General features: G+C 44.9%; 3 protein-coding genes across 3 annotated transcripts; all 3 read right to left on the bottom strand.

The window, feature by feature from the left end:
• Positions 1-30048: 30048 nt before the first annotated feature.
• LOC146753010 (uncharacterized) lies at positions 30049-35350 on the bottom strand. The gene is made up of 4 exons (XM_085531168.1): positions 33281-35350; positions 32594-32858; positions 31740-31883; positions 30049-31214 (listed from the first exon to the last, which is right to left on the bottom strand). Exons 2-4 carry the CDS (start codon positions 32610-32612, stop codon positions 31069-31071), a joined length of 309 nt encoding a protein of 102 aa, XP_085387294.1. The 5' UTR covers positions 32613-32858; positions 33281-35350; the 3' UTR covers positions 30049-31068.
• A 1594-nt stretch (positions 35351-36944) lies between these two features.
• Positions 36945-50352, bottom strand: LOC146753011 (kinesin-like protein KIF20B). The gene is made up of 14 exons (XM_085531060.1): positions 50030-50352; positions 49473-49534; positions 49150-49269; positions 47735-47930; positions 44083-45286; positions 43504-43642; positions 42652-42774; positions 42092-42253; positions 40977-41141; positions 40212-40331; positions 39654-39734; positions 38799-38925; positions 38119-38261; positions 36945-37106 (listed from the first exon to the last, which is right to left on the bottom strand). Exons 1-14 carry the CDS (start codon positions 50220-50222, stop codon positions 37026-37028), a joined length of 2916 nt encoding a protein of 971 aa, XP_085387186.1. The 5' UTR covers positions 50223-50352; the 3' UTR covers positions 36945-37025.
• Positions 50353-53275: 2923 nt separating this feature from the next.
• LOC146753012 (obscurin-like) lies at positions 53276-54570 on the bottom strand. Its single transcript, XM_085531061.1, has 3 exons — positions 54302-54570; positions 53336-53602; positions 53276-53289 (listed from the first exon to the last, which is right to left on the bottom strand). Exons 1-3 carry the CDS (start codon positions 54501-54503, stop codon positions 53276-53278), a joined length of 483 nt encoding a protein of 160 aa, XP_085387187.1. The 5' UTR covers positions 54504-54570.
• Between the last annotated feature and the right edge of the window lie 16885 nt (positions 54571-71455).

Below are 71455 nucleotides of genomic sequence, written 5' to 3' on the forward strand. Positions count from 1 at the left end.
TCCTTGTCCTCGTCTGGTTGCCCTTTGTGCTTCATCAAACAAACTATATTAGTACTCGCTATATGTCTCCAATCAGTCACTGACCACTGGACATGTGGTGGTTAATTGAGCAGATTTCAAAGCACAGTCATGACGCTGTTGTCTTTCAGGAGCTGTTGGCCATGAGGACCCAGGGACATGTCAGGGGAAATGAGTGGAAAGGATAAAAATGACATCATCTGTTGCTGAGTTGGGCCAGGCTCCTGGGATACAGGGAGCTCATAAATGAGGGCAGAGCTGCAGAGAGACAGCTGTGCCCAGGAGAAGCTCTCGTGCACAGCACAGCCTGCAGGTGACAGAAAAAGAAGAGAGAAAGTGAAGAGAGCTTGCAGGATGTGTGTGGTGTGAGCAGGCTGTGAGCTGTCTGCAGGAGCATTGCTCACAGACCATGACAAGGTAAGTCTCACTGCAGACCATGAGTAGCTTTTCATAGAGGGTTAACTTAATTTGGGATATCCCATAGCAGATCTGGATGCAGGCACTGCATGTTTCTTTACTGTGGAAAAAGCCTTCTGCTCCAGCTGAGGGCTTCCATACTGCAGTGTCAGAGCACAGCCCTGAGGGCTGCGTGTCCCAGCACGGCTGCAGGCTGTGCAACCAGGGCTGCAGGCGGGTGCCCAGGGCTGTCCTGCAGAGCAGGGTCCCTGCTGTGCCCCAGGGGCTGTGTGCCGGGTATGGGACTCTGCCGCCTGCCAGGCTCAGCACTCAGCCTGCCCGGGGAGCTGCCCAGGGCGCCGCGGGGAGACGTGTGGGGGGAAGGAGCCCCCTGGCAGGGCTTGTGCTGCCACAGCTGCTGCCTGGGGCAGGGGGATCACAGCTCCACTGCACAACTGAATGTTTCTGAGGGTTCTCTGCATGAGCAGAGTCAAGGCAGAGATTTTCCATGCCCTGCTCCTAGGAAAGGAAAAAGGATTGGAGGCAGGAATCTAATAAGGGCTGTAAAATTTAAAACACAGTTCTGAGACTCCCCGGTATTTCTTCAATCCATCACTTGTTTTGTGAACAGTCACACAAGTTGTGCTTTCAGCCTTTCTTTCCGAAAGGATACAGTCACTTTCAGTTCTTGTGTTTTTCTGCAGACATTAATAGTTCGCTTATATTGCAAAAAGGCTGATTTCTCTATGAGAAGTTGTAGTGCACAGAGATAGGGGCTGGAGTCTTGAAAAGCAGTTGTGCTAAACAGGAAAATATCCAGGAGGCTTTGATATGATTAGGAAATGAGAAGCAAGTAAGAGCTTCCTCATCTTCTGCTCCTTAAGGGATGGTGTAGCTCATGAAAATAACTTCAAATTCTGGAGTTAAATGAACATTTTGCAAAGGGAAAGAAAATCTTTTACAATACAGCAGAAAGCAGAAAGGAGAACATCTATAGTATAGCAGGAGTGTCTCTGAGAATGGTCTGGGCTTGTCATTACTTTCCGCACTCTGAGCAGGACTTCAAGCCCAGGATCTGCCCAGGAGGGGCAGAATGTAAATGAGTTACTGGAAACAATGAATATGTAGATGAGTTCCAGGAAATTTGTTGGATATGTATCAGCTTGGCTTTCAAATATGTATCACTTCTGCTTGCTGCTGTGCAAGATAGGAGTGATCCCCTTTGCACCCAGTGCCTAATAAACGTATTCCTACTTTATAATCTAACTCTGGATTATAGAGTTTGATTCCACAACTCAAAACCATTCTTCTGGAATGAGTTAGTCCACTGGTGAATACTTGATCTGACACCCATATGCCTGTGTAGAGATGACCCTTCTGTCTGTCAGGAGCTTTCAGCCCTGGAGCCCCAGGGAAATCTCCAGGGGAAGCAGTGAGGAAGAGAAATTCAAATCCTCTGGTGTGCTGAGCCGTGCCACGCTCCTGGGACACAGGGAGCTCATACAAGTGGATGGTGCTGCAGAGAGACAGCTGTGTCCAGGAGCAGCTCTTGTGCACAGCACAGCCTGCAGCTGACAGAAGGAGAGGAGAGAAAGGGGAGAGAGTTTCCAGGATGTGTACGGTGTGAGCAGGCTGTGAGCTGGCAACAGGAACATTGCTCACAGACCATGACACGGTAAGTCTCATTGAAGACAATGCAGCTGCTATTCATAGAGTGTTAACTAAAACTGAGACATCCCATAGCAGATCTGGTTGCAGGCACTGCATGTTACTTTTCTTTGGAAAAAGACTTCTGCTTTGACAGTAGGCTTCCATGCTGCAGTATGAAAGCACAGCCCTGAGGGCTGCGTGGACCAAGATGGCTGCAGGCTGTGCAGCCAGGGCTCTGCAGGTGGGTGCTCAGGGCTGTCCTGCAGAGCAGGGTCCCTGCTGTGCCCCAGCGGCTGTGTGCTGAGGCAGAGACGCTGCCGCCTGCCAGGCTCAGCACTCAGCCTGCCAGGGGAACTGCCCAGGGCGCTGCGGGGAGACGGGTTGGGGGAAAGAGTCCCCCGTCAGGGCTTGTGCTGCCACAGCTGCAGCCAGGGGCAGGGGGATCACAGCTCCACTGCACAACAGAGTGTTTTGCAAGAGCAGAGCCAAGGCAGGGATTTTCCATTTCCTGTTCTGAGGGAAGGCAAAAAGGATTGGAGGCAGAAATCTAAAAGGGGCTGTCAACTTTGAACACAGCTCTGAGACTCCTGAATTTTTCTGCAATCAATCGCTTGTTTTGTGAACAGTCACACAGGCTGTGCTTTCAGCTTCTCTTCTCTTGAAGGGTGATTCTAGTTAAAATTATCATCATTTTCTGTTTATGTGTATAATGCACTTATCCTGCCAACAGGCAGATTTCTCTAAGACAAAGTGCACAGAGGTTGGGATTGGGGACACTAAGAGAAGTGCGGGCAAAGGTATGAGACATAAAACAGACAAAAATATCCAGGGATATGGAATAAGATCAGAAAATGAGAGGAAGGTTAAGGCTCTATATGCTTTATTTACTTAAGGAATGCTGAACTTCATGAAATTAAATTCAAATAATGGTGCTAAATGAACATTGTCATAGTAGAATTTGATTTCATGATTTAATAATGCATCATTTCATAATACATCAGGAAGAGTGTCTCTGAGAATGGTCTGGACTTGTCATTATCTTCTGCACTCTGAGAAGGACTCCAAGCCCAACAACAGCAGATGCCCAACAGCAGCTCCATCAGCGAGTTCCTCCTGCTGCCGTTGGCAGACACGCGGCAGCTGCAGCTCCTGCACTTCTGGCTCTTCCTGGGCATCTACCTGGCTGCCCTCCTGGGCAACGGCCTCATCAGCACAGCCGTAGCCTGCGACCGCCACCTGCACACCCCCATGTACTTCTTTCTCCTCACCCTGGCCCTCTTCGACCTGAGCTGCATCTCCACCACTCTCCCCAAAGCCATGGCCAACGCTCTCTGGGACACCAGGGCCATCTCCTACACAGGATGTGCTGCACAGGTCTTTTTCTTCCTCCTGTTCATGTCAGCAGAGTATAATATATATAATATATTATGTATATACATTATATATATATGTAGCAGCACAAGCCCTGCCAGGGGGCTCCTTCCCCCCACCCATCTCCCCACAGCGCCCTGGGCAGCTCCCCGGGCAGGCTGAGTGCTGAGCCTGGCAGGCGGCAGAGTCCCATACCCGGCACACAGCCCCTGGGGCACAGCAGGGACCCTGCTCTGCAGGACAGCCCTGGGCACCTGCCTTCAACCCCACCAACACAGCCTGCAGCCATGCTGGGACACGCAGCCCTCAGGGCTGTGCTCAGACCTTGCAGTACAGAAGCCCTCAGGTGGAGCAGAAGGCTTTTAACATATTAAAGAAACATGTGGTGCTTGCAGCCAGATCTGCTATGGGATGTCCCAAATTTGGTGATCCCTCTAGGAAAAGCAGTTGCATTGCCTACTGCATGACACTTACCATTCTGCTGATCTGTTATCAATGCTCCTGCAGTCAGCTCACAGCAGGCTCACACTGTACAAACACAGTGAGCTCTCTCTCCCTTCTCTTCTATCCTCTTGTGAACTGTTCCTCAAGCCCCAGCCCTGCTGTGCTGCGCACAAGAGCTGCTCCTGGGCACAGCTGAGCACTACAACTACAACACTTTCCACTTTTATGAGCTCCCTGTGTCCCAGAAGCCCAGCCCAGATCAGTAACAGATGATGTCATTTTTTATCCTTCCCACTCATCTCCCCTGAGGTGTCCCGGGGTCCTCACGGCCAACAGCTCCTGAAAGACAACAACATCATGACAGTACATTAAAATCTGTTGAATTAAACACCAGATTTCTAGTGGTCAATGACTAATTCCAGACATGTGCTGAGTCCTCCCAGAGAGTGTTTGCTCAAAGAGGGCAGTCATACAAGGACAGGATATCACAGAATCATAGAATCACCAAGGTTGGAAAAGACCTAAAAGATCATCCAGTCCAGCTGTTCACCTATCACCAATAGCTCCCACTAATCCATGGCCCTCAACACAACATCCAGTCATTCCTTGAACGCCTCCAGGGTCGGTGAATCCACCCCCCCCTGGGCAGTCCATTCCAGGTCCCAAAGTTCAGGATGATGGTCTTGGTGAACCTCATTCCACTGGCTTCAGCCCAGCTCTCCAGCCTGTCCAGATCCCTCAGTGGGGCCTTGCTAACTTCAGGCACATCCACACTCCCAGCCAATTTGGCGTAGTTTGCAAACCTACATAGGATGCACTCAGTGCCCTCATCCAGGTCATCAATAAAGATACTGAAGAGGACAGGCCCCAGCACAGACCCCTGGGGAACACCAGGTAGGCACACAGGTGGGCATTCAGGCTGGTCTTGAATATCTCCAGAGAAGGAGACTCCCCAACCCCTTGGGCAGCCTGTTCCAGGGCTCTGTCACCCTCACTGTAAAGATGTTCTTGCACACATTTGTGCAGAACTTCCTATGCTCAACTTTCTGACCATTTCCCCTTGTCTTGTCTCCACACACTGCTGAAAAGAGCCTGGTCTCTCCCCTTTGACTCCACACCTCAGATATGAGCACTGACATGAGAGCAACCCCCTGCACCTTTCCCCTGCGAGCAGAGCATAGCAGAGCAGAGACACAGTCCCCATGTATCATGCAGTGTTATTCTGCTTGCCAACAGAAGAGGCCAGTCTTTCTCTATGCTCCATCTGTGGCATACTCCAGAGTTCAATACACTGCAAAGCTATGGCACATCTATGTTCTTGCAATGATGACACCTTAGTATTCTCTGGGCTCTCATTTCAATGGCATCTAAATAAGTCTAGGGTCATACCAGCTGATGGGAATCTGGCAAATGTTGTCTCATTGTAAGGAAGAGCAAGAAAGATGACAGGGGCAATTATGGACCTGTCAGTCTCACTCCAGCACCTGGTAAAATTATGGAGAAAGTGATGGTGGGAGTTATGGACAAACAGCTGAAGGACAATTCTGTCATTGGTTGCAGCCAAAGCAAGTTCCTGAGGGGAAGGTCCTGTTTAACTTCAGGTCCCTTTATGACAGTTGTCCATTTAGTTCTACAAGGGAAGCCAGATGATGTTATCCTTGAGGAATACAGTAGAGCTTTTGATACTGTTTCTCACAACAACCTTCTGGGCAGAATGTCCTTCATACGGCTAGACAGAAACAAAACGTGGTGGGTGAGCAGTTGGCCAATAGGTCAGGCTCAAAGGATTATAGTCAATGGGTTCCATCAGCCTGGTAGATGGTCACTATCAGGGTTCCCCAGGGTTCCATTATAGGGCCACTTCTCTTCCATGTTTATGCAGATGACTTGCATGCAGGACTAGAAGATGTTCTCAGCAAGTTTGCTGATGAGACCAGATGAGGAGGTGCTGTTACCTCCACTGAGTGGGGACAAAACTTGCAAAGAGATGTGGACAAGTCAGAGAAGTGGGTACCAGTTGGTACTAAGCACCAAGTGCATAACGCATAACAAGAGCAAGTGCCTGATTGTACACCTGGGTATGGTAACACTGGACATACACACTGACTGGATATGGGACACTGGAGAGAAGTCTGAATGAGAAGGATTGGGGGTCCTGCTCAACATCAAATTGGAAGTGAGTCAGCAGTGTGCCCAGTCAGCCAGGAAAGCCAACGGTACCCTGGAGTGCATAAAGCAATTTCTTGCAAGCTGGGTAAGGGAAAGGATTGTCCCTCTCTGCTCTGCGCTGCTGCAGCTTCACATGGAGCACTGGGTGCATTTCTGGGCAAAGCGGAACATAGAAAACATCAAACTATGGGAGAGTGTGCACAGGAGGGCACTGGATCTGAGAGATCTGAATCACAGAATCACAGAATCACAGAATTATCAAGGTTGGAGAAGACCTAGAAGATCATCTAGTCCAACCATTACCAATACTTCCTGGCTAAATCATATTCCTCAGCACCACATCGAAGCATTTCTTGAACACTCCCATGGTCAGTGACTCCACCACCTCCCTGGGCAGTGCATTCCAATGCCTGACTACTCTTTCCAAAAAGTAATACTTCCTAATGTCCAGCCTGAATCTCCCCTGACGCAGCTTAAAACCATTCCCTCTAGTTCTATCACTGATTACACGAGAGAAGAGGCCAACCCCCAGCTCACTACAACCCCCCTTCAGGAAGTTATAGAGAGCTATAAGGTCTCCCCTGAGCCTCCTCTTCTCCAGGCTGAACAATCCTAGCTCCCTCAGCTGCTCCTCGTAAGGCCTGTGCTCCAGATCCCTCACCAGCTTTGTAGCCCTCCTCTGAACATGTTCCAGGGCCGCAATGTCTTTCTTGCAGTGAGGGGCCCAAAACTGAACAGAGTACTCAAGGTGCAGCCACACCAATGCCGAGTACAGGGGGACAATTACCTCCCTATTGCTGCTAGTAACACTGTTTTTGATGCAAGCCAGGATGCCGTTGGCCTTCTTTGCCACCCGGGCACACTGTCGGCTCACGTTCAGCCGAGCATCCATCAGTAACCCCAGGTCTGTTTCCTCAACAAAGTCCTCCAGTCACTCCACCCCAAGCCTGTAGCGCTGAATGGGGTTGTTGTGGCCAAAGTGCAGAACCCGGCATTTGGTCTTGTTGAACCTCATCCTGTTGGCTTTGGCCCAGCTCTCCAGCCTATCCAGATCCTTCTGCAGGGCCTCTCTACCCTCAGGCAGATCGACACTCCCTGCTAATTTGGTGTAATCTGTGAACTTACTGAGGGTGCACTCAATGCCCCCATCCAAGTCATCAATAAAGATGTTGAAGAGGACAGGTCCCAGCACCGACCCCTGGAGAACACCACTCATGACTGGTCTCCAACTGGATTTAACTCCATTCACCACCACTCTCTGGGCCCGGCCCTCCAGCCAGCTCCTTACCCAGCCGAGAGTGTACTCATCCAAGCCACGGGCTGCCAGCTTTTGTAGGAGAACAGCATGGGAGACAGTGTCAAAGGCTTTGCTGAGGTCTAAGTAGAGCACATCAACAGCCTTTCCTTCATCTATTAGACGGATCATGGGATCATAGAAGGAGATCAGATTGGTCAAGCAGGACCTGCCCTTCACAATCCCATGCTGGCTAGGTCGGATCTCCTGGTCTTCCCACACCTGCCACATGATCTCCCCAAAGACTATCCGTTCCATTACCTTCCCTGGCATCGAGGTCAGGCTGACAGGCCTGTAGTTCCCCGGATCCTCCTTACAACCTTTCTTGTAAATGGGAGTCACGTTGGCAAGCCTCCAGTCTTCTGGGACCTCACCCATTAACAGGGAGTGCTGAAAGATAATGGAAAGCGGCTCAGCGATCACCTCCGTCAGCTCCTTTAGCACTCTTGGGTGAATCTCATCCGGACCCATGGACTTGTGGCAGTCCAGTTGGAGTAGTAATTCCCTGACCACTTCTTCAAGAATCACAGGGGGTTCAGTCTGCTCCCCAGCCGAGACTACCAGGTCAGAGCGTGGGGAGCCCTGGGGATGACCGAGATGACTTGGCGAGGGATGTGAAAAACAATAAGAAAACCTTCTACAGGTACATTGGCCAGAAGAGACAGGCCAAAATGGGCGTACCTACTCTGGTTAATTTAAAAGGAGAAATGGCTTCAACAGATGAAGAGAAAGCTGAGGTGCTGAATGAGTTCTTCACCTCGGTCTTCACTGGTGGCCAGGATTCTAGTCTTTTTCACGTCCCTAAGTCTTGCACCCCCATACCTCCATGTGGGGACCAAGGAGGTAAATCCCTCCCCACTGTAAGGGTAGAGCAAGTCCGAGAGTGCCTCCTTAGACTGAATGAGTATAAGTCTATGGGGCCAGATGGTGTGCATCCCAGGGTCCTGAAGGAGCTGGCTGAGGTGGTTGCTGAGCCGCTCTCCATCATATTTGAGAAGTCGTGGCTGTCAGGTGAGGTCCCGGATGATTGGAGGAAGGGTCACGTCACTCCCATTTACAAGAAGGGGAGCAGGGACGACCCGGGTAACTACAGGCCGGTGAGTCTCACCTCTGTGCCTGGGAAGATTATGGAACAGATCCTCCTGGACAACATGCTTGATCACATAAAGAACAAGCATGTGATCCGAGACAGCCAGCACGGCTTCACCAGGGGAAGGTCATGCTTAACTAATCTTGTGGCCTTCTATGATGGAGTGACGGCGTTGGTGGATGAAGGGAAGGCGACCGATGTCATTTACCTGGACCTGAGCAAGGCCTTTGACATGGTCCCCCATCACATCCTCATCTCCAAATTGGAGGGAGGTGGATTTGATGGGTGGACAACTAGATGGATAAGCAATTGGTTGAAAGGCCGCAGACAGAGGGTGGTGGTCAATGGCTCTATGTCCAGGTGGAGGCCGGTAACGAGCGGCGTCCCTCAAGGGTCTGTCTTGGGACTGGTGCTCTTTAACATCTTTATTAATGACATCGATGAGGGAATGGAGTGCACCCTCAGCAAGTTTGCTGATGACACCAAGCTGAGTGGTGCAGTCGATACGGTGGAGGGAACGGATGCCATTCAGAGGGACCTTGACAGGCTGGAAAGCTGGGCTCGGGTGAACCTAATGAGGTTCAACACGGCAAAGTGCAAGGTTTTGCACTTGGGCCAGAAGAACCCCAGGCACCTGTACAGGCTGGGAGGAGTTGTCCTTGAGAGCAGCTCGGCTGAAAAAGACCTAGGGGTCCTGATAGATGAGAAACTTAACATGAGCCAGCAGTGCGCTCTGGCAGCCCGGAAAGCAAATGGGATCCTGGGCTCCATCAGGAGAGGGGTGGTCAGCAGGGATAGAGAGGTGATCGTCCCTCTCTACTCTGCTCTTGTGAGGCCCCATCTGGAGTACTGTGTCCAGGTGTGGAGCCCTCAGTACAAAAAAGATATGGAGATTTTGGAAAGGGTCCAGAGGAGGGCCACAAAGATGATCAGGGGGCTGGAGCACCTCCCCTATGAGGACAGGCTGAGGGAGTTGGGTTTGTTCAGCCTGGAGAAGAGAAGGTTGCGGGGTGACCTCATTGCAGCCTTTCAGTACCTGAAGGGAACTTACTCCCAGGAGGGGAGTAAACTCTTCGAAAGGGCTGATAATAGCAGGACTAGGGGAAATGGTTTTAAGTTGAAGGAGGGAAGATTTAGGTTGGATGTTAGGGGAAAGTTCTTTACTAGAAGAGTGGTTAGGTCCTGGAACAGGCTGCCCAGTAAGGCTGTGGATGCCCCGTCCTTGGAGGTGTTCAAGACCAGGTTGGACAGGGCCCTGGGCAACCTGATCTAGTAAATGTGTATGTTTGGTGGCCCTGCTAGGCAGGGGGGTTGGAACTACATGATCCTTGAGGTCCCTTCCAACCCGGGTAATTCTGTGATTCTGTGATTCTGTGACTTTTGAAGACAGACGTAAAGAAGGCATTCAGAACATCTGCCTTTTCCTTATCGTCTGTAATCACATTCCCAGCTTCGTCCAGTAAAGAATGGAGATTCCCCTTTGTCCTCCTCTTACAGTTGATGTATTTGTAAAAGAGTTTCTTGTTTGTTTTTACCCCAGCAGTCAGCTTAGATTCAAGCTGGGCTTTTGCCTCTCTGATTTTCCCTCTACACATCTTAACAGCCTCTTTGTAGTCATTCTGAGTTGCTCTTCCCTCCTTCCACAAGCAGTAGATTCTCATTTTCTCCTGCAACCTTAAGAACAGTTCCCTATTCATCCACGCCAGTCTTCTTCCTCACTGGCTCATTTTGGGGCTCAGGGGGACTGCCTGCTCCTTAGTCTTTAAGACTTCCTTCTTTAAGAGCGACCAGCCATCTTGGACCCCTTTGTTCGCTAAGACTGAATGCCAGGGGACTTCCCTTACTAGTCTTCTGAAAAAGTCAAAGTCTGCCCTCCGGAAGTCTAAGGTGGCAGTTTTGCTATTCTCCCTCCAGGTTCCACCTAGAATCAAGAAATCTACCATTTCATGGTCACTCTGTCCAAGACAGCCCACAACCTCGACATCTCCCACCACACTGTCCCTGTTTGTGAACATCAGGTCTAGAAGGGCAACTCCTCTCGTGGGCTCTCTCACAAGCTGCATTAGGATTTTCTCCTCAGGAAACCCCCTTGGCTGGTTTGATGACAACTAAAAAGAAAGTCTCAGGTTTTTGTAACAGTCAAACTCTGAACAAGTGAAATGTGATGAGGTCTGAGTTCTCAGGCTGCTCAGCCAACAGACTCCCAAGCAGCGATCTCCCCATCATGGCATCATTTAGGTTAGAAATGACCTCTCAGGACATCCAACTTTAACTTGGATAAGATCTGCTTCAATTGTAATGCCCCCTCTTGTATTACCTGGGCCGTAAGATCAGAGGCAGATGTAGGAGATGTGGCTGTAGAGGGTGAATCTTCCCACCAAAATCCCATTATGAGTTGCTGCCATGTGACAGATGGCAGCAGAGGGGTAGCGTGACAGAATGGCATCTGATGTGGAAGCACACATGAAGCAACGGTGTGCCATTGAATTCCTCCAAGTGGAAAAAATGGCACACGTTGACATTCAGCAATGTTTGCTGAACATTTCTGGAGACCAAACAGTGGATGTGAGCAGAGTGAGGCAATGGGAGGTGTGTTTCAGCAGTGGTAACAGTGGGTCAACATTGCTGGTGCAGATGGTAATGAGCATGGCACATAGGCGCATCTTCCCTCCCCTCAGTCTCCCATCTCTGTTCTCCAGGCTTCTCCCAACCTCCTCATTTCAGTCATCTCATTAGCGGCAGCTTTCTGCCTAAGAGCCTATGCTCCAAGAATGGCTCCTGTAGGTGATGGGTAACTTTTACCAGAACTTTGTGCAAGATTCCTCTACAACAGACAATCCTGGAGGCAGAGACCACTTCTGTGTACAAAATGGAAGCAGTCCTGAAGGAAGCTTGGAAACTTCTGACATGATAACCCATATCCAAGATCTTGTCTAGTGCAGGGTCTCACAGGGAATGAGGAAGAGGGGACCTGACAACGTCCTATGTGAAGTATAAGCAAAGTGGTTGTCGCTTTCCCTGGACTGGTGAGCTCATAGATCTGGTTGTTTGCCAGCTGGGGTAGGAAAACTCCTTGGGAGTTCCTACAAAGGGACCCATAAGTCGTATGTGGGGAACATAAGTTGTACGAGGGGTACCTTGTGCAATGATTTGTGTCGGGAGCTACAGGTTGAGGATGGTTACAAGAGTGGGAACAAAACAACTGGTGGTGGAGGGGTAAAGCTATTTGGGCTGCTGTACTGTAAAAGGACATTGCTGCCTGAACAAAAAATATGGTTATAAATGTGCATCATGTAGATGGCCATGTAACCAAGTGTCGGGCTACTGAAGAACTGCAGAATAACAATCAGGTAGATCGAGCTGCCAGAATTAAGGTGGCTCAAATAGACTTGAACTAGCAGAACAAGGCAGAGCTATTTCTAGCCCTCTGTTCCCATGAGACCTCGGGCCATCAAGGAAGAGATGAGACATATACGTGGGCTAGAGACCGAGGGGTGGATTTAACTGTGGATGCTATTGCTCAGGTTATGACTGTGAAACATGTGCTGTAATTAAATGAGCCAAGAGGATGAAACGCCTCTGGGGGGAAGGGAGATGGCAGAATTATAGATATGAGGAGGTGAGCCATGTAGATGCTCATGTACCTAAAAGTAAGGCTACTGAAGAACATAAAAATAACCATCAGGTTGATCGAGCTGCCAAAACTGAGGTGGCTCAAATAGACTTGGACTGGCAGAACAAGGGTGAATTATTCCTAGCTCGGTGGGCCCATGACACTTCGGGTCATCAAGGAAGGGATGCAACATATTAGTGGGCCAGAGACCGAGGGGTGGACTTAACTCTGGATGCTACTACTCAGGTTATTCATGACTGTGAAACATGTGCCATAATTAAACAAGCCAAGAGGATGAAACCTTTTTGGGGGGAAGGGCGATGGCAAAAGTATAAATATGGAGAGGCATGGCAGGTTGATTATATCACTTTGCCACGATCTCTCTGTGGTGTTATGCAACCACAGGCTTGAAAAATACACAGTACCCCATGCTACCACCTGCATCACCGTACTGGGTCTGGATAGGCAAATCCTGTGGTGGCATGGCACCCCAGAAAGAAATGAGTCTGATAATGGGACTCATTTCAAAAATTCACTTCTGGATACCTCGGCCAGAGACCATGGCATTGAGTGGATTTATCATATCCCCTATCATACACCAGCCTCTGGTAAGACTGAATGCTTCAAAGGGTTGTTAAAAACTGTGCTGAAAGCAATGGGAGGCTGAACATTTAAGAATTAAGAACATGGCTAGTTAACACAAGTGGATCTGTCAGTAGAGATGGTGCTACACAGTCCAGCTCCCTACATACTGTAGAGGGAGATAAAGTCCCTGCAGTGCATGTAAAGAACATGTTGGGAAAATCTGTTTGGGTCCTTCCAGCCTCTGGAAAGTGCAAACCTCTCCTTGGAACCATTTTTGCACAGGGTGCACTTGGTGGGTGATGCAGAAAGGTGGGGATGTTCAATGTGTACCACAAGGGAATGTGATGTTGGGGGAGTGAAGACAGTAATTCCATGACTATATATGTATACAGACTTGTGTGTGTAATGCATTTTATTTATTGTTTATTTGTACACAGATATGTTTTCTAAGCATGATATAGTGATGTACAATTAAGGGTGGAATGTCATGGTTTTGTCATTCTTTCTATTGGTAGTTTTCCTCCTTAGGTCTTTGCCACTGCTATGTTTGTTTCCTAGAGCTGAGCTCCCACTTCCCTACCCCTTTCCCTTTTCCCTTCCCATTTGTTTGGGGACAGGCGGACCACGGGTCTACTGCCCCCTCTGTCATGGACATAGACTGACCTAGATAAATCCATGACAGTGCTAGCAAGGAAACCAGCCCTGACACAGCCATTCATATTGCTGGCTACTGACTGCTGTCTTGGAGTGCTGCTGTAGAGGCAACAGGACTGTTGTCAGACACACAAGACCTTCAGGCCTGCACGGATGCGAGGACCTGAGAGCACTGTGGCTGTGTAAATGATGCCAGAATGAAAAGAGCACATTGTGCTGCTGTCCATGTCTGTACCTACCCCAGACCCAGATAAGGTAGGAAGAGAGAAGAGCTAAGGAAAAGTCTATTTTTAAAGCTTTTTATTTATTTCTTAACCTATTCAGGCATTCTGGTTCAATGTTTACACAAGCTCTGGGAGTAAGAAAGTGGAAAGTAGGTAGGAAAGAAGTAGTGAAATAAATTGCAACGTATTTGCAGATTAGAGTATTAAACAAAATAAAAAATACAAACAAGAATAAAACATAAAGAACCATCACTGGGAATCGTATGAGGAAGTTGTGCATTTTATGGAAGCTGGAATAGTGCTTATTGCAACACCTTCCTGAGAGCGTGCTTGATCTCCCTGTTCCTCATGCTGTAGATAATAGGGTTCAGTGTTGGAGGAACCACTGCGTACAGAAGTGCCACTGTCAGATCCAGGAGTGGGGAGGAAATGGACGGGGACTTCAGGTAGGCAAAAAGGCCAGTGCTGAGAAACAGGGAGACCACAGCCAGGTGAGGGAGGCACATGGAGAAGGCTTTGTGCCGTCCCTTCTCAGAGGGCATCCTCAGCACAGCCATGAAGATCTGCACATAGGACACCAATATGAAAACAAAACACCCAAAGGCTAAACTGGCACTAAAAAATAGAAGCACAACTTCCCTGAGATAGGAGGCTGAGCAGGAGAGCTTGAGGATCTGGGGGATTTCACAGAAAAACTGGTTGACAACATTGCCTTGGCAGAGAGGCAGTGAAAACGTACTGGCAGTGTGCAGCAGGGAATAGAGAACCCCAGTGCCCCAGGCAGCTGCTGCCATGGTGGCACAAGCTCTGCTGTCCATCAAGGTCCCGTAGTGCAGGGGCTTGCAGATGGCAACGTAGCGGTCATAGGACATGATGGTGAGAAGGGACAACTCTGCTGACATGAAGAGGAGAAAGAAAAAGATCTGTGCACCACATCCTGCATAGGAGATGGCCCTGGTGTCCCAGAGGGCGTTGGCCATGGCTTTGGGGAGAGTGGTGGAGATGCAGCCCAGGTCGAGGAGGGCCAGGTTGAGGAGGAAGAAGTACATGGGGGTGTGCAGGCGGCGGTCGCAGGCTACGGCTGTGCTGATGAGGCCGTTGCCCAGGAGGGCAGCCAGGTAGATGCCCAGGAAGAGCCAGAAGTGCAGGAGCTGCAGCTGCCGCGTGTCTGCCAACGGCAGCAGGAGGAACTCGCTGATGGAGCTGCTGTTGGGCATCTGCTGTTGTTCCTGGGCTTGGAGTCCTGTTCAGAATGCAGAAGATAATGACAAGTCCAGACCATTCTCAGAGACACTCCTTCTGCTATACTATAGATGTTCTCCTTTCTGCTTTCTGCTGTATTGTAAAAGATTTTCTTTCCCTTTGCAAAATGTTCATTTAACTCCAGAATTTGAAGTTATTTTCATGAGCTACACCATCCCTTAAGGAGCAGAAGATGAGGAAGCTCTTACTTGCTTCTCATTTCCTAATCATATCAAAGCCTCCTGGATATTTTCCTGTTTAGCACAACTGCTTTTCAAGACTCAAGCCCCTATCTCTGTGCACTACAACTTCTCATAGAGAAATCAGCCTTTTTGCAATATAAGCGAACTATTAATGTCTGCAGAAAAACACAAGAACTGAAAGTGACTGTATCCTTTCGGAAAGAAAGGCTGAAAGCACAACTTGTGTGACTGTTCACAAAACAAGTGATGGATTGAAGAAATACCGGGGAGTCTCAGAACTGTGTTTTAAATTTTACAGCCCTTATTAGATTCCTGCCTCCAATCCTTTTTCCTTTCCTAGGAGCAGGGCATGGAAAATCTCTGCCTTGACTCTGCTCTTGCAGAGAACCCTCAGAAACATTCAGTTGTGCAGTGGAGCTGTGATCCCCCTGCCCCAGGCAGCAGCTGTGGCAGCACAAGCCCTGCTGGGGGGCTCCTTCCCCCCACACGTCTCCCCGCAGCGCCCTGGGCAGCTCCCCGGGCAGGCTGAGTGCTGAGCCTGGCAGGCGGCAGAGTCCCATACCCGGCACACAGCCCCTGGGGCACAGCAGGGACCCTGCTCTGCAGGACAGCCCTGGGCACCCGCCTGCAGCCCCGGCTGCACAGCCTGCAGCCGTGCTGGGACACGCAGCCCTCAGGGCTGTGCTCTGACTCTGCAGTATGGAAGCCCTCAGCTGGAGCAGAAGGCTTTTTCCACAGTAAAGAAACATACAGTGCCTGGAGCCAGATCTGCTATGGGATGTCCCAGATTGTTAACCCTCTATGAAAAGCAGCTCACGGTCTGCAGTGAGACTTACCGTGTCATGGTCTGTGAGCAATGACCCTGCAGCAAGCTCACAGCCCACTCACACCACACACATCCTGGAAGCTCTCTCCCATTTCTCTTCTCTTCTCTTCTCTTCTCTTCTCTTCTCTTCTCTTCTCTTCTCTTCTCTTCTCTTCTCTTCTCTTCTCTTCTCTTCTCTTCTCTTCTCTTCTCTTCTCTTCTCTTCTCTTCTCTTCTCTTCTCTTCTCTTCTCTTCTCTTCTCTTCTCTTCTCTTCTCTCCTTCTGTCACCTGCAGGCTGTGCTGTGCACAAGAGCTGCTCCTGGGTACAGCTATCTCTCTGCAGCTCTGCCCTCATTTATGAGCTCCCTGTGTCCCAGGAGCCTGTCCCAGCTCAGCAACAGATGATGTCATTTTTATCCTTTCCTCTCATTTCCCCTGACATGTCCCTGGGTCCTCATGGCCAATAGCTACTAAAAGACAACAGCATCATGACTGTGCTTTGAAATCTGCTCAATTAACCACCACATGTCCAGTAGTCAGTGACTGATTGGAGACATATAGCGAGTACTAATATAGTTTGTTTGATGAAGCACAAAGGGCAACCAGACGAGGACAAGGAGGTTTGGACTTTCCCCGTGCAGGGCAGTGATCCAGTTGAGGCAGTGCAGGAGTCTCATCCCTTCACAGAAATCCTGGAGATGAAATGGGATTCAGCTCCCTACACACCCACAGGAGCTGGGATTTCTCTGGTTCAGTTCAGAAGTGCACAAGGAGTTGCCTGCATGTGAGCTCCTGCTCTGAGTCCTCGGCCCTTCAGCAGGGACATAGCTGCTTACACACAGACACTGGGTGATGCCCACCATGCCTGGGCTGCTCCTGATGTGTGCCAGTGCTTGTAAACCGTGTGGTAAGTCCCTGAGACAGACAGCTCCTTCCTGGGCATCAGCTGAGGGCCAGAGAGGGGATAGCACCGGCTGTCTGGTGAATTCACATGCAGCTGCAAGAGCAGCACAGGGCCTTCAGCAAAGCCATGCCCATGGTGTGTCCGTGCTGCTACGTCACCTCCAAGACCCACGATCGGTCTAATGTTTGTGTGCCACCTTCTGCACACTGATACCATAGATGAGCTATCCAGTCAGGCTATGTCCAGTGATGCTTTTCAATTAGGATGTTTACTTCTGTGGTTTGCACTAATGCAAACACCAACACACAAGAAGCTAGAAATCTTGGTAGAGCTGCAGGCCTGAGCTCCTGTTTGGACCATGGGGACACAGTTTAATGGCTTCCACAACTGCACTGTAGCACAAGGGGGATACCGTGTCTTTAGGATGGATGGGCAAGGAGACAAAGAAGGGCGACTGACGTCTGTGAGAGTGCACTGAGCTCTGCCTGGGGATGGAAGAGCAGACAGGTCAGAGCTAATGGAAATGGCAAACAGAGGAGATGAACAGTGCCTGTTTCAGGCTTCCTGATCAAGGAAAGCAAGTAGAAGGTGCCCTCTGCAGACAGATGGGAGTCTCATGTTGTCTGGCCATTGTCCCCTTTGGCAGCCTTTTGCACTCCAGTATCTGTTGCAGGGACAGCACAGCAGGTTATGTGCCATTCAGCAGATCCGTGGAAAGCACAGATGGCAGCTTCTTGACCAAGCAGTGGAGGAACCAAAGAGGAGAGGTGCTCTGCTGGATCTCATACTCTCCGGCATGGAAGGACTTGTGGGAACTGTGAAGGTCAAAGGGGCATCAGGCCATGTGCAAAATGCAAATGTATCTCTTTTTATTTATTTATTTATTTTGAGGCTGTAAGCTTAATAGTTGATCATAAATGTCAATAAAACTGAAACAAATAATTGAAGACAAAGATGGAAATCAATGAAAATGTGTTAACCCTTCTCAACATGAGAAATTCTCATGAGTCTTGTTCCATTTTAAGTTGTATGTATGAATCTTTGAGGTGATTTGATGTCTTTTTTTTTCTTTTACTGAAACTACAATGTTTTCCAGAACTGTGTTCGCTGGACACAAATGCCTTCAGATTCAGAGACACAGACAGTGGTGCCAGTGCCAATGCCCTGTGACTATAGCCCAGTGCCCAGCACTACTCTTCCCTGCTGCCTATTTGATGTGCCTCATCCTCCAAGTTTTTTCAGCTCTCCTAAATAAATGGCCATGGTTAAGGGCATGTTTTCAGCAGGCCATTTGGGCACAAACTACTCCCACTGCCCTCCAGATTTCTCCATCCCTTGCTCTTTGTTCAGTCAGATAACTCCCAATTATCTGTCTGATTTCTGACTTTCAGGGGGATTACTGGAATTTGTTCCATCTCCCCAAAGTCTGATGGAATGTGTTGTCAACTCCTTCACTGTGATTTGATCTATCCCTTCCTATCTATTCTTTTTCTTTTTCTTCTTATACTTTTTCTCAATCACTGTCTCTTTTTTATTAAGGCACGAAGTCTGAAAGATGTTCATTAATGTCTGTAAAAGTGTAAAATAGAGTTGGAGACAAAAATAGAAATCAGTGAGAATATGTTAACCCGTCTCAATGTGTGAAATACTCACAAGTCCTGTTCAGTTTTAAGTTGATACCTCTCAACTACCTGGCTGATCTATCCCAGGGAGATTACTGGAATTTGCTCCATCTCTCAGAGTCTGATGGCCTCTGTTGTCAACTACTTCACTGTGATTCAATCTATCCTATCCTACCTCAGTATAAATCATTTATTTTAAAAGTATTCCATATGAAAGACAAACTTCAATAGATGCAGCTTGAACATGGCATGCAGTTGATCACTGTGTTTTACTGTTCATTCAATTGCATCACCTTTCTTTCCATTTGCTGGCCAGATAAAAAAGAGAAATCTTTCCTTTTCCACGTGCAGCTGGTTCTCTGAGGAAAGCCAGTGGGAGTTGGTGCAAAGCAGATTTAACACTGAGCGGATGAATGCAGAGGAGAAGAGTGATGTGAAGAAAAGTGATGCAAGTCCCATAGGTCCATTGTGAGCAGAAATTGGGTGGGGAGGTTGAGAAGGACCTTTGTCAACACAGTAACAGTACAGAACTCATTGGGACATCCTGGATTGGTATCAGTTGCACAGTGCTGCTTTAAACCCAGCTATAAATAAAGAGACAATAAATTTATAATGGATTCTTTCTCTTTAAACTCTCTCCAGATATCCCTCCTTTTTGCTGAACAAGTTCTGATAACCTGAAGAAGATAACAAGATGGCATAAAACACAGGAGATTCTTTAGGTTATAATGGGCCCCAGGGCGCATTTGATGCTGAGTCGATCAACCTCCAGTGCAGAGAGAAGTTTGCACAAAGTGCTCAACAAGACAAAGTCAGAAGTAACAGTGAAGTTTCTTGGAGTATTAATGGGCCCACTGAGGAACATTAACAAGCAAGCTTCCCAAGGGACTTGTTAGAGAAGATAACTGGAAGCCATGACTACAGGCAGGCAAAGGCACTGGCATGCTAAAAAACCTCTCCTTTGCCTTACAAAGCAGACAGGTCAAGCCCTGATTGCAAGACCAGTGGTAGAGAGATCCTGTCTCTCATGTTGGCTCCGGGCATTTCCTGGGGCAATGGGTTGGAATTTTGTATGATGTTAAATGAAAGACATGGGGACAGAAGATCCCAGGCTCTACGTGTGGTGCAAGGACGCTGTGAGGTTCATGTCCCATATGAGACCTATGTTTCATCGCAGGATGTGAGCAGGCTGCCTTGGCACACTGCTGACTCACATTCAGTGTTATGCTGACCAGCACCCCAATCCTTTCCAGTCAGACTCCTCTCCAGTGTCCCATATCCAGTCAGTGTGTATGTCCAGCGTTGCCCCTACCCAGGTGCACAATCAGGCACTTGTTCTTCTTATACTTTATGCACTTGGTGCTTAGTACCAACTGGTACCCACTTCTCTGACTTGTCCACATCTCTCTGCAAGTCCTCTCCACCCTCAGTGGAGGCAGCAGCACCTCCTCATCTGGTCTCATCAGCAAACTTGCTCAGAACGTCTTCTAGTCCTGCATTCAAGTCATCTGCATAAACATGAAAGGAAAGTGGCCCCAAAATGGAACCCTGGGGACCCCGACAATAACCATCTACCATCCTGATGGAACCCACTGACTATAATCCTTTGGGACTGACCTACTGGCCAACTGCTCACCCACCACATTGTGTTTCTGTCTAGCCATATGCAGAATATTCTGTCCAGAAGGTTGTTGTGAGAAACAGTATCAAAATCTCCACTGAAATCCTCAAGGATTACATCAACTGGCTTCCCTTGGTCAACTAAACTGATAACTGTGTCACAAAATGAGCTTAAATTAAACAGGACCTTCGCCTCACAAACTTGTGTTGGCTGCGACCAATGACAGAATTGTCCTTCAGCTGTTTTTCCATAACTCCCACCATCATTTTCTCCATAATTTTACCAGGCTTTGGACTGGCAGGTCCATAATTGCCCGTGTCATCTTTCTTGCTCTACCTTACAATGAGACAACATTTGCCAGCTTCCTGTCAGCTGGCATGACCCTAGACTTCTTTAGATGCAATTGAAATGAGAGCCCAGAGCACACTAAGGTGTCATCATTGAAAGAAAGTAGATGTGCCATAGCTTTGCAATGCCTTGAACTCCAGAGTATGCCACAAATGCAGCAGAGGGGAAGATTTGCCTCTTCTGTAGTGAACTCATTCTTTTGGTAAGCAGAATAACACTACCTGATACACGGGGACTGTGTCTCTGCTCTGCTCTGCTCAGCTCACAGGGCAGCGGTGCAGGGTGTTGCTCTCATGTCAGTGCAGGTAAACTTGCTTTAACCCTTTTTCCTCTGTAAATGCTTCCTCTATTTCTATGCTCAGATAAACTTCCACATTCCCTCAAGTACACTTTCATATATCATTAACAATTACACTTTCCTATACCATCAAAACAGTTTGTCAAACAGTACAGTTCTTCAGTTCACATAAACTCCCTTAATACAGTCTGTATTCTTCAGTTAAAAACACTGTGCCATAGAACCAGCACTGATTGAACCACCTCCCTCACACACTTCCTCGCAAGCAGTACATAGTATTACATAAATGGGTTGACACTCATTGGTCGGGTGGAATGTACACCTCTCCTCAGGACAATCTTACTAATCTACAGAGTACAAACTCCTGTCTTCTTACATACAAGCAGAAAGTACATATGAGTGGACAGACAACACAGTCTTTCACTTTGTCCGTGTCTGGCCATTTCCCTCACAGGAGGAAGGAAACACGGGTCGGGACTCGGCACTCACCCTGCAGCTGTTCTGTGTCTCACTCACACCACACTCACTCTGACATTTAGATCAAAAACCATGGTTTATTCATATTACACAATGCTGACAATGTTTTCCAGCTGGAATCTTTATAACACTCATACTCTGGTCGACCAGTTGCAAACGTTAGTGTTTTTCCCAGAGTCGGCTTGACACACGGTACCAAACACTTAAAGCAGATGATAATATTGAACATACAACCTATAAGCCCCATGATTACAACTTGGAGAACCCAGGCTACCATTTGACAGGCTATCCACTATATCCCATACCCGTAGGAGAGACCAACCTAGGTCCCTCCTATTGTCAACTACCTGGGAGAGAGTATTTGTTCTTGTTTCCATTCATATGACATACAGTTCCCTTTCATAGGAACTCACCCAAGGAGTCTTCCTACCCAGCTGGCAACCAAAGCCATGAGCTCACCTCCCTGGGAGCAGCACGTATGGCTGTAAACTGTGTAGGATGTCTCCTCAAGACATATGGGCTCCACTTACCATACACATACCTGGTCCACCTATGGGTGGTCCTTGTCTGTCCCTGCAGTGATCAGGTGAGGAAGGGAGTCCTTCAGAGAAATCTCAGGGTGCGCCAAAAGTGTCTCCCTCTCAGCTGGTCCTGCAGCGAACAGAGCTGGTCCCACCTGGGCCGCCAAATTGACTACAGGAATTGAACTCTATAACCTCTATAACTGATACAGTCTCCCATGACATACTTATACCAAAGTTGAGGAAGTATGGGATAGGTGAGTGGACAGTGAAGTGGGTCGAGAATTGGCTGACTGGCAGAGTGCAGAGGGTTGTCGTTGGCGGTGCAGTGTCTGGCTGCAGGGCTGTAACTAGCGGCGTCCCCCAGGGGTCTGTGCTGGGTCCAGTCTTGTTCAACATCTTCATCAATGACCACCCTCAGCAAGTTTGCTGATGACACAAAGTTGGGAGGATTGGCTGACACGCCTGAAGGCTGTTCTGCCATTCAGCGAGACCTGGACAGGCTGGAGAGCTGGGCAGTAAGAAACCAGATGAGGTTTAACAAAAGCAAGTGTAGAGACTTGCACCTGGGTAGAAATAATTGCATGCACCAGTACAGGCTGGGGGATGAGCTGCTGGAGAGGAGCTCTGCTGAGAGGGACCTGGGCGTCCTGGTGGACGACAGATTAACCATGAGCCAGCAGTGTGCCCTTGTAGCCAAAAAGGCCAATGGCATACTGGGGTGTATTAAAAAGAGCGTGTCCAGCAGGTCGAAGGAGGTGATCCTCCCCCTCTACTCTGCCCTGGTGAGGCCTCATCTGGAATACTGTGTCCAGTTCTGGACTCCCCAGTACAAAAAAGACAGGGATCTCTTAGAAAGAGTCCAGCGGAGGGCCACAAAGATGGTGAAGGGCCTGGAGCATCTCCCATATGAGGAGAGACTAAGTGAACTGGGTCTGTTTAGCCTTGAGAAAAGAAGGCTGAGAGGGGACCTGATCCAGGTCTATAAATATTTGAGGTGTGGGGGGCAAAGTGGTGAGGCCAGACTCTTTTTAGCAGTGTGTGGAGATGGGACAAGGGGAAACAGACAGAAACTGGACCATAGGAAGTTCTGCACTAATGTGTGCAATAACTTCTTTATGGTGAGAGTGACAGAGCACTGGAACAGGCTGCCCAGGGTGGTTGTGGAATCTCCTGCTCTGGAGATATTCAAGACCTGCCTGGATGCTGAGCTGTGCAACATGGTGTAGGGAACCTGCTTTGGCGGGGAGACTGGACTCAGTGGTCTCTGGAGGTCCCTTTCAACCCCTACAATTCTGTGATTCTGTGAATATCATGGGGTGGTTTGGATGGGGAAAGACGACCCCTTTGAATGACCTTTAGTCAGGGCATGTCCTGGGATTCCTAGGATCCTCAAAGTGCAGCATTGCTTCTGTCACTGAAAAATGGGGCCCTGTGTGGGACGGAGGGAGGGTCCATGAGTCCCTGGCCCACCTGACTGAGTATTTCCATGGTCTTAGCAAAGACATACTTACAACTTGAGAATGACAGTTAGCTGCGTTCATGGTGGCATGGCCACTGCTGATGGCCTTGAACTGTCTGAACATAACTGAAGAGGCTCAGGCTGATGCAAATCAGCTATTGAATGACAGTGTTGAAAAACTGGAAAGACAGGTGGCAGTTTTGATGGGGAAAAAACCTAATTCAATCGTTCTCCTATGGAAGATCAGTAACATCTCTCTGGAAGACCATGGGGACCCTGTACAAGGGAATCTGTATAAAATGGACTCTGTAAATGAAGGCACTAAAAGGTCAGATTTTGAGGTTCCATTTGGACTAGATCTATTTGAGATCTGACTGATTGTAACCCAAAAATGAAAAGAATAAATAGATAAATGCAGGATAGGTTGGTGGGAGTGCCCTGACCAGTGTCCAACCCCCCAAACCCTGCTGCCCATAATACAGCAGCTGAACTGATGGATATAGTACGGTGGTTTAGACAGAAACCAAGAGAGCATGCCAGCATAGCTGCTCTGGTTATGGGACATGGAGGCAGAAAGCGCTGTGGTGAACGGACTGGAAATTTCAAAACTGACATCCATTACTACTCACCCTGCCCTCAGGCAAAGACTGTATGCTCTGTCCAACATAATGAGGATAGCCATTTGATCAGTGAATGACTTATGGCTGTGTGTCATATAACATGGCCAAATAAGAATGACATACCATTAAATATCAGCCTGTGGTCCTCTATGGAGGACTAACAAAATTATATTAGAGAATTCGGCATGAAAGAGGCAATCTATGAAGATGATTTTGAGAGCCCAGTCAATAAATTTTTCATCAGGAACGAGGGATCTCATCCTACAGCCATCACCTTTACATCAGTATGGGTCTATGTTATCCATACTGAACCCCCCAGTGGCCCTCAGGTGCTGTAATACAACAGGCTGCCCAATTGATGGGGAGACAAGAGTGCCTACGGCCGGATGCAGGCTCTGAGTGGTGGTGAAAAGGTCAGAGAACCATCTGCTGCCATGACTTAGGCGTCCAGCCCCTAAGGTAATCCAGTCTGGACCCATTAGGGTCTTGAGACAACAAATGTTTAAAGACCAGATTAGAGCAGGAGTTCAGTTTAAAAAGATCAATGGACAGCATAATCAGGAAAAAATATCTGTTAAACAGGCCCAAGCACTGAGTATTTATAGTCCAACCTTTTCAGCCAAACTAGATGTGAATGTAACTCAAGAAGGGTCTGGATGGGGGCTCTGGCAGAGCCAGAGTTCTTTGTGAACCCCTATGAGGTTTTGGTCACAGGTTTGGCATGGAGCAGAATAAAGATACATCACAGTTGAAGAGCATTTATTGGCTACCTATTCTACACTACAGGTGGTAGAACCAGTAACTCAGATTTCAGAGGTTATCGTTAAACAACAAGGCCAGTCTAGGGGTGGGTAAAAGATCTAACACACATCTCTATGATGGGGGTGGCCCAATCACAAGCAGTGGTGCGCTCAGTTGTTCTGCTTGCCTGCTCCTCAAGGAGTTAGGAGAAATCTATGCCTGTTGCGTGTTCGAGTGCATGCGCAATGCCATGTGGAGGGCTTATCACAATAAAGATTGGCGGATTTGCTGCGTAGACCGGTCAGAACTCAGATCTGCGTTGTGCTTCCTGCGGCACCAAACGCCCAACAGTGGCAGTTCCGTGTATTGGCCAGCAGGTGGCAGCAGAGACCACGGAAAGAACGTCTGCGGGACAGACCCTGGGGATCCGTTCTTTTGATTATAGGGGAAGAACACAAAGATGGAAGAGGAGGGAAGGGGAAAAAATAAAAGAAAAAAAGAAAAAATCAAACCACAGCAAACAAATAAAAACTTCTCCAAACGTAGCAAACATGAATGTCTGTCAATAAATAAATGAGTAATTGAATTGATGTCTGTTTCCCCTCTCCCCCCCCCCCCCCAACTTCTGAGATGAAAAAACACCTGGTATCAATTGGACAGATGCACACGGTGAAGCCAGGGATGGTCTGAAACGCAAAGCAGCTGAGCAGCTTTTAGAAGAAAACAGAGTAGTAACAACTTCTGTACCTACATTCACCACTCTGAGATCCTGTCTGGGTCACCCAAGGCTTGTAAATAACCACTGGGTCGGTTCTGATGTCGAGTGATTTGTTGTCAGTTCTCTCATGGTTCTCCGGTCAGTTCTCCGGTGCCAGGATCTGCCACAGGGCATTCTGACCATGGGCATCATGTTTCTACGCTGCCGCCTGCATTTAACAGGCAATGGGACTGCCCAGCATGTGCAAGGCAGCACCTCTTTCACACCACCAGAATGTTTAAGGCTGTTGGGATTGTTGTTAGCGTCCCATTAACACTGAGGCTAGAGATACCCTTAGGATTGACATTACTATTAGCATTACTTTGATGGTGCCCTATCTGGGTCATTTTCAGGGGATGTCAGGAGTAAGGCACAGTGTCAGGAGAAAAAGAACAGACTCTGTTACTTTATAAACGTGATAATAGAGAGAGTTCATTGGAAAAAATACAACTCTTAAATAATACAAAGCATGCTTCTGATTGGATGCAGGCATCATCTGGGCTCTGATTAATATTACTCTTAAGGTAAAGATTATTGTTACCTTAATGATTGTTTTTAGGATTATGATCAGGGTTAAGGTTCCTTTTGCTACAAACTTCTAGCATCATTTTTGTTGTTACATTTGGAGTTAGGGACGATTTTAGAATCAGGGTAAGGGTTAGGATTAGAGTTACATTGCGGGTTAGTGCTGTTATCTTTACAGCTCCTGTGAGGGTTCGGGTCTGGGTCAGGTGTTTAAAAAATGAAATGAAAAAAGAATTAAAAAAATATATTGAAAGCTTCAGATTTCATTAATCTTTGTGGAAATCATATAATGTGCAACTCAGATCTACCTCTTCGTGCAGTGACTGCCTGTAAATTTGCTAGAGCCTAATATAATATGGCCTTGTGCTTTCCGCTAACTCACCTTCATTTCATTTTCATTAAATTTGCTTGGTAGTCAGATTTTGGTGTGTGGATATTTTAAAACAATCTGACATTGGCAAAAAAATAAAAATAAATAAATAAATGCACGACAGCATCAATTGTATCAATTTTTATAGATAAGATAAAGAAGAGCAGTTTCCCTTAGTTTTCTGTGCCTCTTTACTTTCTTACCCTCTCCCCTTATGTGAGAAACTCTCAAAGTCAAAGATTTCTAGTTAGGCAAAGATGGCAGCGATAGCAGCAGTGCTTATTCATTATTGCAATACTGCGCGCACATCCCCTGTTGGCAAGAGAGAAACTGCACACCAGTCAGTGAAATCAATTCTGTTCTGTGCCCTAAACCCAATGCAGGTGATGCTCTCATGGCTCTCATTGGTTGAGCATCACAGGCTCACAGACTCCTCGAGACTGTTGCTAAGATTCATTTCCATATAAGGTCAATTACCAACCTCTTGTTTTTAGGTCTTCCTTGTACTTTTCTGCGGACAGAGAAGGGCGATGTTTCCAAAAGTCAGTACATTCATTCTGTCCTGTGCTGGGCTCTACCCACCCTGTGTATTTATCTTGTGCTTGTCTCAACTCTCCCCATGTCAGAATGCCCCCAGTCTGAACTTAACTCTGTTCAGCAACTTTCTTGGTGGAAAAACTACTTATACAGCTGTTTTACAAGAGGGTTATACATTCAGTTAGGGCCTACACTATGTACTGAAAATACTGGAAACTTCCACTGCAAAACCACAATCTACCTCTCCCATCTGTGCAGCCTTGCAGACCCAGAGCATGCCAGGTTATTTCTGCTTTCATAGCATTTGCATGCTGTAGGGTGAGCAAAAGGTTCTGCTGCTTGATTCTTCTGCAAGAGCTGCCTACCGGCAAATGGTTGCAGGGATGGAGGATGTGACAGAAAGCATTTATCTCCACAAGAGCATAGTTACATTCAGTGCAGAGTGTGAGAGTCAGGTTGGTGTGGAAAAGCACTGACACGCTGGGGATGATGCAGTGCTCACATGTCTAACACTCACAGACATTACTGTCAGAAGGATGGTGCTGTGTTGTGTTTCTACCTTTGGCAGCCCCTGGAGAAATGCTGTGGCACACAGAACACCTTTGTATTGCACTGACTGCTGCCATGCAGCATGGATTTAACACACCAAATCAACAGGAGCATGACTGCATCTAACTGCCCTGAGAAAAACTACTGTAGCTGAAGAGATGAGGAGGCAGCTGCTCATCTGCAGAACAAGCAGCACTGCCAGACACTGGGCCAGGTGAGCACCTCCTGCTGCAGCGTGATGATGACAGGGCTGGAGATGATCTGCAAAGCCAGCTTAAAAGTGGGAGACGTGAGTCAACATGGCAGGAGGACAGAGGTGTTAGGGAGCAGCCAAGGCATCAAAGAGTATCAAAAGGCTTTGAAAAGTATCACAAAGCAACAGCCAGGAAGACTGGGATTATCATGAGCAGCAGCCTGGATGCTAGAGATTATTTGCTCCCATACAAAATGGTAGAGATCTTGCTGCAGACATCCCAAAGCCAGGCAAAATGGGAACCCAGAGCTCTTCCTGCACAAACCCCACAGCCAGAGTGTTGCAAGCTGAGCTGCCTTGCTGTTTGTTGCATTCATTGCAATTCCTGTGAATGAAGACTCGGAATGCAGTCAAGGTGATGATTGAGCATGAGTGACTTTATTCAATAAAAGACAGGAGGGCTTGAGAGGTCAAGGGTGAAGATGGGACTCCTCTTGTCAAGATGAGAGTGGCTCAGAGCTGGTGCTGCTGCCTGGTGCCTGGGACTGGCAGCCTGACTCTAAGTCCCCATCTAAGATGCTCAGCTTCACCTCACTGATGCTGACCTGCTCCTGCATGGTGGTGCTGCTGCTGGGGCACTCGGGCTGTGCTTGGGATGGGCAGCACTGCAAAGGCGCTGGGTCACAATCCAGGCAGGTGACTGCTGTGTCTGGCAGGCTCAGGTCAGCATCTTCAGCAGAGCCAGGAGATATGAGAGCATGAACGTGGATGAGCCCCTTGTGTCCATCACTGTTACCATGTGGAAAGCTGTCATCCGAATTGCAGCGATTCATGCTTAATAAGAACTCTCCATTGATGGAAACACACTGCACATCACTACTTGGTTTGGATCTTTGGGGTTGACAAGGGCTCGAATCACCTAGGAAGGCATAGAAACACAAGGGTTAGTGTCAAACGTTTGCAAGTTGAATCATGAAAGAGGCTGTTGATACTTGGTAATAGAGTGGCGGCAGGAAGAAGCAAATAGGCTTCAAGCAACAGAGCCACTGTCTTGCAAGTGATCCTCATGCAGGTCCAGCTCGTGTGTTGTTTCACTGTAATCTGCTTCTTTGGGTCTACCTAGTGGGCAGCAGCACTCGAGCTGTTACTGATATCACTGAAAAGAAATGGAGACAATTGTTCTATTCCTAAGAGCTTCAAGGTGCCTAGAAGCACAAATAGAAACCAGCAGTATTTCATCACTTCACCAAAAGGAAGGTCAAACACCTGAACTGTGAAGAGCAGTTACAGAACCTATGCATAAGATCACACCAGACATACTTTGTTCTAACAACAGTTATGGCACATAGTCCATTTCCTTCAATATTCCCAAAATGAAATGATGTGGAGCATTACAGGGAAAGAAACACTGCACACAGACACTATGACCCTGATTAGACTCAAGCAGCAGACTTAAAACAAGTCAGAGTTTTAGATTCCAGGATATTTCAGGACCTATCACGTGTGAAATTCAGTTACACAACAGTGCCTAGGTGCCTGCATTTCAAGCAACTTTCAGATCACAGCCATGTAAAATAAAAACAAATTCAGTGCAGAAATAGCAAGCCTGTACCTTAATACTCATGAGATTATCCATTTTTTACAGCACTCTAAGTTCTAAAACTTTCTCATCCCAGTTCACTTCAACAAGTTCCACCAGTTCAAGCAACGCAGTTCTGAGATCCTGTGTATGTTAGGCAGATAGAATTGAACAGTGCAGAAATAATCTCTGACAGCTTTAAGAGCTCCGTTCTGCTTACAAACTCTCAGTCCAAAACTATTCACAGTTTTAAGGCAATGAACACCTGAAGCAGTTGGATCATCTGCCATTTGCCGCATTCTGCTTCTTGGCATCATGATTAGCACAAAGGGTTTTCTGCTGTCCTGCAGAGATGGACAAAGTCCTGCTTACAAATGGACCAAGTTCCAGTGTACAGCAGAGTTTGTACCAGACTAAAAAGCCATGTCATTCAATTCATTTGCTCAGGTTGTTATGCACTCAGAAAGGATACAGAACTAACTGTTGGATTCTGAAGGTAATCTGTGGGGTCCTGTAGAGAGTGTTTTTTACAGCTAGTTAGCTGAGAAGGGTCGTAAACACGGTGCGGTTAATCAAGCAGCCATAACACCTGCAAGGACGGTGAGAACATCAGGATGCCCTGTGATGGTTAGAAACTAGCCATGGTTCTGGGAACTCAGCAAGGGAGTAGCTTTCAGGATGATAACAACAAGCTGTTAAGATACTCGGGGATGGTATGTAATTGGGAACCAATGATGAGCTCCACTTTTGCAATATGTATGAGCTGATTATCCGTATTATAAAGGTACACGCAGCCAAGGAATAAACGAGATTCGCTGATCATGTCAATGACAGGTGTGGTCGTCTGCTTTTCTCCCGCCGTTCTGCAACATCGTTGTTGTTTAGTGTCACTGGGTTCGTTAAACTGCTGTTCATTCTCAGATCGTTGGTTTTTTTTCATTTTTTCCCTCCTAGACCCATTCACAATCTCCCTTCCCTTCCCCTCTCGACCGCGCTGCACCGCGCTGTTAGAGAGGGGAGGTTCTTTGTTCCTTCTCTCCCTGGGTTTGTTCCCACTGTCACCGAGTGAGCTCTAGAGAGAACTCCGTGACACAAACTCATTGCAAAGTCTAAGCTAGAAGAAGCACCACCTCAGTGTATCCCAGAAAAAGAATAGCGTTGAGATTTTAATTGGTTTTGGTTTTTTGTTTTATTGGGGGTGGGTTGTTTTTTGTTGTTTTTTTAGGGTTTTTGGGGTTTTTTTTTGCCTTTTTTTTTTTTTTTTTTTTGGGGGGGGAGGGTGGGGGGGGTGCGAGGGGAAGGGAGAGGGAGGGGACAGTTGTTTGGTTGTTTTTAATATACAATAAAGCTCTGCAGTTCCGCTGTCAGTCGCCTCAGAGAGTTCCCGAAGGAGCTCAACCACATTCTGCTCAACACTGAGTTGTTCCATAGAGTGGAGCAATGGTAGTCTTGCAGATGGAGCAATGCAGGAATTCTGACAGGATCTCCAGGTGTATCCAGTTCATCATCTGAAAGCTCCGCAATCAAATTGGAAGGGACCAGTCCTCTTGTGCCATCTGTCAGCTCTCCCTGAAACCAGCCTTTCTCACCCACATCTCCAAAGACATTACGTTTTGTCCAGCAGTCAGAGGAAGCTCGTTTTCTGGGTCCTCATGAGGACCCTCAACAGGAATGTAGCTGTGTCGAGCTAAGAATCTTCAAACTGCTGGTGATACCTGTCCTGGAGTATGCAGGATGAAGGACAAAAGCTCTGCTCTCACATTCAGGGCCGTCCTCTGACAGAAGGCAGCACTCAGGACTGTTCCCAAGGATCTCTTTCATGGCTTTCAGTTCAAGCTCCAGGTCTTCCAGATGACCTTGAAGACTTCGGGCCTCTTCAATGGCAGAATGGAACGGACTGGAGCTATTACGGAGATTCTTGTTTGACTGGGTCAGAGTCTGTCTCGTTTCCTTCCCCAGCTCCATCTGCTGCTTCTGCTGCTCTCTTTTCCCTCTTGCGTGCTCTGTGAGAATGAGTTTCAGAAAGCACTACTCAGTGACAGGAAATAAGGGGAAACTTGAAAGACTTTGCAACCTAAGTCCTGGCAGTGTACTGCCAGCGGCTGATTTGGCCGTCCAGGATCCTGGCACCACAAATGCTTCATTGCCAAATGCAGCAATAAGGTGTTCTGGGGAAAGGCCAACTCACAGGTAGTCTTTGAGCACCCATATCACAACACCAACGGCCAGCACCAGCGCAGGCAGCAGCATCGCTGAGACTGTCACCGGAATGTGGCGCTTCCGCACAGATGTGTGAGCAGCAGCCTCTGTGCTTTTGCCTGTGTTCATCCCTGGAAGAAATGAGACAATGTCCCACGTTACCTTCAGCTGCATTACAGATAATCTCTCAGTGTGCTTCATGGACCCAAGAGGTCATTTTGTCAGTGGGTGCCTCCGTCTCTGGTGCCGAAGCACCGGAGGACAAGAAGGATTGCTTCCACCTCTCGTTGGGTACGGAGAGGCTGCACAGGCACTACCCGTGTCCTCCTCTGGGCCGAGAGCTGGGGCTGTACTCTGGGGTCTGGGCTTGGTCCGTGGGGAGAGCTACAGAGCAGAATCCCTCACGCTTTTCCTGGCATGCGTGTCCTGAGCTCCCCCTGTGGGACGCCCCCCAGGCTGAAGGTCAGGCTTCAGCCAGCACAGGGCACAGCCAGAGCCAGCCCAGGGGAGAAACACTCCTGCTTCTTTTACATGTGCTCTATGCTCACACGCTCAGGTCTGGCTGCTGACCTGGTGTGCAAGAGCTGGCAGCAAGAGCCTGCAGGAACGCAGTGACTCTGGTTCGTGACACCGTATGATCATGGGACAGAAATTACCTGGCATGCCGGTTGGTGCTGCCTGCATTCCTCTGTCCGGGACTGGCAGTATGGGATATCCGCCTTCCTGCAGTGCATCCGGGACTGGCAGTGTGGGATATCCGCCTTCCTGGAGTGCATCCCTCTCACTTTGTTGGTCCGTTCCTTTAGAAAGAAAGCAGGGCAGTAGGATTGGGATGTCACGTGCCCTCATAAAAAACTGAGCTTCTCCAATCACGAACTCAGGTAAAGTCCAGCCCCCCCCCCCCAAGTACACTGTGAGCCCCTCTGTTACCCAAGGGCATTTGGGCCCTCCCAGCTATTGGACAATGCTGACTCCCTCACACCTCTTGAGAAATCAGCTCCTGTGCAAGGCCCTCACATACTGTGCTGTCACCAGCCCGTCACAGCCAGGTAGCTGCAGGCTGAAATCCAAGCTCTAACACACAGTCCAAGCCTTCAGAATTAGCATCTCCACCTCATTTCCAGCATTAGCAAAGGCAGCCAACCCTGCTCGGGATGCTCCTCCTGCCTTGAACTTGCTCAGCTGCACGGAGGGCTTTGGATGAACAGAAGCACAGCGCTTGCCACTTTGCCACTTGCTGCCATCTGGGTGCCAACGACTGCACAAAGCAGCTCTGACAAGTAATGGTTGTGCTGGGGGAGCAGCTGCCTCTGGGTCTTGGCTGGATGCAGACCATCTGGCAGCAGACCAGCTCTGGTGCTTGACAGCACCTGCAAGGTGATACACGGAACACGGCTGCAGCACGGCTCTGACCCATCCCTTCCTGCTGTGCAGGCTACAGCCTGCCCACACCTGTATATCACACCTCAGCTTCCCAGGTCCCACAGTGAACAGACTGAAGTATACCCACCACGCTCTGCCTTCTCCATTTCCTTCAGCAGTCGCTTCAGGAGACGGGATGAGCCCTGAGAGTATTTTCCTTGCTTGGATTCATCCTCTTCTCTTTCCGGACCTTAACAGAATGTATGAAGTTAAATATCATGTGCATGAAGATCTGAAGATCAGTGGCGAGTCAGCCAAGTCAGTGAAGACAGAGTACTCACTGCTGGGATTCCAGCTGGGCTCCAGCACAGGAGGAAACCGATGACCAGGCAAGGCCCACACTGGGGGCACTTCTGCAACCAAAGACCCATGAAAAGTTTTAGTCACACACTACAGCATCAACTGAGTAGCAGAGCGTACAGGGGACAGGGCCTGCAGACACAAGTGTGATCAGACACAGGTGAGGAGAGCTTCCGGCACATGTGGGGGCCTCCTTTTCCCTGAGTGACCTGTAGGGTCTGGCGGTGGTTGGGGAATGCCACAGCCCAAATACAAAGGTCTGGGCTCCCTCAGCTGCAGAGGGGCAGCGGTAACCTTCCCACTGAAACGTGGCAGCTCTCCGAGAGAAAAAATACTCATGGCTCATCTGTGCAAACCCTTCCGGGCACAAACAGGCTTGGAAGACCTGGAGAGGATCTCCAGTAAAATTGCACCCAGGTAAACCATGAGAGCATGAACGTTTCAGCCTTCAAGGAAACAGACACTCACAACTTACCCCTGGGTTGTCCCCCAGGCACAGGCATGAAGTCCGGATCCAAAGGAGCATCCGGAAAGGGAGCACGAAGCTCATCATCTAGAATCAAGAACAGATGAGATAAGTTCCCACTTATATACACTATATGGTGTGATCTCCTTCTCCCTCAGTAACTGGATGTGGGGCATGGGAGAATAACTCAGGTCATGATTTCCAAAGTTGCAGGGTGGACGGGATGACCCGTAGGCTGGCACCTGGCAGCGTATGCAGTGCTCTCTCCGGGCCACGTGCCACATCTCTCACAGATTACATGGAAGAAGATGCAGCCCCCCAGGGCTTTCTTACTGGGAGGCCTCTGATGGACAGCAAGGTCACACTGAGGCACTGGAGGAAAGCACACCTGTCTCTTCCCCTGGGCTGTGGACTGGGGCTCTGGCTTGGAAACTGGGGAGTGCCATGAGCCTGAAGCAGAAATGCTCATGCACGCCCAGCACGCCTCTTCTGAACTCTCCCCGGGCATCTCCCAGGACGAAGGCTGTGCTGCAGCCAGCAATTAGCAGAGCTACAGCCTGGCATGGCTGGAGCCAGCCCTGGGGAGCAGCGCAGCCACGGGCTCTTGCCCGGCTCCTGCAGTGCTGCCCATCACCCCCTACCCAGCAACACCCCCATGGAAGGCAGGCCCCAGGCAAGTGTACTACAGGGCCGTGGGGACACAGCCTGACTTCTTGCTCCCAGCGCTGCTCAGTTTGGGTCCCATCTCTACCCACTCACCTGCTCCCCGTGCTCGCCACGGAGCAGCACAGCTCTCCTGAAAACTCATGGCCACCAATAGGAGGAAGAGGACAAGGCGGGCAGGGTCCATGGCCGCCCCCACACTTGCACCACGCTTCCAACACCACCGCTGCAGCCACAGTGAGTGTCGCACTGAGCCAAGCCTGCAGCCAGGCCTTGTGATCTCATGACGCAGCTCAGCACAGTCATAGGATGGGGCATTGTGACCTCACATCTCTGTGATTCCGGGTGGTGGCTCCCCGCAGGCTGCTGCTCTTGTGATGCACTGCACCAGGGCTGTGTGGGGCTGGTGCTTACATCATAGAAATGCAGAATCATAGAATGGCTTGGCTTGCAAGGGACAGTGAAGAACTCAGAACCCCAGCCCCACTGCCTCGGGCAGAGATGCCACCCACAGAGTCTTGCTGCCCAGAGCTCCATCCAGCCTGGCCTTGAACACCTCCAGGGATGGAGCATCCACAACTTTGCTTGGCAAACTTTTGCAGAGCTTCAACAACCCCAAGAAGGCATTATTTCCAGCCTGGTGCAACACCTCAGGCCACAGGGGTAGTGACGCAATATGCACAGGTTATCCACGCGTGTGAAACATGCTGCAATTAAGCAAGCCAAGCGGATAAATCCTCTCCAGTGTGGAGGATGATGGCTGAAATACAAACACGGAGAAGCTGACCTTCCCACAGACCCGCCAAGTCGAGTGTCACGTGCTTACATTTTTGTTGATAGATCTGCAGTTTCATCTTTTTTTGATGGCTAAGGAAATCCCCTTTCCTGCACCAAGTGTATTTCCCACGTGTAACGTGCTTCCAAGCCTGATTTTAGTAGCAGATATTGAAGGCTTGCTAGTTGGCACCTCCCATCCCCAAAGTCCCAGTGAACTCACCCACTGCTGGCAACTGGATGCTTGGTGGCGAGAGAACCATCACCTATAGGATCCCACCTGGGTTTCCAGAAACTGTTGCACCTTTGGATACATGGCGATAAATACTGTGTCCATACAACACCCTCATTGAATCAGAGCCTGCCACCTTCCCTACAACCAGGCAAAGGGTGCAAAGGAAGCTGAACTGCTGAACCAGGCACCAATGGGGCTTACGTGTTTGCATCAAAAGACAAAATACCAAGCAGAGAGCGTGGGAATCAGATGTTGTTTCTGAAGCAGAATTAAGATTAAAAAAATTGATTTCACAGTCTGACATCAACCCTCCTCCACCCCTCCCATTCCCCCCCCAGAGCACCCCTCCCTTCCTTCCCTCTTTGTTTAACAAAGACTTTGAATAAAATCATCATATCAATACTACAATTGCTGGCCTGGGATTATTATCGCCTCTTTGGGGTTCCTGGACAGGAGAGGTGCACCCCACTGATTTCAGCGGTCCTGCCTGGGTGGTGAGGTGACTTCTTGGGATGGCTGATAGGAAACTGTTACATAAAGGATGGGCTCTATGAAAGCTAAGGCACAGGTGTTGACTCCTGCTGTCTCGGTAATTTTGTGCACAGACAGAGGCAAGGGAATTTAATTCTTGCTTTGGGGGGTCTCTTGAGTCTCAGGTGAGTCTTGGGACTCAGGTGAGTCTGGGAGCGCGCTGTTGCTGTATGGTACCCTGTGCACTTGATGAAGTGCCAGCAGCACACCCCTAATAATCCGAGAATCAGAGCGAGGTACTCCAGAGGGAATGGGCCCTAAATCCAAGAATTGTGTGAGCTGAGCAGTTCGCAGCATCATTCTGGAGATAAGGGGAATAGGAGCTGCCAAGTACAAGGGAAAAGCATCCCCAGAATTGTGCCTGAAGATAAGCCCCTTGGGGAGAAGCTTCAGAACTGGAAAAATAATTCCAAAACTGGGGACAATGAAAAAGATGTTTAAATACTGTATACAAAAAGCCTAGAGAGCCACTAAAGGGAAAATCATTATTTTGACCAAAATAGGGGTCTGACAAAGATTGGGCTTGTCAGACTTTGAATTTATATGTAAACAGTAATACTCCTTTCTCTGAAAAAGAATTGGCTTATGACACTGAATGGGTGCAAGAAGTAACAGTTCCTCACAAGGAGTCAAAGTTCAAAAGAAAAAAAAAGCAGAAAGATCATAAATGGGATCCCTTAGATACATTCCCTCCCTTCCCCCCTCAACTCCCACAATTTCTAGAGCAATGCAAGCAGCAGCAACCCCTCCAGAGAAGGGGGATGGCTGAGCTGCTGATCCCATGCAGGGCCCCAGAGGGAGGATGCACTCTCAATTACCGAGGGAACTGGAACAGTGTAAACAGGACCTGGAGAGTTCTCCTTTCTCTAAAACTAACCTTACAAATACTTCACATTATCCTCTTAGGGAAGTCTCCTTAGGTCAAAGGAAAATAGGGCATGCTAAGCTGCCATTTTTACTAGCAGAGAAGTCAGGAGATTCAAGGAGGAAATTGATTCCTTAACTGGGGATCCCGTAAGAATAGCAGAGCAATTAAATCAATTACTACGACCTAATTTCTAATCATGGACAGAAATGATGCTTATCATGTGTAGAGAGTGGTTTTTTACAGTTAGTTAGCTGAGAAGGGTCGTAAACACGGTGCAGTTAATCTAACAGTCATGCCACCTGCAAGGGCAGTAAGAATAACAAGATGCTCTGGGATGGTGAGAAACTAGCCATGGTTCTGGGAACTCAGCAAGGGAGTAGCTTTCAGTTGATAACAACAAGCTGTTAAGATACTCGGGGATGGTATGTAATTGGGAACCAATGATGAGCTCCACTTTTGCAATTATCCGTATTATAAAGGTACACGCAGCCAAGGAATAAATGAGATTCGCTGATCATATGTCAATGACAGGTGTGGTCGTCTGCTTTTCTCCCGCCGTTCTGCAACAAACACCTATATACAAATTTAAGAACACAACGGAGTAACTGTTACTGTTTATTAACAACCAGTTTTAAAAATACGATAAAAGTATGTCCTGAGAAAGGGGGAACAAACACGCTTCTTCAAGGTTTTTTAGCTGTTCTGGATCTCAGCCGTCGCTTGATGATCAGATGATCACTTTCCTTCTTTTGTTCCTCAGATTCCTGAAGAAAACATTTCAAAAGTTACTCATCTTTTCGCACAAGACTGACAAGCTCTTCCTGACCCACGCAAACATATTTCTTCCCCTAAATGGATTTCAGAATGGCATTTGCTTATTATATTTTATTCAGAAAACTATGGGATACCGAGATCATTTTAATGCAGCTTAATCACAAGGAACAAATATGGAGAATGTACAAAATCCTGTTTATCTTAAAAAAGCACACACATCTGAGGAAAGCCTGAAGGCAGCTTTCATTTTGAAATACTTGTTTTCAAAAGAGTATTATAATACTTGTTTTGTGAAACATGAAGCTTTCAGAAAACATTTTTAGCCTCAATCCCTGTAGCTATGACTTGCCCAGAATTTCAGTTCTCGGTTCAGTTCCATGTTCTCAGAACTACAGTGAGAGAAGAAATTGTCTCATCTTCTTCATCCTCTAACAAAAAAAATAACATTTTGGTTTCTGCCCCTATCATTCGTCAAATCGTCAAAGAATTCAGAAGGATATTACAGTATGGGCAAATGATCACTATGCTGAACAGAAAAAGGACTCTAATATAATTAAAAGATGCAGTTCCAACAGAGCAAGAATGTTCTTAGCACAATAGCTGCCGACAGAGTCATGAAACTGGCACATCAGATCCTTTGCAAGTTGGCTTAGACAGGAGATCATAGTTTAAGCATACCTAAAAAGCTGTCTAAGTTGTGCTCTAGAAAAGCGTGTAGTAGAATAATCCCACTCCGACACACTGAAATTATCTATGATTCCAAATTAGAAGACATCTCCGTGATTGCTACATCACCTACTTAGTAAACTGTAAGCCAGCCAAACACAGAGATCTTTGAGGACAAACTAAAACAGAACAGCAGGAAGACCAACAAGAATGACTTGGTAGAATAAAGAAATACCTCAGTACTTTCAACCTCCTCCTGCAAATAGATGAAACCTCCAGTCTGTTTGGACTCCTTAGTAGTTTATTTTAAGCCAAGACTACAGTATAATCGCTTACCGAAGAAGCAGGTATATCTAGAGGGCCAGAAACGACAGTGGAATACAGCTTCCTTTTGCATCGTTTTGGCTTGGTCTCTCCTTCTTTGAGACTTTCAGGTTCATTTGATTTAGGAGAACTTACTGCTGACATCAGCTTCTTGGCTAGAAGAAATTTGTTTTGATACATAAACCAATCAACTTACTGGTTTTGTGAGTCTTTAAATCAATGAATGCAAAAAAAGCTTCGTAACAAACTTGGTTTATAAATGACACGTAAAATTTAAGTGAAAATACTCAGAAATTGTATTTGTTCATCGAGATTCTTTATTGCTTCTATAGCTGAACCTGTTTATAGGTTCAGGTATGGCAGCTTAAAGCATGCATTAAAATGGAGTATGAAAGACAATCATGGCTCAGAAGTCGCTGGAAGTCAGAAACTTCAGCAGGAGTTAAACAACAGGCCTAACTTTCGTGCTGACAGAAGCACAAAACAGAACCAACTTTGTCTGTATACTTGTAGGTTTTCACAAATGTAATAATGAATCTCTGAAGAGACGAATAAATGCATTTACTTCATAAATCAAAGGACAACTTAACATGGCAGACAAGTCTAAGAACACATACATTAATAGCCTACAGCAGAAACAAGCCATTCTACAATGTCTAGAAAACATGGAATAAAACTTATTCTACACCAACCTTTAGAGTGTATAATAGAAGGAGAGCTTTGAATAAAGTCTCCAACTTTTTGCAGTGTTTCATCCTTCTTTTTAGTCAGTCTTGAAGCATGTACTCGCTTTCTCAGGAAGTAGTCTTTTCCGGATTTCTGTTCAACAGAGATGTGAACATGTGAAACAAGAGCATTGTTTAAACTTCATTTTAGTTCAACGTTATTTTAAGTTGACATTTTGAGCTTTACTACTGACACCTCTGTTCATTATGCTGATGATACCACAACGGCAAGTAATGTAGACAATTTTATACCCTTTAGGGAGTTGTCAAAATCTCAGCTATTTCAAGGCATACGTTTCTTAAAGTTTCTTAATAAGGCAGTAGTTTCTTTAAAAGTAGCTCCCAAGCTGTGGAGTTGTTTCTTACATAAGCTGTTCTAATTACATAAAATAAACAAACATACAAAACAGAAGACAACAGATGGGAAAAATCTACTACTCATACTCTGACCATGCCAAGGATACTGCTATCACATGTGAACATCTGTTTTTAATAACTGCCATGCATATTAATGATATGAACCTTAGTTTAATACAAGGGCTTCACTTACAAAAGCACACGATAATACACTAAAGCTTCTCTTCCCAACTACTCAGTGTGCAATATCCTTCCCTCCAAATCATTACACAGTACAGCCATTACACGCTCTGGGGACAGACTGACTTGCCCTTTGGTTAGCTTATGGAATTTAATAGGAAGAGCTCATAAGCATGTAAGATTCCCATTCAGGTATACACATAAGGATAAGACACTGCTTCTTTCGTGTGACCACACAATTACAGGAAGTCCCAAGCTAGCTTCAAAACTAGAACAAAAACCAACCATTTTCTCATCACTTGCAGAGGGAGAATTAAAAGCCATGACAGATTTTGTATTTTTCGTGTTCTCACTTTTCACAAAATCCTGGGAAAATAAGACAAGTTTCAGCCATGATTCTTTTGGAAAGAAAAATTGATGTCACAAAAGTGAACACTTTAAACACCTTTGCTAATAGTAGGGAAGTATTTGCTAGTGGTAACTATTCCACTGTAAATCAAATAATAAATAAGCATTCAATTATAAAAACAGGACATTAAGATATCAGTATTAGACATCTCATGATGTCTAAAACGCTGATTTATGTCTACAGGTTTCAAAGAAAAAACACAATGGAGTTAAGAGAAATTCCCTTCTCTTAAACCATTATCACTGAGATTGGCTATTAGTTTTGTTCATTAAAGCAGAATTGATTAAATTCTTCAACTACTTTACTGAGGTAGAAATAGCATTGATTTAATGCTTAAATGAGAATGGTTTAGAGAACATGAGATCTTTTCCTACTCATTCCTTATCAAAAGCAATACAATCACAACATTTTCAGATCTGAAGTTTCATACTAACCTCAGATTCATTTAATGAAGTGAGGCTCCTAGTACATCGACGTGACAAATAATTGTCTTCAGCTTTGCATCTTAATGGAATACTTTCTCCAGTTTTAGTTTTGCTTTGTTGTTTCCTAGGCTGTAAATATTTAAAAGGAGTAAAGATTAGGCTATGCATTAGACCTCCAAAATATCTCGAGTTTTCTAAAGTTACAGTGTAAAACCTCAAGCTCAGACGCCACATGAACACGTAAGCTGAAACACAGCACAAGTATGAGAAGGTAGTAACATCTATTCATTGTGTGATCTTCAGATACACCCTACTGGGTCTCACTAACAGTCTCAGGCAGTATTCTGCCTCCAAAAGAGAGAAAGCGAGACATTATTTAGGTACAAAATCTGTAACGCTGGTCATTTTGTCATCCATTCCCCCCATACTCTGCACGCGCACAGCTGCTATGTTAGAACACCAAAGGCTAAACCTCTGCCTAATCTTCAGCATCCACATACGAATACATGGAAAACTGCATGGAAAACTGCATGGAAAAGTTCCATAATGTACACAGAGAGATGGTGTTCTAGTAAATAAAATATTTTTGAGAAGATGAGAGCTCATGTTTGAGTGGAAGACAAAAAGAACCAACAAGTACTCATCACTGAATATGTAGTTAAAGGACTATATGCCAAGAACAATGATTCCAGCTCCAGTATCTCCTAGGAAAACAGAAGAAAAAAAGGGGTTAACAAGATGTTAAGTACTGACTTTCTATAAATATAATCATACCTTTTCATTTACAGAGTCATTCCTTCTACTTTGTCTTTCTTCAAGTAAAGGTATTTCTGGCAAACACTGAGGGCTACTGTGGTTAATGTGTTGTTTTAATTCCTTTATAAAGTCATCTTTGTCAGCCAGTTCTTTTCTTAACTCTTCTATCACAGTTGCATTATCCTAATAAACAGTAAAAACTGCTGAGTTGTGGGATTGGCAAAAGGAATTAACACACACAAGCAGTATTGCAATTACTTAGTAGCATCAGTTTTAGAATTGCAGGCTAGAACACTTAACTATTCAAGAACAGTAACATTTCACAGATTTGTACGGTCACTGTTACAAGTGCAGTAGTCACAGAATTGCCTGGGAAGTTGTAATACAATATATTTTGATTCTTCTATTTTACTTATGTGCTTCAGCCTTCATCTCCCTTAAGATATAATAACCCGAGCTTTTATTTGTTCCCAAATCCTCGGTACTGTGAGAAAGTCGGCAGTTGTAGGGGAAGTTTTGCTATGAGAACATCTTTCTTCTCAGAGAAAGTGAATCCAAACATTCTCAAAAGAGCACAACTCATTTAGTCTTCTGTTTAGCTTCTGAAATTCTATGCTACGGCTTAGATTGGCTATCCTGATTAAAAGCTGGATGTTGAAATAAGAAATGCAACTTCCAGAGATCATCCCCCCTCTGCTTTTTGATGCTTCCCTTAATCTCTCTCCACGTCCCCTTCTGTCTTTTCATGCCATTGTAGATACTACCTCAGAGAAAGCAAAGAAAGTAAGAAACCTGAGACAGAACTACTGTCTGAGTATTGAGCCTAGCTTGGGATCCGGAAATGCTGTGAATTATCAGAAAAAGCTACATATGTCCAGTCTGATTGTAGGATCATAAGCATCAAACTGACATCTGCTTATCTGAACTACTGAAAAATTTGAAATTTTAGTAATTAACAGAAATTCTGTTTCTGAAGAACAAAAATAAAAGCTGGTGCTTTTTTTGGTTAGTTGCACATGATGTCAATACGACAGTGTTCAAGAACAGAACCACACCCAGAATACAAAGAGCAGGTACAGGAGTCTTACAGAATTTATGGGTAGCTAATCAGGTAGGAGGAAAGGAGAGCTGACCTTGCTTGAATCCTTTAAGGCAGATTGTCTCAGTTCTGCTATTTCTGTCTCTTTTTGTATGGCATTAGAAGCCAAAGTTTTGAGCTGTTTTTCCAAAGCTTCAACTAACTGATCTCTCTCCTCACGCCACTTTTGAAGATTATGGTCCTTTTCCTCCAGCTCCTATATTTCATGTTGAAAGAAAAGCATACACAGTAGAAACAAGCAGAATCTTTAAGACAGCCTAGAATTAATAAGTTTTTCATCTAGCATAAATAAGGACTCAAGCTGATAGAAAGAGTTTATGGTAAGACATTTCAATTAACATATCGTGATGTCACTCAACAAGATCAGGTTACATGCATGTATTACATATGTATTTACTATGCAGATTATTGTATTTAAAGCAATCTGCCAGTGCTCTGTAGTGACTAATTATTTGAATATCTTTCATGGTCTACCGCTAATTTCAGTTGGCCACTTTCATTTTGCTCCAATTTTTTTTTTTTTTTTGACCTTTTTCCTGTTGCTTGGAAAACCTGCATCATTCATTTAATAAAAATTAAGAGCAAGAAAAATACCTGTTTAAGTTGTTGGATAGTATAGTCTTTATAATCCAGCTCATCCTTAAACTGGTTATTAATCCTTTCAAGTTCATCCATCCTGTTCCTGAGGGATTCCTCCACAGAACGCATCGTGGACACCTGTAATGTAAGCACAGCTCACTGTTCATTAAAAGACTTCTGTAATCCAACCTGGCCAAATACTTCTTTGTTAAATAAAGAGGAACTCACAAACAAGTGCTGAGTAGGAAAACGACAGCAAGTGCAAGGTTACCAAGGAAGACATGAATTCATTTTTAAGCTTCAATTTTCCACCCCAAGCACACCCAATAAACTTTCAGACTAAGATCCTGCAAAATGGGTTTTAAAATATCTACTTGTTTAATAATTAAATTTTAACTATTAACATCACTGAAGCTGAAATTGAAGAAAAAAAATATACATGCTTATATTAAAGAGCCTCTGGAAATTAGTCTATTTCTCTTCAAGTAAATAGCATTCTTCTTCCCAGTTATCAGCGTTTTTTCACAATACTTAGGTTTTAGGCTTTGGAGTTACCACGGATACCAATGGCAAGTCACCAGTAACGTAGAGATAATAACAAGTCCCCTCCAGAGGCAGATTAGCTATTCTCTTCACAAACCTTATTCCAGACTACCAACCAACTTTACTTTCCTCTGTTCATTATCTATGCGAAACCATGTTTTAACTTCTGGTTCCCTCTAGAGCTTCAATGGCAACTTTACCTAAGATTTGCTGCTAGCCACACTAGTGTGAAATTTCCAGCTTCATAGTTAAAGTTTGAGAAGTTTTAACAGCAGAAAGCCAAGCATAATCTTACAGAAAAAAATATCTCAGTTGACTACAAACCTCGCTTTGTACTTGCTGAATTTGTTTCTCGGCATCAGAATGTTTGTCTTTTAGATCTGCATACTCTTCTTCTTTCCTCTGCAAATCTTTTTTCAAATTCAGTACAAGGGCAGAACTCTCAGAAAGAATATTTTCTAGCCTTATGTTAAAAATAAAGACACAAAGAACATTACTGTTACACGTCTCATGGAAACAGCAATTACAGCTTCATCCATGCCCTGCCTGTTGGTTTCTATTTGTAAATAGACTCTTAAATCTATCTAGACCAGTGACAAGATTTAAACAATTACTTTTGAATTTCAGCTTGCTTCTCATAATCAGATGCTGAAGCAATAAATTATTCAGATGCTATTCTGAGGGATGTACAACAAAACCACCAGAAATCCCCATATTATTCTTTATTTCCTTGCACACTTCTGTTTTCCCTTGGAACTCAAGTAGCATACCAAAGCATCCTAAAGTAGTAGTTTGGCCATTGATAAGCATGCAGATGCATTAAGTCGAAGGGATGTTCCCATTAACTATTTTTAACTCTAGTTCATTCTCAAAGGGCTCTAAGTTAACTCAGTGGTTACTTACGATTCTATACGTTGCACTTTCTCCATTTCACTCTTTTCCTTTTCCCGAAGAGAATGTTTCATTTGCTCCAAGCTGTTTTTCAGCTGCATAACTTCTTGAATCAGATTTGCTTCTTTGCTACTTAACTCTTCAAACTTTTTGTCTGCATTTGCAGACTTCTCCTGCAGAGTTGCTGTAACTGTCTCCAGATTAACAATAATAGATTCTTTTTCTTTAAGTAATTCATTGAGTTTTGACACATTGTCTTCCATTGTCTTGGAAGCCTCCAGGCGATATTCAAGCTCTCTTATTTTTACCTCACAGTTGGCAACTTCCTCCTGAAATTGTGCAATCACTCTCTGATCTTCTGCAGTCTTTTCTTCAAAGTCCTGAGTTTTCTTTTCTATTTGCTCATGTAACTGATTCACAAGATCATCTTCCTGACTAGTGTGAGGTGTAATCTCACATAGCTTCATTACAAGTCGATGATTATGATTTTCAGCATTATTCAGTCCCACCTTTAGGTTTTCATTGTCTTGAAGCAGTGCTGTGATGTGCTGACTTTTTTGTGAGGAAACATCAACAATACTTCTGCATACTTCCCAAATCCTTTCAAGACTATAGTTAAAGGAGAGGTCCTGCACAAGATCTGAGATGGAAGAAGTCTGTGACTGAATGCATGCAGAACTAATTTGAGATGTCCCTGGCTCATCTTTTTCACAGTCTGAGGAATCCTTTACACTGACAAAGTCAGTACCGATGGCGTGAAACTCTAAGTGACATTTGTATAATTCATCTAATTTGGTCCGCATGTTTTTTACTTGTGACACTTTATCAATTATATATTCTTTGGCAACTTCTATGTTGTTAGTTAGTTGGGCATTTTTGTCTTCTAGTGTCATATTTATAGATTTCTGTTCATCCAGTTCAGAAGCAATTTCCCGATAGTCAGCTTGACCCTGCAGAATTTGTTCACGGAGGACATCAGCTGTTTCTTCAGAAAAAGAAAGCTCAATACGCAGGCTTGTTACCTGCTTACTGAAATCTTCTTTTTTATTTTTTTCTCTTCTGCATTGTTCTTCAAGCACAGTTAAATGATGTTCCAAGATTTCAGCTCTTTCCCTCAGTGCTAGTACTTCCTTTCGGTACGTGGAGCACTTTTGTTTCATGTGTTCAATTTTCTTTTGCTCTACAGTGTTCTTTTTCTTTCTCTCATTTACAACTACTGTAAAACAAACAAACAAACAAACAAACAAAAAAAAAGGGAAAAGGAATGTAGCTCAGATTGATTAAAATCATTATTACACAGCAGTTCACAACACCAAGTAACAACTTCTAAGTGAAAAACTGTCGTAATATGCAAGCCATGCCCTCACATCACATAGTATTTGATACTAGTGAAGGAATTCAAGTCCTCTGAACACGTAATCAGGTGCCTCAGATTTCTATACAGAATTAACAGCAAAAGGTTTTCAGTCTGGAAGAACACTTTTACCATGGCACTACTCAAACCTTCCACTCCACACCAGTAGAAAATCTAATTAGATTTAAGAAACATGGGAACGAGATAGATAATTCACAGCTATATTCTTTCTATCTTCCCTGCTTCAGCAATCCCTATAAGGCAGCCAGGAATCACTCCATCTACATCTAAATGGTAGATAAAAAGTTCTCTAAGAAATTTCATTCCAACTCACAGTCCTCTTACTTTCAAAAGAAAGATAAAACCCTGGACAAGTTGATCACTTAAGTGTTGGTATCTGTCTCTCTTATTCAGTTGATTGCTAAACAAAATATGAGGATTCCTACTTCTGTCCACACTTACTCTTTTGCATATAAAGTTCACTCATAAAGTTGTACAAATTTGCAGATTCAAGTTTCCATAAATATTCTGTTAGCTTGGGGCTGTTTTTTTTCTTTAACTGGTGAGCAATTAGTTAAAATCACATGCATTTTCTTTCTATCAAAAGCGACTTCTGCTGTATTTCATCATTGCTTTAGAATCCAGTTATGTCCATTCCATAATATGCATACTTTAAGTATTAGAAAAATAAATATAAGTCAAGACTTACTAGGGATTGGGTCACCACAACAATATATTCCATGGTGATTCTTGTACAGTCCTTTTATTACTACAACTACAGAAATGCAGAATTTTATAGCACCCACGTGCAGCCTGCATTACATACAGATTCACATGTACTGCATGGAAACAGCCTCTTAACTCATCTAAGGAGTTTTATATACAGCCCTCAACTGATTTAAAAGTCATACTGAAGAAACAGCAGTGGCATATTCCACCCCAAACCAGGTTTTGGGTTTTGACTGCTGCTCCCAGCAACACTAGTGAGGGGAATATGATTTATAAGTAATCTAAACACTTTATGCTGAAAACAACAAGCAAGCACTAAAGCAAGATAAATAAGACTAGGGAGAAGATGTGTAATGTTCAGTCTAGAAGCTCCTTACACAGGAAGTAGGGAAAAAGCATTATTACAGAGCATAGGAAACAAGACCTAAAAGCACAGAGAATGGTGTAAATACCCTGAACTTGAAGCTGAGATAACCTAGCATCTCCTAAAACACTTTTGCTCGTGATAATTATATAACTAATTCTACAAAAGAACCAGCACAACATACCTGTGCTCATTGTTCTACTGTGTATATTTAACATAGCTAAAGAATATATATTAAGCGGTTTTTGAAATTGGATGCTATTAATACTCACAAATAGAAGAAAATTTTAACATGATTGAATACTCAGTACTTCTAAACAGAAAACTTCATGCTGACATTGTGACTATCAGCTACCCATTTTAATTCCTATGTGGAGCATTGCTGTCATTAATTTTTAAACGAGAGCTTTGGTCATATGATTAGAACAAACCCACTACTATTTGGAGTATGGAGGAGTCCACATCCCTCCCTCAGTCTCTGGTAAGATGCTTATATGTGATGCCATTCAGTGGTCACATTAGGATTCAATATTTATGCCAAATAAAGGCAGCAGGGACAAATTATCCAAGAACAGCATCTCATCCAAAGAAGGCCTTGACTTTCTCCCTTGCACATATTTTGCAAGAGGAATACAAGAAAGGAAGGGACTACAGCTAAGTTTTAGATTTTCCCTTCTACATTGTATATGCCTTCCGTAATTCTAGGAACACTGATGCTCAGCTGTGCCCAGAAGTGAAGTTAAATGCATCAGAGCTTATCCAAACCATTTTGCTCAAATATTGCCCATGAGCGAGCAATTAGCATGTCGTCAACAATTTTGATAGTTGCTTCAGGATAAACAAAACAAACAAACAAAAAAAAGCACTTGAGCAGCTGATGCTACTCAGAAGATCAGCAACAGCAGTTGAAACAATCCTAAAGAAACTGCTTTAAAACTATTACCAAATCTGCAAGTGCATCAACAGATGAGGAAAAAGCAAAAAGGAAAAAAATAGTGCAAAAAACTTTTATTCTTAAGCATTCAAAAATGAACAGCATAGGACCTTCTGAAAAAGGGATATTTACATAACAGTTACTTCTATTTACAGTTTAACACAGTGGCTTTTCTCCTTATACCATAAGGTAACGTGCTTCACAGCCTTTTGCTTCCTATCCGGAATAGGAAGCAATTTATTGTTTTGGAAGACACCCTGTTCAACGATGGAAGAAACTGTACCTTTCTTTGGAGGTGGCTCTTCCACAGTAGGCTTATCTTCATCAGTACTGCGCTTTCTTCCCACTTCCAACTCAGTTTTCTCTTGTTTCAGTGCTTTAACTGAAAGCACTGAAAATTGGCTGCTTTCAGTTCCTTCATTAGTGTTCTCTTCTGCCGGTTCTGCTTTAATGGTAGTTAAATGGTAGGTAGTCTTTTCCTGTATTGATATAAGATCAGTTACATTGAAGCTTAACAAAAGGAGCACTTAAGTCTCAGTAATCTTCTGTAGGCAAATATTTACACAAAACCATAGAGCTAAAATATTTACCCGGTGACTCTATAGACATCAGTTACAAATCTCAATAGCAGACAGAACAAGTACACCTTCAGATAATGACAAGTGCAATACTCGGTAGAGTATACAAGGGAAAGCAAGAGCCTAGCAGGTTACAAAGTAAAAGACTTGCACACAATCAAGAGTTTACCAGTTTATCAAAGAATTTCCTGTTTCCAAGAAGTCAACAAAATTACAAACATGGTCAAAGAGCAAATGGTCAGCTCTCATACAAGTTCATCACATCACACTTCTGCTAAGCTGCTAAAATCACTTTCATCGTGACAGATATAATCCAACCTTAAAGCTTAGTCAGCTCTGTCACGCATATTTTAGATTGTGTCCTTGACCACAAGTGAAGCTTCCTTACTTACAAGATGACGATTGTTAAGCCATGCTGGCACTGCCAAGGACTGATTATTCATCTTTAGTAGCTTATGAAAAGAAAAGCTTCAGAAGTGTTCAGGCCACACAATCTCACAGATAGAGTTGGAGCCTTGTTCTTGGAAGAAGTAATAGGCGAGGACATGACTACTCATCACAGTCAGCTTTAATACCATGGAAATACTAAGTTGCAGTGATGCAGACAGTCAAAGACTAAGAAGGGTCAAGTTGCTAAGCTTACAAGGTTAGAGATCTGAGTGACAGAATTAACTATAAATGTTTTCAGAGCTACTTCAGGCTACCAAACATCAAAAAATGAACAAAAACCACCAGAAGTGGTATGCACACATACTTAATCAAGCTAGTCTTCACATATTCAGTAGCTCGCAGTACATTAGTCAGGATAAAGTTTTATGGACTGCATAGAACGTGGAGATATCCTGACCATTCATACTCGTACTTCCAACTCTACTCAACATACTTTTACTGTTGCTCTTCCTCTGATGTAGGAGTGTGAGGCAGGAGTTAGTGGAACACACTGATACTTTTGTTGTTTGTGTTAACAACAACTACCTTCAGATAAATTTGAATTGTTTACAATTTCAAGCGAGTACCAGCTACATACAGAAAATCAGTTTTCCAAAAATGTGTTGATTACAAGCATAGAATTAGTGTTTTCCTTTTTTTGTATAAGGATACGGAGATGTGTAAAACTCACATAATCTTTTACTTTTTCTTCTAAATGAGATTTTAAGTCTTGTAGCTCTGTAATAATGTCATCTTTTTGCACCACGATGTCCATTAGCTCTCGAATCCTTTCATTTTGTGCATTCATTTTCTTGGAAATAAAAAATAAAAAAAATTCAGTCATCAGTTTCTAATGTAGTGTTAAGTAGCTGAATTACACAGTGCATTAAAGGCAAATTCAGTTAAGCTAAGCTCAGTAAGAAATCTATTAATGGAGCCTTCTGGAATAGCATTTTAAGCTACCACAAGTTGGTATTAAAACAATTTTACACAACATCTTCTTGATAAAGATACCTCAGTTGCTTCTTTAAGTTGCTCAACAGACTCATCCAATTTAATCATCTGCATTTCAAAGTCTGTAACACACAGAAAAGGTTGTATTACATAAGTAGCCAATAGATAGTTTATTAAGTAATCAATTTTTCCAGATATTCTAATGTTTAGGTAGCTTTTGAACAGATTAATTAATTTGCATGTGGTCTTCACTTATTGGGAGTGATTCAAAAGTTTTCTATATTTCTTGGAACGAAAACATTGCATCAACAAGACATAAAGAAGAGTAGAGATTACAATATAAAAGTAAAAATCAAGATATAGACATTTAACCCCATACTTACGAAAGCGTAAAGCTGCTAGTTGCAGTTTAAAGGAGAGGGGGGAAAAAAGAAAAGAAATAACCAAAAACTGTGGAATTGCTGAACCTGAATATACACAAGGAACAAACTATCACTTATCTACAGGCTATGGTTCCAAAGGTAGAACATCTCCTCTAATTCCTACTCAAACTGGTTATTTCTATTTTAGATTAATGAACTATTTCTGTCTTCTACCTTTCACATCGCATAACTCACCTTTGTTCTTCTGCATCAGCTCTTCTTCAGTTTTAAGTAGTTTGGTGTTTTTCTCTGTTAGCTCTTCTTTGGTCTCCATCAGTTCAAAGTTAGTTTTCTCCAGCTGCTTTTCAAACCAGCCAATATCTTCCTTCGGGTCCCCCAGGGATACAATGGAACTATGTGCTGCCTCAGCTTGCTCTTTAATATCCATGACATCATAATGCACAGAATCAAGAATGCCCTCAGGATCAACACAGGTGTCAGGCACTATGCTATGTTCTCCACCCTGAAACGTAATTTATAATCAGTTAAAACTGGTGAATAGCTGACTACATAATAGCTGTTATTTCTACAGATAGTCTGGATAGCCACTATGAAGACAGCCATACAAGAAGTTTTTAATTTCAGCTTCAAAACCCACCTCACAAATTCACATACAACATGACAGTGATTCGTATGGGGGGAAGATAAGTGGCATTCTAGTAACAGCTAATATATTTTATAGTATTTGATGACCACGCCCCCTTTTTTTTTTTTTTTTTTTTTTTTTTTTTAAATATTACCCCAGATTGATCTCCTTCAAATGTAACGTACAAGTTCGGACTCCCCTTTTCTTTGTATACAGCGTAAATTTTCATTTTGTGTTGCAGGAACAAGGAAAACGCCCAAATTCCCAAAGCTTTCTGAAACTGTTCTTAAGGCTCAGCAACTATTCCTGCTAGATGAAGAATAGATGTATCTTGCTCATCATACAGCAACACAGCATGCACTTCTTTGTAAACAGCCTTGTGTTTCTATAAGATGTGCCCATAACATTTAAATAGTAAAAAGGAAAATATTTAAGAAAAAAAAAAGGAAAATATTTAAGAAAAAAAAAAGGAAAATATTTAAGAAAAAAAAAAGAAAAATACCAGGGTGTCATGGTTTAATAATTTTGCTATCAGTATTCCACATCATAACATCATATAAAGCATGAATAATTTTACTGCTCCCGAACACTTGCAGTATATTGATGATATTGTCATGTGGGGCCATACAGCAGCAGAGATTTTCAAGAAAAGAAAACAGATAATCCAAATTCTTTTGCAAGCTGGTTTCGCCATTAAGCACAGCAAGGTGAAGGGGTCTGCCCAGGAAATCCAGTTCTTAGGTGTAAAATGGCAAGATGGGCATCGACACATCCCAGCAGATGTGATTGACAAAATCACTGCTATGTCTCCTCCCACCAACAAGACAGAGACCCAATCTTTTCTGGGAGTAGTGGGCTTTTGGAGAATGCATGTCCCAAACTACAGCCACATAGTGAGCCCCCTCTATCAGGTAACACGGAAGAAGAATAATTTCTCATGGGGTCCTGAGCAGCAGCAGGCTTTTGAGCAGAGAAAACAAGAGATAGCCCGTGCCGTGGCCTTGGGGCCAGTACAGACAGGACAGGATGTAAAGAACATCCTCTACACTGCTGCTGGAGAGAAAGGTCCCACTTGGAGTTTGTGGCAAAGAGCTTTAGGAGAAACCCAAGGCCAAGCCCCGGGACTTTGGAATCGAGCATATAAAGGGTCTGAGGAATGCTACACTCCAACTGAGAAGGAGATCTTAGCCATGTACGAGGGGGTTTGGGCTGCTTCTGAAGTAGTTGGGACAGAGGTTCAGCTCCTTCTAGCACCTCGCTTGCCTGTGGCCCCCCTGTCACGGACACAGGTAGATTTTTGTTTAAACCGTGACAACTACCCAGAATGCAGCATAAGGGAATTTTTGCCTAGAACTCTGGAGGACTATTTTTAACTCAGAAAGGTCAGAGATAGAAAGTTCACACTGATTTCTGGGTCACCAGCCTCACCGTACATCAGCATTTTTGGTTTTTAAATGATACATAAAGTTCTCAATGGCACTGCTCTAGTCGGTAGTTCTTTCCCTTTCCGTGCAGCTTGCTCTGTGCATGGCTTGTGAACCGCTATTCAGGCCAGACAGCTGCAGCCCCAAAGACCTGACTGAAGACAGCAGGCTTCTCTGCAATTAAAAAGGCAAAACAGAACAATGTGATACAGAAGTTGAGACATTTCCAGTTGCTATCAGATTTTTAAAGAGGGATAAATAAATCTTTACCAGTACTGACGACACCAATATAGAACCTAAAGTGGTTTCATGTTTGTTGACTGAATGTACTTTATGGAATTCTGAACTAATCAGTAGGAGAATACAGGGAACAGGAGGGACAGCCTGCATTGCCGTGGGTGGGACTGATATCATATGAAGTAATTGGGATGCAGCTCTTCTAAAGCTGGAGAGCTGGCATTGCCCTCACATGGAGCAGAGCTCATACAGCAGGCCACAGGATTAAGAGGATAAGCTGCTGAACACTTTTGATTTTCCTGTTTTATTGACTCCTTTTATCTATCTTCTATTTCACACATCAGATGTTTATACTGGGGAAAAAACTTCCACCAAATGCAAAAGAAAGGAGAAAGAGGAAATCCTTCAAACTCTGAGCGCATAGAGTAAAAGAGCTTAATTGCTGGGGAGAGCAGATTAGAATCACAGTACCCTTAGAATTGGAAGAGACCCTTAAAGGCCATCTAGCCCAGCTCCCCTGCAATAAAAAGGGACATTCACAGCTAGATCAGGTTGCTCACAGCCTGGTCATTAGTCATCCCAGAGGCAAAACACACACTGAATGATCTCTCCCTGCAGTCATAAATCCTTAATTCCATAAATCACTGGAAGAAAGCCCATCATGACTTTGGTGGCTATCTGAGCCCTAGAGAGGTGAGCTTTAGAAGCAGGACTGCTGCACAATAGAATGAACTGGAGCTCCTTAGCATCTCTTACATCCAGGAGGGGTGTGACCAGACCCACCTATCACCTTCAGGTGTGCTTTCTGATACCTTGTCTGACTTCATTGTCACTGTGCCAGCATCCTCAGGCTTAACCTGCTTCATTGTCAGTGTGCAGCAATTGCCAATGTTCTTCATGTCATTGTAAGTGTTGGTGTAAAGGAACCATTCAGGAACCATTCCACGTCCTCGTCATCATGGGACAGCTCGCAGGAGAAGACAGCAGAGCTCTCTTCTTCAATTTCCACATCCTGCAGGTGCTTCATTACTTCTACATTGCGGGCTGTGGGGAAACAAGGTGAACTGTTACCACTGTTACTATAAATCATACTGGGATGTGGTAGAATAGTTGGACTAGATGATCTTTGTGTAATCTTCTCAGTGAAGATTATACATTTATAAAGTTAGCAGTAGAGAACGGCATAAATCAACCTCAAGAAGAGAAATCTGAGGTGAAACAGGACATGGAAGAGACCACCCTCCCTGCTCATACCTTCAGCTGTCAGCGTGGCCTCAGTCTCTGCAATTCCTGCCTTGCACTTGTACACATCAGCATCATCTGGCTTCAGCTTCAGAATCTTGAGCTCTGCTGAATGCTTATCCCTCTTGATCTTGTACTTCTCAGAGGGCTCGATGGGTGTGTGGCCCTTGAACCATTTCACAACCTTTGGAGAAGGCCTGAAGTCACAGGACAGGATGACAGAATGACGTTCCAAAGCTGTCTTGTCCTCCAACTTCCTGGTGATTTCTATATGGTAATCTGCAAAGCAGGGGTGGAAGAGAAGAAAGGATGAGGACAATTGGAAGAAGAGGAAAGTCTCTTGCGTGTATTCCATTCCAATTAATGTCATGTTCACAATGGTTTTTTGAACCACTCCAAAGATAAAACAAATGATTGTCTATAGGGAATGCCATTGACTACATATCTATAAAGTAATACTGTATATTATCTACCAAATGCAAGGTCCAGCTCTTGTTCTGTGCTTATTAAATTGCTCCCATTTGTTGAGGCTTTTATTCAAATAAGAGTGAGTTGAAAATATAACAAGTAATTTAGGATGTGAATGGAGACTCTTACACTGGGGACAACAGCAGATAAAGCAAAAGCTTGCAAGTTTCTTTCAGATGAAATCAATGACAAACTGCATCAAATTTAGGTGCTACCAAACTTAACCTTGTCTAGTTCAGAAATACAATTAATTTCACCTGATTTGACTTCTTTGCTATAGCCAAGGACAAAATCTCAGCTCTGTAGATCTGAATAGTAAGCACATCACAACTATTCAAACAGATCTTTTACTGAGATGCAGCTGTCTCATTTAGTGTCCAACGACTTTGAACTGGAAATGGAGCAGACCCTCCAGACACACACAAAATATTTCAAAGAAAGCAGTGAAGGAAGACTGTACGTTAATTAATTCTTCATCTTCATGATGTAAACCAAGCCAGGATATGTTACCTCTGACAAGCAGATTGGCTGTGGATTTTGATTTGCCAATTGAGAACTGAATCATGCTTGTCATATCAGTGGTGGTTTTTGCTATGGCAAGCTGGAGGATGGTGCCTTCTTGCTGCATAATCAAGTTTCTGCCAGCCTGTAAGACTTCCCCACATAGGAATACCACTTGGGAGGTTTCACAGATGGAATGGATATCTCGCATTCAAACTTGGCTTTTTCAGGCTCAGTCACATCCTCATCACACAGCTCCTTTACTAGATTAATGGATTGCTCTTTAAGAAGGATGGAACAAGAGAAAGCAAAGATGTAGAAGGAATGTAAAAAACCCTTACATTATCACCCTACTTACTCACATCAGCATTACTGCACATGAACACTACACCTATCAGCTCAAAATGCCTTAAAACATCATTAAAAATAATATAAAGAAAGGAATGTTAAGAAGTCAGACAATAAGACTGACAACCTGAAGAGAGCCCAGATCTTCTGATTCCCAGTCCAACATCTAAATCAAAGCATGACCTTCCCATCCCGATATCAAACTCCTCGCATTACAAAATGGAATACAGGTTCAATGAAACACAGACATTGATAATTACTTTGGTTAAATACAGCAACTTAGCTCAGAACAAGTTTTCTCCTAGTAAAGGTCTCTGTAGCTCAAATGTAATGACTCTACTTAGGAGAAATTCATTTTCCAGGATGTTCTTGCCCTTATAACGGTAACAGTGGCAAAGCTGGGGACTGAACTCTTGAGTAGTGTGCTAACTCAAATGTCTCCCTTTTCTTTATCACACCTAACATCATATATATACCCTAACATTGTATATATTAAAAAAAAAACAACAAAAACAACCCTGTGCTCTTTTCAAACAGCAAGAGAAAATGAAGAAAAAGTCAAGCTATGTTTTTTATCCCTCAACGTTCAAACACAAATCTGAAGTCTAAACGTAGAAAATCAACCTCCTAAGAAAATAATCTGTTTTACTTAGCAAAAGTAAATTGCAAAAGAGAAGCTGGATATTTTGTGGGCAGAAAGGTATGTAGGCAGGAGTTTTTATTTCTGTGAAAGGTCCTAGTGGTGTTTAACTTCCTTGACATTAAAGCAAAGGATGTTAGCTCGTTTATAACATAAGATAATTTAATCAAAATCGTCATCAGAAGCATAATTACCTTTAACTGTAAGATGGGCACAAGATTCACGAGATTCTGCCTTTTCTGCTACAGATTTTATTTCTGCTGCATCCTTGACTTGGACACGTGTGTAAGTCAGTGAGTAGCTCTTTCCTGAAGCAGAGAACCACAGAGTCACTAAGGCTGGAAAAGACTACTAAGGTCATCTAGTCCAACCACCAACTCATCCCTACCAAACTGTGCTCTTGAGAGCAAACCCACAACTACACTTGGCTTCCTTGAGCAAAGAGCTCTGAGGCACATGGCCAGGCTGAGCATCATACATCTGGTTTCACAGCATCACTGCCTGTTCTCTCATGTCAATGAAACCACCCATTCCCCCACGTCCACATCCCCACCAAAGTGTAATCTAAACATGGCTTCTACAAGGACTGACCAAATGTGGCCGCCGTCACCTTCAAAGTACCTGATACAGAAGGATCACACTCATTGTCAGACAAAACCTCTTTGGAGAGGTGAACTGACTGCCCTGTTCACCCCCACTTTGGAAATAACTGCACTCATTTCCTACCTGCTCCTGGCAGTGTGGGATGGTGGGATAGCATCACACTTCCCACACTAAGCATCCCACCATGTCACTTGTTCCACCCTAACCTCAGTCCCAAAACAAAAGGAGAACTCGCTTCTGAACCTTCTTCACTTCATTTCAGATGTCTTATATGCTTGATCTCCAACCCACCCCCCACTCAGGAGAAAGATCCCCTTACACCCTACCATCTTGCCGCATTCTGATGTTGTCATCAGCCTTCAGCTTGTTGTCATCTTTGTCTGGGTCTGAACCTCATCGTGTGAAATCTCACAGACAAAAGATGCACTCCCATATTCATTCACTTCCACATCTTCCAGTGGTTTAACAATCTTCATATCTCCAGCTGTGAAACACTAGAGATATATTTGTCAGGGTATTTCCAGAACTGAGTGCAGCATCTTTTCCTTACACATATTTGCATAGAAAATATGTAGGATTATGTTTTATTCTAAACCATCATCCATTCCTGAGTCATTTCTCTCTTCAACACAGTCAATGCATTATTGCCCTTGAACTTAAAGATAGACTTACTAGCTACAGTGGAGCTCCCTGCAAACAGTTTTCATGGAAACCAGAATCTCATTTATTCTAAAACCTTTCAAGCAAAATTAAGGGTAGAAAAACAATAGAACTGACTGAATCTTTAAGGTCATTTAGTTCCAGTCCTCCTGCTATAGGCAGGGACACCTCCCTCCAGACCAACTCTCCTCCTCAGGGTCAAGGCTTCTCTCAAATCATTCTCCTCTAAGCCTGTGCCTGTACTTGGGATTGCCCTGACCCAGGTGCAGGGCCTTGTACTTGGCCACACTCAAGTTCATGAGGCTGCCAAGGGCCCACCTCTCCAGCCTGTCCAGGTCCCTCTGGGTAGCATCCCTTCCCTCTAGCACATCAACAGCACTGCTCAGCTTGGTGTCATCTGCAAACTTGCTGAGGGTTCATTTGATTCCACTGTCCATGTTGCCTACAAAAATGTTAAATAACACTGGTCCCAACACCACCCTCCACCTGGACACTGAGCTATTGACTGCAGCTCTCTGAGTGTGACCATCCAGACAGTTCCCTATCCTGCAATTGGTCCATCCATCAAAACCATTTTTCTCCAGTTTGGTGACCAGGATGTCATGCAGGACGAGATCAAATGCTCTGCACAAGTCCAAGTAGATGTTGTCAGTTGCTCTCCCATTATCCACTGATGCTGTTACTCCATCATGAAAGGCCACCAAGTTTGTCAGGCATGGCTTGAATTTGAGGAAGCCATATTGGTTACCACCAATCCCCTCATCTTCATTTTCCAAACTATGCCAAGGAGAACTAGACAGAACTCTATAATGTCGTGTCACTACAAACCTGTCTGAATCATTGGCTTCTCTGCATGCTCATCACTAGTCTCTCCTTAGCTTGTGTACCCACAATGTATGGGGAATGTCAGCCACAAATCTTACCTAGGGGACATCTTTCCTTCAAAGTCCCTTGAACATCACACAATCCTTTTTAACTCTCCAGGTCTGCACTTCTTTATGTCAGAATCAGACCATATTTCTGTGCTGCTATTTCCCTTTCCTTCTGAAGGGCCTGGATACAACTTAGATTAACCTCAGGAGCAGAGTTCCTGCATAAAACAGCCAGTACTGAAACAGCAACCCAGCCTGGTTGCAGACTGAGAGAGAAAATGAGAGTTCACCACCTGTGAATAATGAGACTTCTCTTATTTCCCTGGGAAGTAATGCCCACTTTTTTACTTTGATGGTGCTCCTTCCCATCCTAGAAGGGAAAATATCAAGTCAAATCTACATTAGTCCTTCCATCTCTGCACTGGGCAAAGGCAGCCTTCAGATCTATGCTTAATTCACCCAATTCCCTAGAATTAATGGAACTGTACTTACTGGAACATATGCTGAAGCTTAAGCACAGTGCAGTGTTTTCAACATGTAGGAATGGCTATAGAACTTGCATAAATTCTGGCTGACCTATGACAGCTTAAAGCACTGCAGAGGACTGTTAACAAGCCCGTTTGGACATCACCTTGAATAAATGACGTTATCCTCAAGTAAGGGAAGGAACAGCTGAGCACCGGGGAGGTACACAAAGGGCCAGAGCAAATTCTCACACTGTCAGGTGCAAAGAAAACTGAGATTTCACCCTAAAACCCAGTTCACAACAAGGCTACAAAATCCTGGCTGAGAATTTCTGAATGCTCACCAGTTGTTTCCAGCTCGAAGGTCATCTTCTGGCCAGCAGCCTCGCAGATGTATTCTCCAGCATCTTTCTTCTCCAGCTGCTCCACAACCAGACGCCGTGTTTTGCCCACAGATTCCATTCTGAACTTTCTGGAGGAGGCAAGCAGTCTTCCATCCTTGAACCATTTTACTCCAGTTGGATCCTGTGCTACTTCACAGCTGAGGGAGGCACTTGCTGCCAGGGCAGCACTCACCTCTTTCTGCACCTGCTCCTGGTTTATAAACACAGGTTTTGGCTCTGAGGGAAGAAAAGAAAAACAGAAGGACTGAAATGAGACCAACTTGCTGGTTTGTATGTACAGGTTGGAACAGGTTTAGGTTACCGCTTGTGCCCAAACTAATAGCCTTCACTAGAGAATATCAGCTCTTCTGTTGAAACAAAGTGTCAAATCTAGGCAAGAAAGAACCTAGGAACTGAAGGAACCAAGAGGGTCCTTGAACACCAGTCCCATGGTTGCAAGTCACTATGCAAACATATTGAACCCAAAAGAACATCTGTCCTGCAGGCAACCAAAACCTGAGTTCCTTTTGCTTAAGACCCACTGTGAAACATCAAAACACATAAACATGCGATAGTCAAACCACTGGCTGCCTTTTCATGACCCAGAACAGTACTCCTGGCTTCCTGAACAGACTCCTCATGGCCTCTACCATTGCCACAACTGTGACTGTCAAAGGCACAAAGGAAATATGCTCACCAACGCAGTCCTTTATTCTTTGTGTGTGATTTGCAGATATCTATCTTACTTTGAGCTCTGGGAATAGTCAGCTCTACCAGGTCTCTTACTGTGAGTAGCAGACTCATCTATCCAGATGCAGCCTCCAACATAAAGGCATAGTAAAAAGGCAGCGTACTACTAGGAGAAGTTCCTGCTTCTCCTGCCACGAAAGGCTGCACGTAGAACATGCACTCCAGCCTCACTGCACATACTTATCTTAGTCAAATGTTTCGGTGAACAAGAATTACAGTTTGGGATCTCAGGCACAGGAGAGATTTGAATAATATCTTGAATATTGCTTCCATTGTACATATATCAGTAATTATTATTCTACAGACAGACTGAAACAGGTCTTTGTGCCATACTAAAACCAAATACTTGCTACAAACCCAGGCAATCAAGTCTAGGGAAAAAACCTCAGCACAGACTACTGCAACTGGATCACTGTATAATAGAAACTAGATTTTACTTTACTGTTCTCTGCTGTATTTCAGACAACACCTGTCTTACCTGTAACATGAATCTTGAAGGTGAGTTTCTGGCCAGCAGCCTCGCAGCTGTACTCCCCTGCATCTTTCTTCTCCACCTGGCTCACCACCAGCCGACACTGTTTGCCCTCTGACTCCACCCTGAACTTCTTGCTCGAGGTGATCAGTTTCCCCTCCTTTTATCACTTGACCTCCATCTTCTCCTGGGCCACCTCGCAGCTCAGCGTGGCATTTTCTGTTGTTGCAGCCTTCACCACCTTCTGTAAGTTCTCCTTGTTTGTAAATACAAATTCTGGCTCTGAAAAGAGAGAGATACATTAGTTTGGCCTCTTGAAAGAAGAGCAGGTTTTGGGGAAGGAGTCACAAAAATGAATCAGTTCTCCCAGTCTGATGCCCCAAGAGAATGATGTGGAGAGAAGTTGTGCAATTTATGGATGCCCCATCCCTGAAAATGTTCAAGTCCAGGCTGGATGGGTGTTAGAGCAACCTAGTCTCAAGGAATGTGTTCCTCTCCAGGACAGAGATTGGAACTGGATGATCCTCAAGGTCCCTTCCAACAAAAGGCTTCTGTGATGCTTCTTGTATGACTATCATGAGTCTTTCGTCCCCTAGCTGCCATTTACTTATGTCTTCAAAATATCAACTTATACAAAACATTCCTGTAGTATTCTCTCCCATGCTAAATGAGCCCTTCCAAGACAAAAACATGTTACATAGAGCACACCCCCTAGTGCTTGACACAAAGCCCCTGTTCTGAAACTTCCTGAGACGCAGCTGCATTGCAGAGTTGTTCTAGTGGTACAGGCACGTGGGAATGGAGAAGTGCAATCAGAACTTTCTTGTCTATGGCCTCATTCCCACAGCAAAAGGAAATTCCTGAAGATTTTAAAAGATGGAGCTGCCTCACAACTGTATTTAGAATAATTTCTTCAATTTCCTCATCAGAAATTAACCACCCCAAAGTTCAGCTCCAAAAATTTTAAGCATAGCAGGGAAAACTTACAAACTAATGACCGTTTTCTAAAACATTCTAGAATGAAAGGCCAAAATGTGTTCTCTCTCACCTGTGACATGAATCTTGAAGGTGAGTTTCTGGCCAGCAGCCTCGCAGCTGTACTCCCCTGCATCTTTCTTCTCCACCTGGCTCACCACCAGCCGACACTGTTTGCCCTCTGACTCCACCTTGAACTTCTTGCTCGAGGTGATCAGTTTCCCCTCCTTGTACCACTTCACCTCCATCTTCTCCTGGGCCACCTCGCAGCTCAGCGTGGCATTTTGAGTCAGTGCAGCCTTCACCTCCTTTTGTACCTTGTCCTTGTTTGTAAACACGTCTTCTTTCTCTGCAGGGACATCACAACAGTCACACCATTTTGCTGTAGTCTGCTGCAGAGCTTACTCCAGTTCCCCATTTTCATTATACTTGCCCTTCACAGGGACCATCATGATGCCTCATTAAGACAGGAAAATACTTTCCCCTCTATTTTGCCTTGGGAAATGATAAGCATATCATTTCATATCATATCATAAATCTAAACATTTCGCAGTCTGATAGCAGATTTGGACATGAGATTTAGAACACCTGCATGCACTGCTGAACCTCCTCCCTTCTCTTTTTTTCTTCTGATGTCTCTCTACATTTCCAGTAAATCAGAAGGGAATGGCCATCTAGAACAGGTTGCCCAAGGAGACTGTGGATGCTCCATCCCTGCAGGCATTCAAGGCCAGGCTGGATGTGGTTCTGGGCAGCCTGGGCTGCTGCTTGGCAACCCTACACATAGGAAGAAGGGGGTTGGAACTGGATGAGCACTGTGGGGCTTTGCAACCCAGGCCATTTATGAGTCTGATTAGTGGCATTTTCCAACTCATTGTGTCATTCAAATTTTGTAACCAGATCTCAAACACCTCCCATTTTCTCACTCCTTGCATGCCTGGTGTGCTCTTGCACTGTAACCCTGCAGACACCAGATGACTACAAGAGCTGCACAAGTTACCCTCCTTGCCTATGGTTTGTTGCAGTAATTCATTCCTGGATGGAAAAGCACATGTAGAAAAGTGTTGCTATGACACTAGATGACAAAGAAAGTCCTATAGCCAAAATGTTTTGCACCAGAGAGGCTGTAAGTTGATCCTCCAAATGCAAGACACACAAAATGAAGTGTTCCTTTATCTCTGGGATTCCAAGCATTTTCTCACCTCTGACTTTCACTTGGAATGTTGCTTTGTCATCTTTTGTTTCACAGCTGTAGCTCCCTTGGTCTTTCAGGGTCACATTTTTGACCATGAGCTTGCGGTGTGTCCCCTGGGAGATGATGGTTGTCCTCTGGTCCTGCTTCACCTCTGTTTGATCTTTCTTCTATACGACAGCTCCACTTGCAGCTGACACCTCACACACCAGCTCCAGGTCTTCAGAAGGACTGACTGATATTTCTGGAGTCGTTTTGGACTTGCTGACAAAATTAATGGCTTCATCTGAAGATAAAAAGAGAAAGTGGTTTACATCCTGACTCAGGCTTATTCAGCACAGCATTAAGATACAGTTAGAACTGATTGTAATGTCTCTGCTCATTACATCTGGGGGATCAAGTTTCACCTCTGGAGGTACTCACATACAAACGTGCGCTTGATTCTCCTGTGTAAGGAAAGAGTAAGTTCTATGCAGACAGTTCTTATTTCTTTTAATCAATTCTGTATTCTGCACATGTTCTTCTGAAGCTAAAATGAAGGCAGCTAAGTAACCTGTTTGCAATACATGAACAAACCAATTCAACACCTTGTCTCTAAGCTAACAAGCAGCGTTTGATGAGCACATCAGTATTTCATGCCCTTCATTCCATCCAGACTGTATTGGCAATAACTATGCTGGTATTAACAAGGATAGCAATTACAAGCAAAATGGTAGAAATACAGAAGATATAAGGAAAAGGGAACTCACCAGAGCTGAGGCGATCCTCCCTGGTGAGCCATCTCCAAGAGATGCTGCCTCAGTGAGGGTCAGCCCTTAAATGAGGTCTCAGAGGAGGTGGAGTCGAACTCCACCCCTCCAGGGAGCACAGCTACATAACTTTCACCTGTGCTCCCACAGCTGACCCCACACTTGCCTCAGCTGATCAATCAGTGGTTCACATTGTGATCTCCCATACACTCCACCCCTTCACAACGTGAACCAATGATTAGGTGAGTTCCCCTTATTACAGAGACCCAATCACGACGCTGATACAATCTCCCGTTGCATTAGATGCTGATATTATTCAAATGATGATGATTGGATGGGTGTTTATGATCTTCCATGGGCCAGTGCTTGATAGATGTTACCGGAGACGAATCATCTTGAAGTGCAGGTCCGTCTGCGTTTCATCAGTCCAGAGTAATGGTCCTAGAGGCTTAGAATCAATCTTAAGGGGAGTAATATAGATGTTTCAAGGGTACTAGGAGGGGAAGATGCGCCCTCCAGGGCAAGATACAGGCCGTATTCTTATCTTGGGTCAATACTTCTGCTTGTACTGGATTATGTCCCGGCCTCCGATACCATACCCTCTGGCCAGATATCTGTGGCTGTATAACTATATCTGGCACCAGAGGAGGAGTCTTGATCTGCCATAGGGACATAATAGGTGTTCCTTTAGCAATAAAGGCCGGAGTATTGACCACGATGTCAGTAGGCCATGTACCTATCACCGAGGGGGTGACTGAACCTCCCACCTCCAATAATCTCCCCCAAGGTGCAAGTAGGCCACACCATTTGGGTCCTACCTGCACCTTCCAAGGCCAATTTATCTTATGGATTCCCGGTTCTAAATTCTCAGGGGCAGGGAGCAGAAGATTATTTTCAGTACCAACCTGCGGTTTTACCTTATTATCGGTGCCTGTAATTTGGATCCTAAGAGGGGAGGCCCATACAGTTTGTAACATTTTCAGGGCACTGGGTCTGCCATCCCGAGGTCTTTCATTCAGGTCCCGCACGGTTTCATATAATCTTTTTGTCCACCCCTGCAGGGACTGAGAGTCTGTTTTCAGGGCAGCCTTAAGGATACCATTATAACGTTCAATAAGGCCTGCCCCTGTTGGGTTATATGGCAGGTGGAATCGCCATTCAATGTTGTTTTCTTCTGCCCAGCGCTGTATCATCGCTCCAGTGAAGTGAGTCCCTTGGTCACTCTCGATAACTTGAGGTGTCCCGTATGCAGACATCAGTTTAGTAAGTGCCTTAATTGTGTATGCTTGATTTGCCTTTGGTACAGGATAGGCTTGCAGCAGTCCACTTACAGTGTCAACGCAGGTCAGGGCATATCTCGCCCCCTCAGACCGAGGGAGGGGCCCAATGTAGTCGACCTGCCATCTCTGAAGAGGACTATATCCTCTAGCAATGTGGGATGTTGTTTCAGGCAACGGTCTCGGTCTCATCTTTGAGCAAGCATCGCAATCCTGACATGCTTGAACGATATCAGATAGTTGTACAGGCAGCCCCCATGCTTTAGCAGCTGCCCACATTATCTTCTGTCCAGCATGCCGTAGCTTCTGATGTAACCAACGGGCAATATTTTCAGATTGTGAATTCTCAATCCATCGGATTCGGGCCAGTGTGTCAGCTTCATCATTTCCTGGTGACTGCAAGGGTTGATGACCAGAGACATGGTAGACACATACTGTCCTGTGTTTGACCGTATTCCAAATGTCTACCCACATGTCTTTACCCCAAATCGGTCGGGCGTGGATAGTCCATTCCTGGGTAGCCCATTGCGTAATCCACAGAGTGAGCCCCCGGTACACAGCCCAACTATCTGTACAGATGTTCAGGACGCCGTCACCAGGTTCTTTAGTTATAACCATCCACACGGCTCGCAATTCTGCCCATTGGCTGCTTTGACCATCCCCCTCATCAAACCAGATGGTCTCAGTAGAGGGATGGTATGCTATTGCTCGCCACTTGCTCGGGTTGCCTCTGCTGGACCCATCCGTATACCAGGCATCTTCAGGAATAGGATATCTTCCTTCCTGAACGGGACTCTTCTCTGGTGGAGCAACCATCGGTTCTTTTGATGTATCACTGTGATACGTCACTGGGCCTAGGATCTTCTGTAGTTCTTCTTTAAGTGGAGATGAAGACAGACTGCTTCTCTGGCTTAGATAGGCGACCCATCGTGCCACCGTTTGTGCTTGGGCCACCCCCGTCTTAGGAAGGTGAGTTAAATCTCTCACCCACCCCTGGATTGGTAATGAAGTCTTAACTATGACCTCTGCTGTTTGCGTTATCGGCTCTACTGCTTGTAATGCCGAATAGGCAGCCAATAACTGTTTCTCAATCATGCTATATCGTTCTTCTGCTCCGTGCCAAACCTGAGACCAGAATCCAATGGGGGTTCGAACAGAACTCTGGCGTTGCCACAGGCCCCAGCCAAAACCATCTTGAGTAACATGAACATCTAGTTCAGCTGGGAGGGTCGGATCAAATATACCCAACACCTGAGCTTGTTTAACTGCCAGTTTTGCCTGTTGGAAAGCATCCTGTTCTATCTTTCCCCAATTCCATGATTGACCCTTCTTTGTAAGCTTGTATAATGGCCTTAATAGCTGAGCTAAATGAGGTATAAAGGAGCGCCAATACCCCAATATACCCAAAAATTCTTGCAATTGTTTTGATGTTGTAGGGACTGGAAACGCTTGGACTTTATCTACTACCGCACTGGGTAGTACTTTGGTTTTCCCGGACCAAATTACTCCCAGGAATTTTACAGATAGCCCCGGACCTTGCACCTTCTGTGGGTTTATAGCCCACCCTCTTTTCTGCAGGTAAGCTATCAACAAATCTGCTGCTTGTCTCACCGCCTCTAACGAATCGGATATTAACAGGAGGTCATCAATATAATGATATAAATTGACATTATTTGGCTTTTCCCACTTAGCCAGATCACATGCCACTAAATTATGACAAAAAGTGGGCGAATGTACGTACCCTTGGGGTAGGACCTGGAAAGTCCATTGCCTCCCTTCCCATGTAAATGCAAACTGATCTTGCGATTCTTCACTGATTGGAATACTGAAGAATGCATTCGCCAAATCCAAGACACAGTGATATGTTTTGATTTCCCTGCTTAGTGTGTCCATTAGGGAGGCAATATTGGGTACAGCCGCATGAACAGGTGGCGTGACCTTATTTAATTCCCTATAGTCTACTGTCATCCTCCATGTTCCATCCGGTTTTCGCACTGGCCATATTGGGGAGTTATATGGGCTATGTGCAGGCCTTATAATACCCACTCTTTCTAATTCCTGCACCGTCTTTGTTATTTCATCCTGCCCACCCGGGAGTCTGTACTGTTTCACATTAGTAATCCGGCGTGGCTTCGGCAAACAAATAGGCTCATGTTTTGCATGGCCTCTCAATATTGTCTGGATTGCCCGGATACTAATGCATCTCTGCCGCAATCGGAACTCTCCCACTGTTGTATGGAGAGCCAGACCCCACAGGATATCAATTCCTAATATATACTCTGGAATTGGGGCAATGGATACCTTGTACTCTCGTGGTGGAAGACGCCCGACCCCCAGTTTTACCCAGGTTTGGGTGACCAGAATGGTTTGTCCCCCAAAACCTCCAATCATCACTCTATTACCTTTAAATTTAGTTGGGTCTCCATATATTATAGATGTCTCTGCCCCGGTATCAACTAGGGCCATAACCTTCTGTATATTCTTTCGGGACCAGTATATCGTCAGTTCCACATAGGGCCTCCGGTCCCGTCTAGAGCCCCTAGGGGGACTGACATCCCTCGTCAAGCCATGAACTGAGCCAGATTCAAGTCTTTTACCTCTGATACCTCCGGTGTCATAACCCGAGGCACCTGAGGTGGCTTCTTTTTCCTATTTGGAACTATAAAATCTTCTAAATTCCATGTTGTTGTTGGTCGCCGCTCTATAAATCTTATCCCTGGCCTTTTGGGTTTATTCTGAAATTTTTGTTCATCCTTCAGTTGCTTCCACAACTGAAGGAGAACCTGATTGGGCTGCCCATCAATTTTTGAAAACTGAACGCCTGCCCGGAGCAGATCATTAAACATTTGTTTCCGGGATACCCTAACAGGTCCTGCCCGAGAAGTTCGCGGGGCCGATCTTCTGGCTCACACTATTGGAAAAGCCTCGGCATCCTCAATCACCCTGATATTGCGCTTAGCTCGTAAACGCTCAGTTTCTCCGAGGTCTGCTACCAATTGGGCGGCTTGTTGGACTACTGCCTCTGCGGATACTACTGGATTAAGTATGGAAACCAAGGTTCCATACATATGAGAGGGTGCTTGCTGTAAAATTAGGTCCCTCATTCCCGCAGAAAATTTAACCATATCAGGGCTATCGAATGTGTCTTCGTAGATAGCCTCTCTCATACCTAATTCGCGTATATAATTTTGAAGGTCTTCCATAGAAGACCACATCCCTGTGTTTACTGGCATGTCAGTTTTATTTGTCCACACCATGCCGCAAGCAGCCATTATCCATTCTACAATTGAATGGTTTTCTTCAGGGAACTGAGTCCCAGCATACAGTCTCTGCCGAAGGGCAGGATGTACTGTTATTGTGGCCAACTTAGATACTTCGGGGCCACTAACCAGTACACTATCTGCCCCTGAATCCCATAACCGTAATAACCAAGCCGGAACACTTTCCCTTGGCCTTTGCCTAAATCGTTGCACTAGGTCCATGAGTTCAGTAGGCGTATATGGACGGGCTGTTACATGTAAAACAGATTCGGCAGGGGGCCATTGATCAGGAGGCACTCCTGCTGGTCGATCTTGAATTTTCTTTGTTTTTTGAGTTATTACTGGATGGACTTCTAGTGAGTCCGTCTCAGATGGTTTTTCTAGATCAGATTTAGTGATCTTATTTTGATTCATTTCTTCAGGATCTTGATCGTCATTAAATGAAATGTATCTAATTTGAGGGTTGGAGGAAGAAAATGACGGTTTTTTTCCTGTCAATAGATTGATCTCACCCTCCAATTTTTCAATACGGGCCTTTAACAATTCATTTTCATGTGCAATGTTGTTTGATTTTATCTCTGCCCGATTTAAAGCATTTAATAATGGCCAGGCTGCCATAGATGCAGCCATTCGCTTTTCTTTTGTAATTAAGATATCTTTTTGTAGTCCTAGAAAGTAATCAGTTAGACAATAGGCGTCCATGTTATTTGGTACTCTTAAAGGGCCCCATTGTTCAATAATTGTTGCTAATTGGTAATATGGGGACGCCTCAAAACCTGGAATTCGTCCAGGAAGGCATGTCCCTAAGGGGGTGGTCTTCTCCCCCTTGTACCAATTAAAGATTTTCCACACAAAGGACATTTTTTTTTTTTTTCCTTATATTTCTAGATGCCAAGTCAGTGGCTCCTGCCTGGCTCGCCAAATGTATTGGCAATAACTATGCTGGTATTAACAAGGATAGCAATTACAAGCAAAATGGTAGAAATACAGAAGATATAAGGAAAAGGGAACTCACCAGAGCTGAGGCGATCCTCCCTGGTGAGCAATCTCCAAGAGATGCTGCCTCAGTGAGGGACAGCCCTTAAATGAGGTCTCAGAGGAGGTGGAGTCGAACTCCACCCCTCCAGGGAGCACAGCTACATAACTTTCACCTGTGCTCCCACAGCTGACCCCACACTTGCCTCAGCTGATCAATCAGTGGTTCACATTGTGATCTCCCATACACAGACAGAACCTGCCTGAGGAGCAAGCTGATGGCTGTCAGCTACAGGCAGACCTAGCTTTGTACTGCATTTCTTAGAGCAACAACTGTTGCTTTCAGTCACTGAATATACCAAGGCCAATTACTATGCCAGGAACATTTATGGCATCAGTGAACAAATAATGCCTTAAAAATTGTAATAGACAGGAGCCATTTATTCTTTTATAACTAGGTGACCAAAGAACAACAGTCCTTCTAGAGTCAAGCTGTTAAGAACTAATAGCATCAATCAATATCACATAGATAGATTACTTCCCTGCCCTAAGACCATCTTGCGACCATTTGGTGCTCCTAATTAAGCCCTCTTGATGGCATTTTGTCTGAGCCATGTGACATTTTGTGATAGGAGTTACTGCTAGTGTTCCCTTAACCCTACACCAAAGTAGGAGGTATCCATTCTCAGGGAATCATGCAGGCTTCCTCTGTATTTGATGCTCAGAGACAGCCCCAGAACTTTTTAAATCTTAGCTTAGCTCTCATCCAATAATGTTCATCAAACAGTGCAACTTGTCCTTTGGGGATGCCTTTGTTCTGCATCAACCAGTTCCAACGGAGTCTTCTTGGCTTGTTTTAGATCAGTTTTTCAACAGATAAAGCCAGGGTCTTTGAATTACAAAGTGAAATTGCAGAATGCATGATTCTCAACCAAACAGAACAGCAGGTGGGATGCAGGGTGAATACCTGAGCCAACACCACCTGCAAGCAATCCTTCAGTATCTTAGGAATCTCTAGCCACCCCAAATCCAGTGTTGTGCTTGATCTATCATCTCTGCTGAGTTTTTAGCTAAGCTGATGGTGAGCATCATGGTGGTGATGGGTGAGCAGTCGGACTAGAGGGTCTTAATCAACCTTAAGGATCCTGTGATCAGAGGAACGTGAATGTGCTGTTAAAGGTCACAAGCGCTGCACTGCAGCATGAGCATACACAGCAAAAGGCTTTCAGTAGAGCTTCAGTTCATAAATGAGGACTGGGTTATGGAAAATAGGCTCAAGATATAAAACAGAAAACAGATCTTAACGCCAGGTTCTGTGAATGCAGCCAGCTGAATTTCACAGATATTGAATTTCAATGACAATTTCTGGTGTTATTTTACCCTCCAGCTCCACCCTGAACAGGAACATGTCAGTGACAAGCATTACTCCTCCAGGCTTGACCTAACAGTGCTTTACTTGCACTATGAGCTAATGGCTGTGCTTACAGCACCTCAGGGAGACACCTCAGAGATCACAATGTCCTTCGGGTACAGCAGGAGACACTCAACTCTCCAAATGTGGAGTTTAATTTGTCCAAAGAGGAGACAGGATTCCAATGCTAAGAACTTAGGACCATTTCAGTCATAGGTTTAAAGATGATGTAAGTGCTGAGGCAATACATGAACTAGATGAATGAAGCCCAGATGTCAGGGCTCAAGTCGTGACTCCAGCCCCAGATGGAGCTAAGGCTGTCTTGAATTCATCACAACACAGTTACATTATTTGCTCATACTGTGGATTTGCATAGGGACAACAGGAAGGTCAGAATTGCTTCAATAGAGCTATGCAATCTTTGTCCTAAATACTGGAAACCCACAGCATTGGACAAATAAAATGAATTAAGTCTGAAGTGCATTACATGGATTGTGATCCTATGTTTGCCTCACAAACTTACCTGAGACTTTCAAATCAAAAATCAGAGTGTCATCTCCAATTGTGTAGATGTATGTTCCCTCGTCTTCTTTCGTTACAGCTGAAGCCACAAGCTTATGCAGTTTCCCTTTATCTTCCATTGTGAATTTCTTACTGGTCTTGATTTCTTTGCCATTTTTGTACCACTTCACCATAACATTGGCTTCAGAGGTCTCAGAAACAAATTCAGCTTGTTTTCCAGCAACGGCCCTGATTACTCCTCCACTTGTCTCTTTGATTACGAAGTTTGCCAGTGCTGAAACAAAATATGAAGACACAAAATACATATGATGGTAAAGAACTGCAGGGACATTGGTGACCATGAGGCATTCATTTATCATAAGATCAAACGTGCACGTTTAATCCTAGTTCTACTTGCTAGATTCTAATTCAGAAGCTGGCAAATTGGCAGCTTTTATAAACCACGTACCAGATTACCTTATCTCCACAAGTTGAAGGACATACACTGTACAGGGGACAGAGCCAAAGGAAGAAGCCCAAGGCTTCAAGAAAATGTCTAAAATAGGAAAACTGAGGAAAGAATTGGAACAAGCAAACTAGAAGGAAATCAATGGAGGGGGTATCTATTACTGCACTGTAACCCCCTGGCAAACAAATCAAGCCTAAAAGATGGAGATATCACTTAGGACTGAAAAGAAAAACAGAATTCCTTTATGGAAATTAATTGGAGCGCAAAAGTTAGATGATAAAACTGGCCCTTATTAACACACAGTGGAATAATTGACTTCAAAGATTCAAAATCTCACCACTGTCTTAGCCAAAAGTTCAAGCCTAAGTCCACGGTCCTATTTTACTGAGGGTAATTGAGCTTGTTTTCCAACTTCTTGTTAACATATTATTTCAAAACAGCGCACACAACTGAGTTGGGTCTGTTGAGACAGCGCAGTCAGAGCTGCTAAAATCAAAGTCTGGATTATGCATGCATTTGTTCTGCAGTTCCAAGAACACGCATGTATAATACAAATTCAACAACGTTCTACAGAATGCCTGTATTTAGGAGCTCGAGAGCCAGCTGATGGACACTGGGATGACTGAGATCCTGTCAATACATTTAACTCCATCCTATCATACAGTCACATTTCATTCATTTTTTCAGGAACTGTCTCTTATCATTGTAGTCCCGTCACCACTGCTGGATGTGAGCCCAGCCACACAAAAGCAGCTGCTGGTTTTCACTGCAGATACTGCAGTAAGGAGAAACAGCCTCCGGACTGGACCAGCTGAGCGTGGCCCTACCAGGATTTGCTCCAAAGGTCTTATTACCAGTAGTGCTTCCCGATGAAATACATGGGGGTCCTCCTTTGATTCCAACCCCAACCCACCCCACCATGCCCCCTGATAACATCCATCAGGGCCACATCTCCACAGTTCTGAACACCTCCAGGGATCCCACCACCTCCCTGGGCAGCCTGTGCCAGTTAATTCTGTGGGCAGACCTGCCAGTATGAAATATTATGCTAACATGACAAAGAGAGAGAAGAAAAGCAAAATTAAGACTAGCTGACCAGCCTTGGCAGGAAGTTCTGCTCTCCATCAATTTAGTCCCTGTGACTCTTCACAGGTGTTTTCTA

Source organism: Coturnix japonica, unplaced genomic scaffold, assembly GCF_054131305.1.
Source record: "Coturnix japonica strain WE unplaced genomic scaffold, WE-NBRP24 Scf040, whole genome shotgun sequence".
Taxonomy (NCBI): Eukaryota; Metazoa; Chordata; class Aves; order Galliformes; family Phasianidae; genus Coturnix; species Coturnix japonica.

What these genes read in the sequence shown, in the direction of transcription:
- LOC146753010 (XM_085531168.1), bottom strand. An exon ending in AGCACCAACCGGCATGCCAG is followed by an intron (nt 31,215 to 31,739) that starts GTAATTTCTGTC and finishes CATTTCTTCCAG; the next exon opens with GGATGAACACAGGCAAAAGC.
- LOC146753011 (XM_085531060.1), bottom strand. Translation starts at nt 50,222, where the DNA reads ATGGATATTAAAGAGCAAGCTGAGGCAGCACATAGTTCCATTGTATCC. An exon ending in GCTGATGCAGAAGAACAAAG is followed by an intron (nt 49,535 to 50,029) that starts GTGAGTTATGCG and finishes TGTGTGTTACAG; the next exon opens with ACTTTGAAATGCAGATGATT. An exon ending in AACTTAAAGAAGCAACTGAG is followed by an intron (nt 49,270 to 49,472) that starts GTATCTTTATCA and finishes TTTATTTCCAAG; the next exon opens with AAAATGAATGCACAAAATGA.
- LOC146753012 (XM_085531061.1), bottom strand. Translation starts at nt 54,503, where the DNA reads ATGCGAGATATCCATTCCATCTGTGAAACCTCCCAAGTGGTATTCCTA. An exon ending in AGCCAATCTGCTTGTCAGAG is followed by an intron (nt 53,603 to 54,301) that starts GTAACATATCCT and finishes CCTGCTTTGCAG; the next exon opens with ATTACCATATAGAAATCACC.